At 38.1% G+C, this 72,089-nt stretch overlaps 2 protein-coding genes and 1 long non-coding RNA gene across 5 annotated transcripts in view; all 3 read right to left on the bottom strand.

Moving 5' to 3' along the window:
- Positions 1 to 5,748, bottom strand: part of pou2f2a (POU class 2 homeobox 2a) — an 81,202-nt gene extending 75,454 nt beyond the window's left edge. The window contains exons 1-4 of one of the 3 annotated variants that reach the window (XM_016675325.1): positions 5,280 to 5,748; positions 5,116 to 5,175; positions 3,547 to 3,792; positions 1,005 to 1,090 (exon numbers count right to left, since the gene is read on the bottom strand). The gene's annotated coding sequence lies outside the window, so the exon portion shown is untranslated. The other 2 variants (XM_016675324.1, XM_016675326.1) reach the window with 2 other exon arrangements.
- A 15,722-nt stretch (positions 5,749 to 21,470) lies between these two features.
- Positions 21,471 to 49,250, bottom strand: atp1a3a (ATPase Na+/K+ transporting subunit alpha 3a). The gene is made up of 23 exons (XM_007559983.2): positions 48,839 to 49,250; positions 35,924 to 36,037; positions 35,190 to 35,249; positions 34,716 to 34,919; positions 33,087 to 33,200; positions 32,632 to 32,766; positions 32,432 to 32,549; positions 31,402 to 31,490; positions 30,903 to 31,082; positions 28,836 to 29,034; positions 27,683 to 27,927; positions 27,388 to 27,580; positions 26,731 to 26,906; positions 26,177 to 26,313; positions 25,863 to 26,013; positions 25,596 to 25,764; positions 25,261 to 25,415; positions 24,257 to 24,380; positions 24,020 to 24,165; positions 23,728 to 23,858; positions 23,135 to 23,236; positions 22,821 to 22,912; positions 21,471 to 22,708 (listed from the first exon to the last, which is right to left on the bottom strand). The coding sequence occupies exons 1-23, from the start codon at positions 48,842 to 48,844 to the stop codon at positions 22,680 to 22,682; spliced, it is 3,069 nt and encodes a 1,022-aa protein (XP_007560045.1). The 5' UTR covers positions 48,845 to 49,250; the 3' UTR covers positions 21,471 to 22,679.
- Positions 49,251 to 52,879: 3,629 nt separating this feature from the next.
- LOC107837086 (uncharacterized) lies at positions 52,880 to 66,064 on the bottom strand. Its single transcript, XR_001663065.1, has 4 exons — positions 65,985 to 66,064; positions 61,925 to 62,036; positions 56,942 to 57,049; positions 52,880 to 54,348 (listed from the first exon to the last, which is right to left on the bottom strand). It is a non-coding gene; the product is annotated as an uncharacterized LOC107837086 (long non-coding RNA).
- Between the last annotated feature and the right edge of the window lie 6,025 nt (positions 66,065 to 72,089).

Genomic DNA, 72,089 nt, shown 5'->3' with positions numbered 1-72,089 from the left:
AGCTCCGCTTGGGTTGCAAGGTGATGTAAATGTAATGGATTACAAGTTTCTTTCATGACTGCAGCAGCACAACACACTGATACACACAAATAGTGTCAAAAGCTTGATCAAACATGTAAACATCACAACTTTAATTTATTCAGTAAATGCAATTAAGTTCATCACAGCTGATGTAAAAATAAAAGAAGAAACTGACAAAATCTACTACCTCAGTCAAATATCTAAACATAAACTGCGACAAACCTTTCAAGTGGTTAAGAAAGTGCAATTAGGAATTCTAAATATAATGTAAAAGAAATAAAGCACAGATCACAGACACTGTCACTACACCAGATATAGAATTTTTTCCAATAACGGGACCGATACAGATATTAATATTTGATTGGTGCATCTCTGGTAGTGATTAAATCCATCAGGACTTTTTTGAAATGACTCATTTTCCAGACAACAAACAACATGAACTTATTTACTTAGGCTGTTTTTAGAAGCAGTTGAGACCCAAATGGACGTATAAAAATGTAAAAATGCAAGTTTTGTATAACGGGTGCCCTTTAAACATTGTGCAGTTTTTCACATGTACTCGTGACAAGTGGATTTCCTGAGAGACAATCGAGGAAAAAACAGAAGATGTTCGCTAGAAATGAAGAAAAAGCAGAACAGACAACCAGAGGAGTGGTGGACGGGGGAAAGCGGGGCGGGTGGGGAGTGTGGTCTAATGATAAGAGCTGCAGGGAGAAAGGCGGAGAGCTAAAAGAAAGGAGGAACGGAGGCAGGTTACCGCATTACAGCCGCCGAGAGAAAAGGCGAAGGGTGGGGGGCGGGCGAGGAGCGGGCCTCCCACACACTCCGGATTAGGAAACATATGCAGTGGAGTAGCGAGGGATTAGAGGGTGAAGGAGAGCTGGAAGGAGCAAAAGAATGGTTTCTGGGAGGAGAGGAGGGCTGTAGGTAGTCGGCCAGGCGTGCGTTTTTCTCCTGCACCCCTTCCCCCCACTCAGTCCTACCTTCATCTTTGAAGCTGTGGGATGATTAGTGTGGAAGGAGCCGGAGGAGGCCGTCTGCTGGAAATGTCCGTAGAGCCAGTCGGCTCCTGAATACGAGACGGTAAAACTTCAGACCAGAGAGTAACGGTCAGAGATCAAAGAGGAAACAATTTTTTTTTGTCATTCATATTTTGTTATTAGTTTTTGTACATCACGAATGGGGCTAAACAATAAATAAATAATAGACATGTGATCTATATCAACAAATAATACATCTGATTGAATATTAAATGTATAGAATATTCACTAAACTCTGATCCAGAACCGCACAGCATTCTGGGAGATGTAGGCAGTGGAAAGATTTTAGCCGCTCAACCTCTGACAGCTAGCTAGGCTGGGATCATGGCATCAACTAACTCTCTCTCTTTGGTTACTTAGCAACTCATTCTTTGGTTGCTTGGCAACAACCTGGTGAGTAAATGCAGCAGCAGTTTAAGGTTTCACCAATGTGACTCATAACTGCTTTAAAATAAAAAACAAAATGACATGAAAGGAAAACTGTAGATAAAACAGAAAAATTCATGTAACCAGTTTGGCAGTATTTCAGACATTTAAAACAAAAAGACTAATCAATTATCAACACCATTTTTATGTTTTTTGTATTGCAGTAATCATGAAATTACTACTTCATTTTCCGAATATTACAACTTTATTCTGGTAATATTTCCACTCTATTGTCATACAAATTAAATTTTTAAAAAAATATTAAGTCATAGAGTTGACCTGAATTCAAGGTCCAAATAGATAGAAGCAGTAAAACACACTCCACAAACAAAATGGCCGCCCTGGGCGTGCTGACATCACTCTAACAAGGAGTGCATTGGTGGAAAATATTGAGATTTTTCAAAGATTAGTCAAACTTTGTGTTTTGGAGGATTTAACAAATATAATTGATTTATCGCTAGGCTCTTCTCTGTGGTTATTTCAGCAGGACGACACAGAATCCAGTCCAGATCTGTGTCCAGTTGGGAATATTTGAGTCTCCGGCCTCTTTCACAAAACATTTCCATCATAAACCCGTGAAGAAGAGCCGCCCCTGAGCTCCATCGCTGTCATCTCCTCGCTTGACAAGTCAGGTGTGTAACGGAGGCGAACTGACCTCTAACCTCCAAAGCACATCAACATGGCAAAATGGTGCTGTAAGTGTTTCGTGAAAGGAGTTAATCACAACAAGGGACACTTAAAACAATCATTTTGAATTTCTGTCTGCTATAAATGGAAAGAAAATTACAGATTTAATGTTTATATTGATCAATGACTCCACTGATTTCTTCTTCTTTGATGAAAACCACAGACATCTTGGCTGATCCAGTTTGTTTCGAGCCCTTAAATTGCACAATCTGAAATAAAATCATGCACATTTTTTAAATTCTGTATCTAAAAAGTTCATGAGTGGTAAACATATATCACACGGCTAATGTGGAGAGTAAATGTCCCAGAGTTAGCCATCTGTTGTCACAGGACAGAAAACATAAAAACATCCCAACCCTGATAGATTAAAAATACGAGTTCATCCAACTCATTCTGGATTTAATATCTTAAACATAAATATGTTTTTAAATGTACTTTTTTCATAAATATTGTTTTCTGCACACTCCAATTTCCACTGATGATGATAAACATGCTGCAGACTTATTATACATTTCAGATTCTTCATTTTTGTTCCCACGCTGCTGGATTCACTCCAAATATTCATATTAAACTTTGATACAACTTTCACTTTGTTATCATTAGTAACAATAAAATAAATTTAAAGCAGCACCTTAACCTAAAAGAATCTGCACACTTTCACACACGGTTTTACAAACAGTGTTATTGTACATCTAAAAAGGGAAAATAATTTATTCTCTTAATTGTTTCGGGAAGTTAACAAATGGATGCATATTTATGTTGTTTATTTCTTTTAATTTGGATGCACGTTAAAAAACAATAGAAAAACGATAACTGAAGAGCTGATCAGAGACTTTCAGTGACTGTTCAGTTTATGCTGCAGAAAGAGTCAACCAGGCTGTGTGTTTTGTTAGTTTGTAGTCGTGTGTTTCCCAGTGTGTGTGTGCGCGTGTGTGAGTGTTTAGATGCTATGTCATGGGCCAAGGTCAGGTGATGATTTACAGAAAATCTGTGGTGAGATAAAGGGAAGTAGAGACAGGAAGTAAAATCGAGAATGATGATCCTGAAGGTAAAAACGACAACAGTCACTGATGAACTGCAACTTTTCTGCTCAGGTTTGTTTACCTTTTATTAATGAAAACTAATGATATGAATTTAAAAGCAGAAACATGTTTAAATCTGCATCCTCTTTTCCCTCAGACTTATTCCTGAATACACACTCACACACTCTCCTGCAGCACAAATGTCAACCTTTGTTAGATGAGGTCAGGCGTCTGGGATGAAGCTGACCTTTGACCTGCAGGCCAGACCAGCTGGACGGAGAGCCGGCTGATGTGTGCAGCATACGTGATGTTTGTGTTTCTGTGCGTCAGTAGTGAGGAGCTGGATTTACCTCATCAGATCCAGAGACGGCAGCGGGTCGGTCTGCTCGTTACGGCGCCTGAACACCGGCGCGGCATCGATCCGTCCGGGTCAGACGCAGCCCGATCCTGTCCTCTTTAGTCCGGCTTGCTCACCCGTCCTCTTTTTCTTCTTTCTTACGTGGGTTAATATCTCATTAACTGCTATTATCTTCACACCAGTCACCGCGGCAACAGCCGCCTGGACACAAGCCGGCAATTCCCCGTAGCCCTGCATCCTGCGGATCAGACAAGCAATGAGCAGATTATTGGAAATCAATCCCAGGGAGTTACTGTTTTCCTGACCTCCCAGGCTGCAGCTGCAGTATTTACACAGGAACGCTGGTCAAATGTTGACTGCGGTGGAGTTTACACACGTGTCGATACATGCAATGATGGGAGTCAATAGGGCATGAGAGGGAATAATCATTCTGAGGTTCATAAATCATAAAATACAAGAACAGAATGGTGGTTTCTGATCTCATGTCTATCTTAAAAGTGGATTAAAACATTTTCAAACTCATGGTTTAAAACATATATTATTCCATATGATTGGTTACTTTGAAATTAATGCCTTTAAGATTTGTGAGAGTCCCTGAAATGGTAGCAAACCATGGGGGGTAGAGTGGGCCCCTTATCAGCGTCTGAGCAGTCCTGATCCGTATTTTCCACGCTGCAATGAGGAAATATTATTTAAGGGTGAGCTGGTCAGGTTTGGCTGCACCACTGTGCCACCCAAATATACTGAGAATTATTATTTTTTTTATTTAAAAATTTATTTCTACATGGTAATGTTTTCAAAATACCCTATAACTTCAAATAAAAAGCTGAATATTTTTAAGATTCATTTCCTGTTCTTGAAATAAATTAAAATTTCCTCTGAAATTAATGTCTACTGCAGGTAGCTTATTCTTTTCAAAAAGGAAACATTGAAAATTGCCTTACATTTTTAAGTCCTGCTGTAAAACTACTCCAAGGAAATCTTAATTTATTTGCTTGATTTAGAAGGAGACAGAAAAATCTGGCTGTAGATGTTTTATGTGATTTGTTGTTGTATTTAAAATATTTTAAAGAATGAAATTGTCTTCTTTTTATCTCGTTTTGTTGCTGTATATTCCAGGACACTTTTGTATTTCTTTTTCTGGTTAAATAAAGTTTATAAACAAACAAAACACAGTCAGAATGCCTAAGAAAACAAGTCAGAATTACATGTTTTTGAATCAGAACTCCGAGATTAAAACCAGAATAAAACATTTACTAAAACAAGACTATATATATATATATATATATATATATATATATATATAATTTTATTTTTTTTACTTTAAAATTACTTAAAAGAGTTTTTACCAGCTACTTCCGGGGTTTCAGCTGGTTGTTGACGATAATTTAAGCTAACAGTAAAGATGGCCGACTAATGTTTCAGTTTCGGAGTTCTGAGGGTTTAAGCTTCAGCTACGCTACTATTTGTATTTTCCGATAAATATGTTCTAAATAATGCCACTAACGGGTGGTTGACGAGCTAAAAGCTAATTTTGCTAATTAAAGCAAAGAAAACTCACCTGTCTCTCTTTGTGTTGCTTAGCAACGACAGTAAGGCGGCTGGAGGAACTATGCTGCCGCTGCGGAGGGATACCTTGTAATTTATAAAATAAACTCCAAACTAGGAGGCAATATGAGGTGTTTCAGAGGGAATATGTCTCCTCAGGCCTTAAAAACGACCCACCTCCCCGCCGCTTCTCTCTGTTCCGGGTAGCTGATCGGCTGAGGGGTTGTGCCGATGGGAAAGTGGCCGGCTGACCTTTAACCCGGGGGTCGCTCCACAAAATGACGGTCCTAAAATAAAAGGTAAAGCGGCCGTCACCATATACAGATCATGTTTACCGTGAGAATAAAGGCAGAAAAATGTAGATCATGTCATTTTTTCCAACTGTTATCATGATTATTATTATTCGTCACCCTTATTGATTGTTTATCCGCTCACATTATGCTCATCCGTCAAGAATAAATGTAAAAGAGTAGGATTTGTACTTTCATAATATTTATTCTTTCTTTTTATGAAAGAGTTAAACAAACGTTTAAGTCTTCTCTGAAACAGTGTTGGACTCCTGGGGAACATCTGGCCCTCCAGATATGAATCTGTTATTATTCATCAATTCAAATGAAAGTCATGAAAGTGTCGCGACTCGGACGGAAAATCGATCGATGACAAATTTGAAAGTCTTTTTCAATCACATTGAGGGGATTTTTTTTTCTTCCAGAGGTCAGTGTCTGTCTGGGTTTGATCTTCAACTAAAGGAGAATAAAAAACATAAAATAATCTGCCTGGTAGCCTCTGGACACGTTATTTAAAATTTACATTTTTATCTATTATAAATAAAAAGAAAAACAGATTATTTATAAGAATATATCAAAGCTTCCTGCTGTACTTAACTGGGCCTGTATGTCAATTATTTTTAGATACATATTTGATGCTTTAAATTTCGTTAAATTCCACATTTGTAATTGTAACAATATGCAGTTTTTCCTCATTGTGTATATTTTTTATTAGAAAATCTTCTTCGCATTATGATGCGGCTTTCAAGTCGTTTACAGCCAATAAATAATCAAATTAACTGCAGATCAATAATTATATGATTGAAATGACCAGATATTATTTTTGTGTTGATTTATCAGGGAAATAAAATCTCTAAATGCCTATTTTCTTAAAGTTATTCTTATTTGCATACAACCAAATATGTTCTAATTTTGCGGGATGTAGTAAAGCTATTTTGATTCGTTAAAAGGTTTCTATTTGCAAAACGAAGCAATAAAATCATTTTTAAAATTCGTATTTAAATAATTTGAATATGTAGATTATTTTATTTTCAAAGCATTATTTCATTGTATTATTAGAAATATTTGAAAGGCTGGTGATGTACTTTTTTAAATCTAAAATGTATTCGTCGTTTTAAGGAAATACATCTGGAAATATTTATGCTCATTATGTAAATAGCAGCTGATTAACGAAAATCAACTAAATCCGCTTTGGAAATACAGTTTGTGAGATGCTTTAATTCTTGACAAGTATATTTTTTTTCATTTTTTAGTTTAGTTTTTATTTTTTTTATATAAAAAATCCAGAATTTAAATACAATTTTAAGTTTTTCTTGCAGAATTTACCAAACGGAGTTCACCTAAAAATGTGCAAATGTTTTAAATAAATGAAATATTTCTGTCTCAGAATAAATTATAGATTAATTGTCCTTAAATTAAATGCATATTATTGGAGGGAATAAACATTTATCTGGCAGGAAAAAGTGAGTCCAGACGCGCAAACGGCAGCGCAGTGATTGGGCTGAGCAGTTTATTGATCTGGGTCTGGCAGTGGGAGTGGGGGATCAGCGGGTCGTGTCGGTCCTGCTGGGTTCAGACGGGGAACCGGGTCTTGGACTCGGTGTGTGTGGATCCCGGATCTCCGTTCTTTCAGAAGAGATGGAGCAGAAACACCTGATGGAGGAAATTCTTATTTGACAGCTATTCTGCCGTCATTTCCGGTCTTGTTTAGTAAAGATTAAAATAATCCAACGTGTTTTTGGTGCAGCATGTCTTCCTCCTGCAGCCGGGCTGCCCTCTCTCCTGCTCTCTGCTTTTAATTGATTTATACCGTAATTAACTCAGTGTTCCCATCGATCTCCCGGCAGCCGCCTCCACGTCAGACACCTCATTATTTCCACGTTAAGCAGAATAATCCCGGCTAAATACAGAGAACATTCAATAACAATTAGAGCCTGCTGGTGATAAATACTCCCGCTCGGCACAGCTTTCCCTGCAAAGGTAGATCTTAAGAAAGAGTTTAGTTATTATTTTGGACAATGCATGACGGAAAACCAACAGATTTAGACCAATTAACCGGATTAAATGCTGCAGCTCACGGCCTGCACATCAGTCGCTTTGATTCGGGGAGTGGAGCATCTCTGGGTTCGGTTCAGCAGCTGCATGAGAGGGGAGGAGGTCAAACTGGCCTCCAGGCAGCGGATCAAGCAGCGCCGGACTCCTGCAGCCTCCTCCGGGTTTCACCCAACGCTCTGCAGAGTTTTCTGCTCCTCACAGCTAAATCACCATCCTGTTAGGAGGCATGGCGACCGGAGCTGCTCTGATCACAAACTGAATGCCTGGATAATACATTTCAATCCTCGAATTAACACTCTGCAGATTATTTTAGTGGAATACAGATTAAAGCCTGAATCTGCGAGGGAAAACACAGATTCAGGCTTTAATCTGTGTTTGCCCTCTCTGAAAAAGCTCAAGGTTTGTAAGAAAATACAGCAGAAAATCAGATAAATGCGTTATAAATTACATGTTTGTTTAAAAATATATATGTAAATGTTGCAAAAGGAACAAAAAGCAGAAAAACATGCAACAATTTGGAGGAATCTCAGGTGAAAATTAACATGTAAAGCAGATAAATGTTAAAATGACAAAACAGGAAGGAAAGTTACACCCATTAACACCTCAATAAATAAATCAATGATAAGAACTGCTACAACTAAGTCTAAATACAAAATATAAATAAAGTGCACACAGTCCTCCTGCTATAAGTAACATTCTGGAGTTGATTTTCAGGCTTTCATTCTCTCCCTTTACTATCCATAAGAAAATAGAACAAAAACATCTGCAAAATGCAAAACAGCAGCTGCTTTATAAATGATATGTGATTATGTTGTATGGGCAATCATATTTTACAATCATTTTAACTGAATACATGTGTATACTCATTCAAAGTTGTGTATATTGTTTATGAAACAATTTCCCACATGGGATTAATGAACGATCTATCTATATATGAAATAAATAAAAGCTGGGTTTAAAAAATTACATTAAAACGCTTCAAAACAATTTTATGAATAATAAGTAGAAAAAGATGCGTTGATTTTCAGAAACAGAGAAATGAAAATCAACTAGAAGAGATTAAAATATACAGTCAATACCTAAATACTAAAAGTGAATTAGAACTGCTGCAATAGATAAAAATACTTGCAAATAAGAAATGTAAATACTGCAATAAAGTGAACACATTCCTCCTGCCTCATAATCAACAGCTGATTTTTTTTTTTTTACAGGAAATGCAAATGTTGAGATAGAGAATACAGAGATGAAATCTCCTTACCATCCATAAGAAAATGGAACAAAAAAAATCAATCCATTTGAAGTCTAAATCTGTATTTGATATATGTTTGATAAAAACATATGTAAATGTTGCAAAAACAACAGTTCTATGAATAAGAAGCAGAAATTATGCAATGATTTGGAGAAACCAGGCAAGTTAAAAATATTAAGTATTAACTAAATGCATAAATAAAGTGAATGAGAACTACTAAAAATAATTTTTAAAAAAATATGCAAGTAGGAAATAATGAAGCGCACACAGGTCATATTCAGTTGATTTTCTTTTGTTTTTACAGGAAATACAGACTGAATCAGAGAGAGAATACAGAAATGAAAGCCTCCAGTAGAAAGCAAAAGCAAAAAATCTCTGTGTTTGATGTGTAAATCTGTATATTATATATGTTGGATTAAAAAAGAAATATATATATATATATATATATGAATGAAGCAAAAACAAGTTTTATAAATAAGAAGCAAAAAAACAGGCATTGATTTGGAGAAACCAAGCAAGTGAAATTAAAATTTAGAGCAGAGAAATATTAGAAGACAGCAAATAATACCTAAATACATAAATAAAATGAAATAGAATGGCTGGAATAGATAAAAATATATGTAAATTGTGTTTTTTTATAAATAATCTGTGCACAAACAGAACAGCTGTGGAGCAACCTGCAGCAACGTTGCTTTGTTGCATTGAGGATCCAGCGACCTGCCAGCTCTCTGCTACAGTGTCATGGCTGGGATGGGAGGCATTGCAGGAGAGGTGTTGGAAAGAAAGGAAAGGGGACAGAAAGTAGAGGAAGAGGGAGGGAGGAGGGCTGGATGTGTGGGTTAAAAGAAGGGGGCGGTTAAAGCTTGTGAATTAAACGCCGTGAGGCCCGGTGTCCTCGGCACGTGCACAGGGGCCCGAGAATAAAAGGAGCTGCGGCCCATCTGGCTTTCAGGAGAAAAGAGAGGGAGGAAGGAGGGGGAAGACAGAGGGAGAGAGAGAGGGAGGGAGACAGAGTCCTGAGCTGTTCAGTGGGCAAAACGCAGCGTCCGAGTTAATACAGCCACACATTCAGGACGTTTGACTCCAACTGGGGGTCAGCCAGGCTTAAAAATGCAGACTTTAACTGTAATTTGCCTCTAAGTGAGGCTGTGCTTTGATCCTGAAAGGGTCAGTGAGGCGAAAATCAAAAGAATGAGAAAAAAAAGGAGGAGAGGGGGAATTATTTGAAACAGAGAAACTTTTAGGAACCAAAACGTGTGAAGGTGAGCAAAACGGCGTGCAGAAACGCTCACCTTAGATCCATACGGAGGGTTTCTCCTCACATCCTGTTCCTCCCCTGCACTCAGCATCTTAGCTGTTTCCATGGCGACGGAGTTGAGACTGCAACCTGTGTGTGTGTGTGTGTGTGTGTGTGTGTGTGTGTGTGTGTGTGTGTGTGTGTGTGTGTGGATGGCCACAGCAGCAGGTGATGAAGCTCAGCTCGCGGTCGACAGTGAGCTTCAGCGTCTGGGAAAGTGATTTCTCTCCCGTCTAATAAAACTTATATTAAGGTCATAGAAGATAAAAAAAAAGAACAAGAAAAAAAAAAACCTAGAGACATCATTAGAGAAAGAAAAACAACTTTAGGTGGAGAAGAAAGACCTGGATGAGTGTGGGAGGAAGCAGAGAGTCAACAGGAATAAAAACACAAAGCCTTCAGTGAAGCGAGGAAGCTGATATCAGAGGCTAAATAATACAGATACTAAGATATTTAACCAAAACCACACATCTTTAACAAGTTTTCACGAAATTAGACCTGACTCAGTTCTTCTTTTCATGTTTTTACAGCATTTCTCAGGCAAAAAGCCCCAATTTTAACACATTTAAGATGATCTATCTGGGCTGCAACCTGAGAGGGGAGAAACAGCAATAACTGATAATTAAGACTCAATTCCTTTGACACGTTCAAACATTACCTGGACAGTTGCAGCCAAAAGAGATAAAGCTGCAGCTGAAAAGGCTTTTAAACATTTTACAGTCAGTAAAGTAAAGGTAAGGAATGACAGCGGGGCGGTGAGGCAGCAATATACAGCAGCAGGCTCACTGACTGGAGGAAAGTCGCTCTCTTTATGTCACGACTTCCTGCTGGTACACAGATTAAAATAGTCTCATATAACCATTTTGATTAATCTGATCATAAATATTCAATATCCACTGCTTTTGAATGATTACAGGAAATCAATGTATTAACTAAAAATGTTTTTAGATTAAAACAAAATCTTACCAACTGTTTTGGTTTGGTTTCTAGTGCAAATATCTTAGTACAGTTGAAATAACACAAAGCTAACTTATGTAAGTTTTCAGCAGGATATACCAGCTTAAGTCAATAACTCCTTTATACACAAGTTAAATTAGCAGATTATTTCATTTATAACGTGAAAAATGTTTCGTCTCCTAAAGACAAATGTGGATTTCTCTTTCCAGGTTTGATGTGAAACTTTAGACTTCATAACTCTTTTTCTCTTGATTATAATGTTTATTTAGACTTATTTTTGCATGTAAAACACAATAACAACAATAGACTCGGCCGCACTTTTTATTGGTAATGACATAACAGTAATTAGGTAATATATTAGTGAAAATGTTGGTTTAATTTAAGGTCGTTATTCTCTATGGAACACCATCCAGGTCAAATATACTGAAATTTCACAGGTACACAACAGGTAGACAATACAAACATTTCAACAATTCGTTAAAATACGAGGCTGAGAGCGGAAGTTTTATGCGTATGCTTTTCCCCAATAATTTCCCCACAAAAGTTAATCTTGAGAAAACATTTTTTTCTTGAGATGGTTGGTGTGTGTATTAAACCTGATTCCATCCGTCGAATGCAGGCATCTGAAGGATGCATCAGGAAAAAAATGCGGAAACCAGCAATTAACTCGTAATCTCTAGAAAACCCATCAGGAAACAATATTTTAGGAATACGTCCGCTCTAGGCTTCCATATTAAAACGTTGACAGTGTTGTTTACGTGTTAAAGTCACGTATTTGAGCTGGATGGCCCCTCACGGATGTCCCGTATGTATTTTTTGAGAAAATGGGGTAAAATAAACCCACCGAACTGGGAGAATCGGGTCTAACTCACAAGTCTTGTCCTGTTGCTGATGGTGGGCGGACACTTCCCGGACACAACCCGGAACCTCCGGGAACACGCAGCTCTGAGCAGCTCCAGCAAAACTACCCAGAGAAACCAGCTCAGGTTTCCGTCTGCGGGGCCACATGGAGTATGTGGAGATCAGCATAGATGAAGGCGAAGATATGAAGGTAGTTCTACACAATAACCTCAGGTACGAACTAGCTAACCTGAACCTCTGCAACTTTCCTGTGCAAAGCTCTGCGTTAACTGGTGATCGAATGTAAACACCACGCAAAGTGTGACCAAAAACAACCGAACTTGTTAAAACTTCATAGATTAATTTGATTTTAACCCACTAGAAAGAGCCGATACCACATCCAGCTGTTATTTTAACGAGATTGTCTAATTTCCGTTTAGGTTTCTGCTCAGACGGCTACGGGTAAATGATTTACAGCGGCATCTGGTGGCCACATGGCCGACCTGCAGCTGTGGCAAACAAAGATTGGACGATGCCTCATTCATCCGGGTCCTGAAGGCCTTCTTCCTCTTCTGCCTCAGCTTGGCTCTCACTGAGTAAGGCAACATTTATTACATTTTTGTAAAAAAAAAATAAAACATGGAGAGGAAAAACGAATTTGATAAAAACTTCTGTTTTCATTTTTAAAGTTCAGATGTCAGAAACTGATAGAACAACATATTAATCATAAGCACTTACAGAGGAAGTTAGAGGTAAGCTTGGCTAGAATTTACATTTGGTGTCATCTGTGTGCCAAAAATGGTAAATTAGACACTCCAGTTGTTCAGATTTCCACTATGGAAGTTATGAATCATGTAATGCAGGGGCGTCAACTCATTTACATTTTGGGCCAAATCAAAATCAAGAATGTCTTCACAGGGACGGTTGTGAAAAATGTATTTATAAAACTACCCATTAAACTGTTAAGATATTAATAAGTAGTTTCTTCTACGTTCAATGAGAAAGTCTTGAATTTATATATTATATATGGAAGATTTTTTCACATTGATATAACTTGGCTGTAACAACAGGATATACAGAGTACATTTCACTGTCAGTTTTGAGAAGAATCTGAAACTTTTGAAACTCAGAAATATCCAAGTTTTTGGAAATTTAATTTTTTTTTATTCTACCAAAGTTTTGAAAATTTGCACAAAAAAAAGTCAATTTCTTTACTTTTGAAGCAAAATCCCCCCCCCCCCCAAAAAATGTCCTAATCAATTTCTGAGATTCATCTTAACATTTCTGAGTTTTTTCGTAGCAAATTGTTGCATTTTCACACTAAGAAATTAAGCTGATTCTAGTAAAGTTTACACTTTTCAAGCCCAGAAATGTCCAAGTTTCTTCCCCCCCCCCCATGAAAATTTCTGAATTAATCTAAACATTTCTGAGTTTTTTTTGGTGGAAACCTTTCCTTTTTCTGTCTTTAGAGTCTGGAGGGCCACATAATTACCTGTGGCGACCTGGGTTTTGCCCTGGGGCCTCGCGTTTGACACGTGATCTAATGTCACTGATAAATCCTCTTTTTTCCTCTTTCATAGGATTTTTTGTGGATTCCACATAACCACTCTCACATCATGTGAGTATTCAGAGCAAGAGGATCATTTTCCATAAGATTGAAAGACAATAAATGCATCCAACACTTTTTCTTTGCTCTCCTGCAGATCCCTCCATCATTAAGTTTGGTCTCGTTCCAGAAATTGTGTTCCTGGGATTGTTCAGTGAGTGAAACCTAAACCTGGATCTGTTATTTCTGCCACAAAGTTTCCTTAAATGGAGCAGAAACGTCTCACACACGCGGCCGTTCAAGCTGCACAGGGACTGTTTGATAACCCTGCAGAGGTAACGTGCCATGCTGGAGGAGGGGGAGCGGCCAGAGATTGGCTTTGCACGGACGCCTCGTGACTTTAAGATCCTATTTGGTCCACTGGCTTAAAATCTAAAAAAAGAAGGAGGAAATCGTAGAAGTAAGGTGCTTTTGAGCAGATAAGTCAAGCTGGATGTGAATTAGTATTCTGAGCCACATCTTGGTGAATTAAGGTTTCTTTTAACACAGAGTCAAACCCACAACTGGACACACAATCATAATGTTTTGGGTAAAAATGAATAAAAATGTGTTGCAGCTCCGTTTATTGAAGGCTTAGATGGAAATATAGTTAAAAAATCATCAAATGAAGTCTGTTTTGCTGTCATGTTACTGTAGAATCTCATCTGAAGTTTTTCTGTCTCGTACAGCTGCCATCTTTGTGCTCATTGTGCTGGTGAGGATGAAGAGCAGACCTTCATCAGAGGAAAGGAGGGTGGAAGTGGAAACGATCTCTGGTGACATCCAGCACCTTTGATTAAACGATGAGCTGAACATTAAATCTTAGGTTGGCGTTTTAGGTTTACTCTTTGCTCCAAATGTGGTTCCTTTAATAAAATATCATCTTGGAGGATAAAAAGGGAAATATGTCTGACTATTGAGTATTGATTGCTTTTACTCTTAGTCAGACAACAAACTATAAATGGATGAATTCATATAACACTTGTTAGTTACACTGTACACTGACAGCACCTTACACTAACCCCACATTCACCCAACAGCACCAAGAAGCAGCTTGGGATTGGGTGCCTTGCTCAGTGGCCCATCGATGTTTTTAAATTGTCATTCATTTTCGCTCTGCATGCAAATAATCTTCAGTTTTTGGCCAGTTTGATGAACTTCCTGCCCTTGATGCCCAAATATGATTTAAGTTTTAGTGACAGAAGACAAATCTCTCAGAAACTGATCAAGTTTGTTTGTATAGAACATTTTAGCAATAATCATTGCATTTTGTCAATGCCATCATCACAATCATCAATATACATTAAATATGTTGATGAATGTTCCATTTCCTGCTAACCTGGTGAGGAAAACTGAAGAATGAAGCATAGGAGTTATTTGTAGCAGATATAATCACAATAATCAACTATAAAATCATTTTAGCATTTTTTTTTCTGATTTTCTCTTTATTTGAAGTTTTCTTGTTTTCCACTCAATGTTTTTTTTCCCCGTTGAGTTTCTGATGTTAATTTGGGGCTTTGATAAATTTTATCTGCATTTATGCGACTGCTGGAGTTAAGAGGATGACCTGCAGACGTCTTGTTTATATAACAATAACATGTTTGTTTATTGATTTGCATTTGCTTTGGTCAACATGTTCACCCCAAATGGCTGTGTGATCATATTATTGCTCGTCTGTTTTATGTTTACGGTGATGTAATACACTTTGCAGAAACTATTTTTCCAAAAGTGATGATTAAAAACATACGGTAACACTTTATTTGAATGGGGGTGAATAAGACTGTCATGACACTGTCATAAACACATGAACATGAATAAGCCTTCATGAATATTTATGACTGTTGTCATAAAGCGTCATTTGGTAAATTATGACACTTTTAATACAAAGTTGACATTATTCAAAATGTCTTTGTTATGACAACTTGACATTAACCAAGAAATCATTACTGATATTGATACTGTTAATAAGTTTTTACTTCTTCCTACCCCATTTTGAACATGATATGTTTACTGAAACAAATATCTGTATTTCCTCTTTTTTGTTTTTTAATCTTTTCTTCTTTTCTAATTACTTTCTTATTATGTACTATTTTACTTTTTATATTTGTATCATGTTTGAAATAAAATTTCAATTTCAATATAAATTTGTCATAAAAGTATTACTGATTGCACTTTAAAAATGAGGTAACTTTATGTTATTAAAGGTAAGGTTTAAAGGGTTAAACAGTAATGATTTCCTGGTTAATGTCAAGTTGTCATAACAAAGAAAGTCAAATATTCATGAAGGCTTATTCATGTTCCTGACAGGTGTTGTGACATGTTTATGACAGTCTTATTCAACCCTCTTCACATAAAGTGTTACCAAACATTCTTCTGCTCTCTTTGTGAATGTTTGATATTTTTTCAATAGAGTCAATAGAGATGCACCAATCTATCAGATTGGAACTTGATCGATTATGTTCCTTGATCGGCTCAATTACTGAAGCATCATGTTTTGTATTTTAAAAAAAAATCTGAGTTATGTTGTACCATGAGTTCAACATGCAACAAACTGATAAAATGATGCAAACAATAAAGTTTTTCAGTCAGAAATTGTCACATTCAGAGAGCAAAATCTGTTTTTTGTTGCATTTTATACAAAACGAGTTTTTCCACAGCAGTGGGATAAACAGGCCACCACTTTTGTATCTAAACATACTGTAGCTATAAAATAACATGAAATTAAGCTGTTTATTTATATTGACATTATATATTTTACATCATTCTAAACTTAGTTCACTGTAAAACTAATGATTATTTTAGAAATTGATTATTCTGACAATTAATCGGATAAAAAGTTGGCACACTTTGGATATTTCTTTCTACCACTTAAGCCTTTTTTAGGCAATATTGGAAATATATTAAAAGATGTAAATAAACATATAATAGAACTGCTTTTTAAATGAGACATTTAAACATTTTATTGCCTAAAATACAACAACATAACTTTCCTGTAGTGAAGGTTTGATCAGTTGTAGCAGAGTATGGATCTGTAGCTAAAAAATCCTTCTAACACCAACATGTGCAAAGCTCAGCTCTTTCTGTTGGACTGAGCATCAATACAGTGCAGAACTGCTGATTATTTCGTCGATTAACCCATTGATCGGACAGGAAAAAGGCGCTTAATTGATATTTTTTAACATAATTTGAATCAGGTGAAACTTAAACTGCCACTTGAGGAGTTCTGGATTGAACATATTTACAGAAAAAGAAGATTTTTTTTTCTTAAATGCAAAATGTTATGTTATTTTGTACAGTTTTAACTTAATTACTATTCTGAGCATGTTGTTTTTTTCATCAAAACTGGCTTTTGTTTAGTCTGTATGCTCTGTACAATCGATTCCTAAATTATTGTCCTTTTAAAATCTAAAGCTGTCAAATATGGAATCAGCAGGTCAAATCTAAAGGAAACTCCAGAAATCTGAGAAATCTGTCAGGAGAAATCTGATCGGTTTAAGTCTGGGATTTAATAAAGTCTTTCTGCTGATGAACCAGCAGCTGGGTTTTCATTACAAATCCCACAATTTTGCTGTTTGCTTTAAATAAGAAACACAATTAAAATAATGTGGATAAATTTGTTCACACACCACACAACTGACTTTCAACCACTTCCTGTCTTCTTCATAGTTTCTGCCAGTAGTAACATCCGGTGTGTTTCCACTGCAGTTTTACAAAACACACTAATTTCAATACGGCTGAAACCCACCACATCCTAGTGCAAAAACTTTTTACTACAAAATGTAAGTTTTGTTTTTCAAAATGGCTGTGAATTCATTAATCAAATTTGTTTTTGTAATTCCAATTTGCACAGTTATATGATCAATGGAAACGAGGCTAGAGATAATTTTCCAGGTTTCTGGTCTAAAACATGTGAAAATATGAATCTGTTCCATAAATAAAGTGAACCGACGGCGTGTAGGAAGAGACGCTCAGATGTAGCAACCGCATGCAACACTATTCATTATTAACACACTCAATATAGCAGCCCTGGACACACACACACACACATGCACAGTTCCTATTAACACAAACACACACTTGCACAGAGACAGAAGCCCTCCAGGACCCTCCCCCTGACCCTGCGACCTGGACGCCATGGCAACCCTCTGACCCATCCTGCTGTTGCTGTGGTAACAACCTTGGAGCATGTCTGACCACTGCCCCCCCCATACAACACACACACACACACACACACACACACACACACACCCTATAGCCCTGCAGCTGCCCCCTCCTCCTGCTCCACGCCGAGCCGAGGCAAACCGATCGATATTCTATCACACAGAACAGTGGAGCGAGAGAGAGGAGGCCACGGGCCAGCCAGATTACTGGAATGGGGGTGGGGGGAGGTGTGTGTGCGTGTGTGTGTGTGTCAGAGGAAGCAAAAAAGGTTTTAGGGAAGGTAGAGTGTTGGGGAGGTGTGGAGAAAGGGGTTTTAGTGTGCGGGTGTAATCGGGTAGGAGATTGAGAGATGGTGTGTGTGTGTATGTGGAGAGGATAAGAAAAGGATGAGTGTGTGTGTGTCATAATGAGTGGAGTGGAGCTGCAGCGCTATGAGGCATCTCCTCTCCTTTTTATATTCTAACAGATGTTTGCCGGTGGATCTGTGTCTGCGTGAGGCTGAGGATGAGGAGAGGCTCGGCGGCGCGCGCGTGCAGCAACAGCCTCCGACTGACGACGCATGCAGCGCTGCAGAAACCGCCTCACTTCCCTCACTGTGAGCTCTGAACGCAGTTCATGAGGTCTGAGCGTAAACTACGGCTCATGACTGTGTAATATGTACAAAACTGGACAAAAGAGGAGAAAAACAGAAACTCTCCACAACAGAGAAGTAAATCTGTGAAGGTTTATGGAGACAAAATGTTTTCCACCTGTCAAACTGAATTCTTTTTATAAATTCAGCTAACAGTTGTGAACGCAACCCGCCAGAATGACCAGATCAGAAAAGAAAATACAATCCTGGACATTATAGAATGAGCTATTATTTACTTTTATTTCAATACAAGCTAAAGATTTTATTCAGAAATATTAACACTAAATGCTAAAAGGTAAAAGTCCTGCTAATGTATTATTAGATAATATATAAATTCAAACATCAGTGATAAAAAATGTGTTGAATAAAAGGTAAATAAAACCATTTAAATAACCCAGGATGGTTAAACTAAACAGACACTGAAAAAAAACACTGGAAAAGTAAATTAAATAAAACTAAAATGTTTCAAGGCCAGACTGAAAATCTCTCCTTTTCTCAATGATTTAAATCCCTGTAAATACATTTATGGGAAAAATGTGCCACTAAAAATCATCACACATCAGAATTTTCTGCTTTTCTTTTTCATAAACTACAAAAAAACTGACATTCTCAAAAACACAATTCAATCCTTTTAAACACTTTAAATGCCAACTAAAATATTTTATTTTCATTAGTTATCACATGGAAACGCAAAAAACCCCTAAACTTTTACTTGTTTAATCTGGTGAAAAATAGCAGAAATGTCAAATATCATCACATAGCAATGGTAATGCACTAAAATCAGTTATATTCATTTTCTTTGACATATCCAGGACTCTAATCATCCCATTTATTTTGTGGGTCGTACTTTTTTTTGTTATCAATAAACAATAACTCTACAATGACATTAAAGACGATCATTTAAATGTCTATAGTGGAGGAAAAAAGTGCTGAGCTCATTTAAGAGTGTTTTATGAAAAAAAGCTGGAAAACATATGCAGTGTTCATATTTTCCCCCACAGGCATTCTGAAGGGAAAATGCATCACAGCAATGTAAATGACTTGAATTTCCATGAATTTTTGCTAAAGAAATAACTAGATAAAAACTAGCTTCAAAAATAACCCAAGTAGACATAAATGATAGAAATATTTCCTATTTTAATCGACCGCCCAGAGATCCGTGCACGCTTGTTGAAAAAGAACCTTAAAATTGATTCTGAAGAGAAAAATCTTTATATCTGATGTTTCACCTCCATTTCTGTGTCCTTTTGAGGTTTTTTGAAGCACCAATGTTGTCAGTTTTTTATTTTTTATTTCTAAAACTGAAGCAGGTTTTAAAGATCGGCGTTTGGGCGGTGGGTGGGTGGCTGGGGGTTCAGGTTGTAGAGAGAGATGGGATCTACATTTATCTGTCATTTCCAACAGAGCAGGACATCGGGAAGACATTTTCAGCAAAAGCTTAAGTCAAAGATCGTTATCAGAAGGAAAGTTCACATCACACAGGTGACCTTCTGTCCTCCTGCGGATGGTAAATGTGCTTAATAAGACATCCATCCTTCCATTATCTGCACGGCCTTATCCTTCAGAGGAGAGCGCCGACACTGGGGGAGGAAGGGCGTTTTATTGCCCTTTTCATAACTGGGTTCTCAGATTTGTTTTAGTCTTATTAGAAGATGTCTCAAACTGGCTCATGATTTACTTTCCAAGCACTTGCAGCTGAGCTCTAATAGAAAATACAGCATATTTCTGCAGTTTTTAGCAGAAAGTATAAGGAGGTGACCCATTTCCCTGGGTTACGACGCTGGGAGTCAACCGGGCAGCAGCACTCATTTGCTCTGTGAGCCTTGTAATGGTATTCATGAAACATGAACACCAGTGCTCCCAGTCTGAGTGTGTGTTTATTTGCACAAGTGAAGGGATCCTTAAAAAAAACATGGTTTGCTCAGAAGAACAAGGGCAAAGACCGCAGCTGCAGGTGACCCACATGTTTCTAAAAATGTAGATGAATTCCTGCTGAATGCCAGATTTCAGTTCAACGGTCCAACATGGCTGCCTTCTTGTCTGCTGGTCGTTCAGTTGATCACCGTGATATGATGGTTTAATTATAGACATTAAAACACAGGTTTCATAGTTTTAACTGTGTAGACACTGATGAAGATGCTGTTTGAGCTGAATGGTGAACAAAGTGAAGAAGGTCTGATTAATGCCACCATGTTGGCCACATCCTGAGGGAAAATCCCTCATTGGAACATCCTTTGTTTGTATTCATTGATAATTTATTAATACATGTTAATATTTAGCTTATGGAAAATATTGTGTGTGCTGTATGTTGTGAAAATGTCTAAAGTCAATATTGGCCAATGTTCCTCTGTTCCTCCACACGCTGAACGTCTCCCTACAGGTTTCCTATTGAATTTTGGTCCAGAACTCGACTGGCTGCTGATTTCCTTTTTGTGTTCTTTATTCCGTAAAAACACAAATTCGCTTCTTAAAATGACCTCTTCAGGTTGATGGATTCAGACTGAATCCATCAACTACAGGCATGCTATGGAACACACACGCCCGTATCATGACGCCTGCACCACCGTGCATCACAGTGGGAACCCAGTGCTAAGATGTGGTCAGCTGACTAAAAAGAACAGGTTAGACCATAAACGTATCTCTGGTTTTCTTCAGGCCTATCCAGTTCATATTTTTACTTCAGGACTCACAGGTAAATGCAGAGCTTTGATGACTCTGTAGCAGATCATTAGCTGAGATATTGGCCTTTTGGATTTTCTTTCATCTATCCAAACAGTAATTTGTTTTCTTCCAACTTCCTGGCTTTCATTTCCTTTTGAAAGTGTTTGAGATCAACTCAGCAGGCAATTTCGGTCTCTTCATATTTTTCAATTAACTTTTTAATCCAAGTACTCGTATTATTCTTTCAAAAGCAGTGATGTAACTGATGATGCTTAAAGCTGTTACTTTTAACAGGTTTTTTTATCTCACGAGCATTTTTTTCTACACAAAGGAGATTAAAAACACTGATGAAAGATAAAAAATGTTCTGACCAAGTGTCAACATAACTGAATGAGTGGGATGATTATTTTTAAGATAAAATTCAGAAGACAGTTAATGAAATTGTAAGAACAAGAACTCCCTTTGAAGGATTCCTCCTTAATGCTGCATTAGGTGAGGAAATGAAGGTTTACATCTGTTATTTCATTTGATGTTTTTCCATTCTTTAGGAATCATAATAAATGCATTTTCAGTCCTGATTTGTTTATTGTGACTTAATGAAGCTGAGAGGGAGAAGAAGAGACAACTTGACACTGCTGCCACATGTAAGAGTTGGTCACAGAATTTATTCCCATTTTTTTGACATAACTCCACACAAAACAAACTGGAGATCAAGCTGAACAAGAGAGATCCTTCTGTTTTTATTTAATTTAACTCTCTTTTTTTCATCTGCTGCTGTTTCAGGAGCTAAGGTACAGGGCCTTATTCCACATTTTCCATAGATTTAAAGACTGAAACTGGAGAGAAATCTCTTTTTCCTAGGACACAGAAAGATTGTTTTCTTTATTTTTTAAAGGAGAAGGGAACAGGAGTGAGATCTGGTCGGGTTTGAGGAGGACGGAGGGTTTCCACAGTGTTCACAAACAGACAGAAACTGGGACAGATCGACAGGAGAGGAGGGGTGGGGGGTAAGAAGAGGAGGGATAAGGAGGGACGGTGTGCTTTGTCATGTCCGAATGAAAACAAGCAGCTCTCAGACCCACTCTGAACTTAAAAAGAAAAAGAAACACAAAACTTTTACAAACAATTGAGTTTTTAAAAAACACGCAGTCATCTATTAGAAAACGATTAACAGAGAAGAATACAGGGATGGGAGGAGGGGGGAGGGAGTGGAGCCTTTCTTCCACCCTGCCGGGACGTCGGTGAGCGCTTGGCTCACTGGTGAGAAGAGGAGGAAGAGGAGGACGGCAGTGAGTAAAGAGGAGGAATGGCAGTGATTACGCAGCTGGATCTGGGCCGTTCGACTCCAGAGGTGGACAGAAACGGGACGTCCGCTCCGCTCCAGAGGCGGGCGGAGGAACAGTCGGGTTTTTTAACTCGTGGATCAGGATGTTTGCGGAGCACCGAGCAGCGGCGGAATATCGAGCGCGCTAACGATGAGCGGCTGAAGCCGGCAGTGGAGGAACGATGTCGGCACAAACTGTGGCTCTGGCAGATTAGTGCTGTACAGACTTTGGATAGAAAAAGGACAGAGGGACGGAGAGGATGGGGAGGGGCTGTAAGAAGGCCACGCCTCCCCCATCCTCAACCCTTCTGCTGTTGGTCCTCTCGTTGTCTTGGCAGTTGTGTTTTTAGTTTAGAAATGAACATGGGGGAGTGAAGAAAAGATGGAAGGATGAGTAAACATCATTTTCTCTAGTACTTTAGAGAAAATGAAAGGAGCAACACATGAGTGGATGGAGAAGGGAAGGCAGGGACAGAAGCAGGGGCGAGTTTAGGGAAGGATGGGATAGAAGCAAAGGATGTTTTGATGATTTAATAGTAAGTCTCTTTTTCCACCCAGCCTGCAGAAGAGGAAGAAAGGGACAGGAGAAGAAGAGGGAGCCACCAGTTACTGACTCAGGTCATGACTGAAATGAGCCTCTGCTATCAAAGTGGGCGAGGGTCTGAACTTACCTCCAGGGTCTCGGCGAATGATGAGCTTTCGGATTTCGTCGTAAACAAAGATGAGGAAACTGTACGGAAACGCACAGAACCACCAGGTGGGCCTGAGGAGAGACAACAGTCAGGGTGAGAGTGGATCGGGACAGACCGGGCCTCGAAGGGGAGAACAAAAACTAAAAAAAGAAAATCACTACGCTTTACTGAGCTGCTAAAATAAAGTAGGAGAGGAGAAATAAGACTATAGTAACTAGATTTAAAGAAACAAATGACCTTTATCTGAATTTATTGTTCTTTGCAGGTTTGAACGTGTAGTGCAGGTTTCTTACTTGAGTGGGTACATCCGGAGCCCCACGTCCAACCCGGGGCAGTAGGACAGGAACGCAGCCAGAGCCGTTTCCTCAAACAACCCAAAGATCAGGATCTTATTCCTGCAAAACAAACGAAGGAGAAACAATTTGAGCGATCACAGGTAAAATGCAACGTTAGGAGAATTTAAGATGTAGCAGGAAATCCAGAGTAACAGAGGGGAAAGGAGGAACCCAGAGTTGAGCCAGAAAAAAACAAAAGTGTGGACTCGTCTCAATTTGCTCTGTAATCACATCCTCATCAGGCTCTAAATGCTGTCAGAGAACATCTGGTTTATTACTGCCACCATGTGGCTGCAGTGAGGAACTGCAATGTTTAAAAGCTGATTGAAAGCTGGATCTTTTGTTCCAGATTTTTCACCTGCCATTAAACTCAGATCAGCTTGATGTTGATTGTTAAATAAACTTCCTGGTTCAAGAATGTTTCTGCTAATCTACTGGAAGACCTGTAATCATCTGAGGACACAAGTCATTTCTTTTTAAAGAAAGCCTTTCATGATCAGAATTTTTTAAGGTCTATTTTTGCCGATGCTTTGAGATCATTTCATCCTCACTTCATTCCCTGCTGGAAGACGGAGTTGCGTCTGGTCTTGCAGATGATGACGTCGGCCCACTGCACCACCACGATGCTGACGAAGAAGGCTGTGTGGCAGGTGAACTCTACGATCTTCCGCTGCTCATACGTCTGGCAGAAAAAACAGAACATGTTCCTGTTTCAGTGCTGCTTGGCTTCACACCATCATCACATCAGAAAATTAGTTATTGTGATGTTTTTCATGTTTGTTCCATGTGGCTGACATCAACAGAGAAGTCAGAAGGCTAACATGACAACAGAGAGACTGGTACCCATTGCTGGCCGTAGCTGTCCTCCAGGTCGTTGTTAGAGCGATCGTCCCAGTTCAGCCGGATACCAACAAGGTGAGACGGCAGGAAACCGTTTTCAGCCATGATAACAAAATAGGCAAAGAAGCCACCAAGAGCTTGGATCATGCCTGCAGAAACAGAGCATAGCATGCTGGTTAGTGTAGCCCCAGTGTGAATATAGTTCATGTTTTATAACTCTGGTGGTAGAAGATAACCCACCAATCTGTCCATATGAGATACTGATGAGCCTCTCGTTGACCAGTTTGTCCCTCAGCGGGTTCCTTGGCTGGCGCTTCATGATGTCACTTTCTGCTGCTTCGTAGGCCAGAGAAATAGCAGGAACCTCAAACAGAACAAACATGGTTTATTCGTCAAACCTCAATCAATTTAATGGAAACGTAAACAAACATTTCATTCACAGAAAGAAAAACTATTTCTAAAATGTTTACATGAACAGTTTCAGGTGAGCAGAAGAAGCTCAACCGATCGACAGTAAACAAGTGAATGAGCTCAATTTGAGATTTTTTGCCAAAGGGACAAAATACTTAGTTATTTTATCATTCAGCTGCCCTAACGTTTTTCACATCCTCACATCAGTGTGAGAATAAGAGCCTGAAAGACATGTGCCTCATCAATACTACAAGAACTGTAGAAACCATATGGATGTAAACAGGACTCAATGTTGGTAACAAATCTACAGCTCTATGTCTTAAATGTAGAAAGATAAATGAAAAATGTTACATGACTCAGATTTGACCTGAAAAAAGTGATAAATTCACTGCTGTAAGAGCAAATTTAAACCTGACAGATGAAGAACATTGTTTATCACTTTCTGTGTTTTCTTTATTCTTCAGAAAGAAAAATGAACATACCAAAGATAATCTTTTCATTAGCCAAGCTTTAAGAGTTGGTACTTTAACTAGTGTTGGTCTGTATTATTCTTTAGATACCTCTGCATTTATATGAGGCAGTACTTAGACAATGACATCATGATAAAATTGTTTTTGCAGTTTGCACCTAATTTGCAGTTACACTCAACGAGCCATATGTTTCCTAGTGACTCATTAACTGATATTGTTTTATGTTTATTTACAGCTCATATATTTTGATTCTCTTTGCATGCAAACTTATTGTTTAATCCATCAAAGTGTGTAGAAATGCTGAATCTGTGGGAAAATGTAGAACCTAGGAGTGATCGGTTCTGACTGACACTTTGTTCTCACCATGTCGGTTCCCAGGTCGATGCAGAGGATGGTGATGGTGCCCAGCGGCAGAGGGATGTTGACCAGGATGAAGAACAGGAATGGGGTGATCTCTGGGATGTTGCTGGTCAGGGTGTAAGCGATGGACTTCTTCAGGTTGTCAAAAATCAGGCGTCCTGAAGACAAAAACATGACAAGTATTTAGTCAGGGTTTGCAGACACAAAAGGTTTGGCCTGTAAAATAGATCATATTTACAATAGTAAAGCTGTTTTAATTGTGCTTTTATTTCAGGTTCATTTCTGAACTTTTTACTTGCTCCAATCTCTAACACCTGCTTTGTTTTTAAATCACACACCTTCTTCCACGCCAGTCACAATGGAAGCAAAGTTGTCGTCCAGCAGGATCATGTCTGCTGCTTGTTTGGACACGTCAGAGCCAGAAATCCCCATGGCAACGCCGATGTCTGCCTTCTTCAGCGCCGGAGAATCATTCACGCCGTCCCCTGTCACAGCCACGATGGCTCCCTGACGGAACGTTCCACATTCATATTATCAGACCAAATATACAACAGGAGATCTACTAATGAACAGCTAGAATCAACTGTAATGTTTATTGACTCTACCTGTCGCTGGCAACCTTCGACAATAATGAGCTTCTGCTGTGGGGAAGTTCTAGCAAAGACTATCTCTGTGTGGTTCTTCAAAATGTCGTCTATCTGGTCCTGAGTCAGGTCTTTCAGATCTGTGCCGTGGATCACGCAGGCCTTGGCATCCCTACAAAACAAAAACAATTTCAAGCAACAGTTTCCTCCAAATGATAAACACAGCTGTCATGAATGTAATTATTATATTCCTTCAATTGATGATCTAAATAATCCCTCATGTTATTCATCAATGGAATAAGACTAGATGCATAAATGTGGGCCTGCTGTCTGACCTGGCGTTAACTTGGCTGACAGGAATGTTGAGGCGAGCAGCGATGTCTTCCACCGTCTCATTGCCCTCAGAAATGATCCCGACTCCCTTAGCAATGGCCTTGGCTGTGATTGGATGGTCACCAGTCACCATAATAACCTTCACAACAGCAAATAGGAGGCAAAATTAGAAAATAATAATCCAAAATAAAATGACATGTTAATAAGTTGCTGAACACACTAGGAAGCCTTTCATTTCATGTTAGAAATCACCGATACATAACGAGAGCAGAGTTAATCTTCAGTGTTACAATGATTGGACAAATAGATGATAATAAATATACTCTTCAGAAATACGATTTGCCTAATAATTGGTCACACAGTGGATGCATTTCTCCTTACAGCACTTTGGTCTGTTGTGGTTGCATAAGCTTCTTTATAATTAAAGTTAAATTGAATTTGGACTGGAACTTGTATCAAAGAGTAGAACTGCAATAGAAACATATTTACAAATGTTTTAGCTGTGCTGATTTTCTGGGCTTCTCTAACTTTAAAGCTGGAACTGGAAGGTTTTCACCTTGATGCCAGCGGAGCGACATTTTCCCACAGCATCAGGGACGGCGGCGCGAGGAGGATCGATCATAGACATGAGGCCAACAAAGCAAAGGTTGTCTATTTGGAAGTTGACATCATCTGTGTCGAAGGAAAAGCCTTTGGGATACTTGTCCTGTGGCATGAACAGGTGGCAAAAACCTGGAAGGGGCAGGAAAAGAGAACTGTAAATACGTTTTGAATATGTTCATGTTAACCTTAGCATAACCAACATACAAATAAAGTTACAAAAATTTTTTTAATTCTAAATGAATAAAACAAGAAAGATTTGGTCTGGTTTAACTTCAGACAGTGAGAAAAAATGAGCATGTGTCTTGTATGAAAATATCTGGTTTCAAGTGTGAATAATGTTTTCCAAATTTAGGCATTAATCAAACATTAGATTGAACTTTATTACAAAACTCTACAGTTTGAATATCAAGCACTTTCCAAACCTTGAAAACACTTAAATGAAATGGAAACATTTTCTAGGATTTCAAGCACCAGTACAAACTCTCAATATATTTCATTAACTTCCAAACTTTCGATTCTTCCCGTGTCATTTCAATTTATCACACATCATTTCTTTACTAACTTGGTTTAATTTCTTTGTGCCTGGCATTAACCTGGGGTTTATTCTTACCCAGTACTCTCTCCCCCAGTCCTCCCAGTTCCAGGTAGGCGTTCTGGAAAGCCTCCTTCATCTCGTCGTCCATTGGCTGCTCTTTGCCTTGGATTATGATGGTGGAGCAGCGGTCCAGGATCCTTTCAGGGGCTCCCTTCATCACCAGCAGGTACGGACTTACATTTTCTTCCATAGTTTCATGAACTGAAAGCTGAATGGGAACAATATTTCATTGTGTGTTTAATAAAGAGTCGTTTCAGAGTTTGCGGCTTCTGGTCTGACCTAGTCCAAGAACTATTGGATCAGCGACTACCTGATACTTGTTGGTGGAGTTGAAGGGGATCTCAGCCACCTTCTTGTACTTGTCCCTCATGCTTTTGACACTGCCACAGGACAACTCGATGCACTTGAGCAGAGCTGACTCGGAGGCGTCGCCGGCTACATCACGTTTCAGGATGGGCAGAGATTCCTGACCGGCCTTGAACACAGCACGGTTGCACAGTCCAGCAACGCGAGCCAGAGATACCCATGTTAGTGAACTTTTGTCGAAAGAGGAACCTAAAAGAGTCAAAAGAAAACTACTTTATCCGATGTCTGGGTGTTTCCTGCTACACAACTAAAATCTGATTTCTTATCGAGTCTCTTCTACACTGAACTCTTGAGAACTTAATGCTCTAAAACTAACAGGGCAAATAGCGGTTTTGTTTTTTTGTAGATTGTTGAACATATAAAAACTTTACCAGCAGTACATTTCATGAGGTGTTTAGCTGAATTTAAGATTTATTTTAACCTCTTATCTGCCATGGGGACACCAGCGTCCTCACAGACCTGTTGACCTACATTTAGGCGCTTTGGAAGTAACAAGGGCTCATGGTTGGGAATCAGATAGATAACATGCACAGTGTGTGTGTGTGTGTGTGTGTGTGTGTAGGTGAAAAGAGCAGAGTTGAGCTTTAGTTTTACAATTAAGATATTATTGTACAAACAAGTCAGATGATAAATTTGATTTTCATAATACCAACAAGAGTAATTTCATTGCTTTGTACAATTATTATTATTATTTTATTATTGTGCTGTTGTCTTTTAGTCTGTCAGTGTTGATTTGAAACACTTCTCTATTATTTATATGGTCTTAAATATTGATTAAAACAAAGTTTCCGGTCAGTGTTTATAAATCTAAACCAGAGGCCAGCAATGACCTCCTCCTCTAATGAGAAAAGCATTTAATATGTGAATTAGAGCAGCTGGTTGGGAATTCACTTATTGTAAAAATAGTTTTTATAGAAGACAAAATGAGAGCCTAATGACAAAATATGATTATCTTACAAATGCTAGGCGATGACATAATCAAGGTGCTAATTGGTTATTGAGCTACATATAAAATAAACTACATAAAAACCTGGTTGAACTCAGAACTAGTTCTTGTTAAGGATGAACTGAAACTCCTCCCAGTCCATATTTCTCACCAGACTGGTCTTCAGTCGTGTCAGCCTCGTGGATCTGATTGTCGAACCACATGTGGGCCACGGTCATCCGGTTCTGGGTCAGGGTGCCGGTCTTGTCGGAGCAGATGGTGGAGGTGGAACCCAGAGTTTCCACAGCCTCCAGGTTCTTCACCAGGCAGTTCTTACGGGCCATTCGCTTCGCAGTCAGAGTCAAACACACCTGGAAGGACAGAGTGATGCCAGAGAGGGAGGCCAAGGAGGAGACAAACGGAGGAAGAGAAGGATGGATAGATGGCGATTACAACAAAGAAAGAAAAGAATAAAGATAAATTAGTGCGTTTATATGGGGGAACCTGACGTTAGAGGAGCATCTGCTTGAGCAGAGTTAATTAGTAGGAAACTAAACCAAATAAGAAACAGCCCAAACGAGATTCCCGAACAACTTTATTCTCCTTAACAGCTCAGCAAAATGCACTAACATCAACATTCCTTCTGAGAAGTATAAACAGCCAATAAAGCGATGCAGAGGCATGACTGAGTGAGGTGACGCAGCAGAACAGCAATGCATTATGGGACATGTGTCAAACTCGAGGCCCAGTGGCCAAATCTGGTCCGTCATAGCTTTTTATGTGGCCCTCTGGACTCCAGGGCCACATAAATAGAACCTTGAAGAGAACAGCTGTGTGTTTAAATATTATTTTATCAGATTTGATCAAATCAAACCAGGTTTTATCTGTACACTGCCAAATTTCATCGATCAGTCCCTCCAGTTTTTCACGACCGCAAAAATTCATGCAAAAATCAACAAAGCCCTGCATTACTATTATAAAGCACAATTGTGAATTTATTGCAAATTTTCTGCAAAAGTGGTTTAAAACTTTGGGTTTAAGCAATGCTAACTCCCACCTGCAGGTGGCAGTGTTTCTTAATTGTAATACCATGCTGCCTCAGTCTATCTTGATGTCAGGTTATAGTCTGATTGATGTGGCAAGTAACAAAAAGTCACATTTACTGTCATACATCAGCGTAAATATTGCAAAATTCCATGCAAATATTTCTAAAGTAGCACCACAAAATCTGTGATTTTGATAGCTAAATATCACAAAAACAATTGCAAAATCTTGGAGGGACTGACCAGTGTGAAAATATGATCAATATGCATAATTTTAAAGTTCTCATTGAATGCAGACACAGCTATTTATTAATATTTTAATTAAGAGGTTAATAGATTTTAGCAATGCATTCTGGCACAATCTGCCCTTTGAGAACATTCATCATCTTGATATGGCCCGAAATGAAAATGAGTTTGACACCCCGGCATTATGGTATTGAGCCAAGTACAGCAAGGCCAAAGGGCCAAACAGAACAAGCCAAGGCCGAGCCAAGGAGGCCAAGTTCAGACTATCAAGCTAAAAAGTAGCAGACCTAATGTCATTACATTAACTAGCTGTTGTCATTGCAGAAAGCCCCGCCCTGGAAAAGAGGGGAGAGACATTACAGAGAGGAGAATGGACAAAGAGAAACACACAACCACATGAGTGCTTTGGTACAAAGACACACACACGGAGAGAGAACTGAACACATTCAGCACAGATACAAAAACTGAGCCAGACACAGTTACAGCACAAAAACACAAAACTAAGAGAAAAAAACACCACAAGACAAAACGTTCAGCATAATCACTGCAGTTACAAAACACACACTGAAACAAACACACAACAGACTGACAGTAACAACAAATCTACCAATGTTCAGTAAAATAGTATTTTAGTGAAATATTTTTCAAGTGCATTTGTGTTTGTGGAGCTATGCAAGTAAAAGTGACCTAAAACAAGTAATAAATAATTCTTATCATTTTATTGTTATCAAAATACTACCACAAAATATTGTGATAAAACTTGTAGTCCATATTGCCCTCCTCTACCTACAACAAATATAAAGGACAACACACAAAATGTAGCTATAACAAAATCCCAACTCGACAGAAACATTACAGAAATGATTGTCTAACCACCCCCCCCCCCCCCCCCGTTTTTTTCAAAGATAAAAACACCACAAACACTCAAACCAGTTTCTCTGAAAACTCACGGTGACAGTAGCCAGAAGTCCTTCAGGGACATTAGCGACGATGATGCCGATGAGGAAGATGACAGCCTCCAGCCAGGTGTAGCCCAGGACCAGCGAAAGGATGAAGAAGGTCACACCAAGAAAGACGGCCACGCCAGTGATGATATGGATGAAGTGCTCAATCTCCCTGGCAATGGGTGTCTGAAAAAAGATGAAAAACAAAGTCTTGTTCAAATGTAGATCTTTTATAAGAGTGCTGGCAGCTTTATGCTTTAAATAACCTGTTTTTAACCTTAAATGAAACGATGAACCTTATCTCACTTTTTGAAGCTCAGATAAGCTGAAACTACTTTGTTACGGCAGAAAAATAAACGTACACAACCATCTGTAAACCCAAAAAGTAGAGAAACTGGATAAAGTAGGCATAAATATTTGATAACCATCTTTAACTGATGTTCTTGTGAATCAGGAGCTTTAATGCGCCGCTGCAGGGCGTGGCCTGTGGACATGAAGTTGTTACCTTGCCGGTCTCCAGGCCTGAGGTGAGTGTGGCGATGCGACCCATCACTGTACGATCACCGGTACACACGACGATTCCACGAGCAGTTCCTAGAGACAAGGTTAGAGAACACTGTTACACTTATGGCATTAAAAAAACACAGGAAGTTAAAAACAGAAACTAATCAACATTATTACATAGAATCACAATAAATGAAAGCATAAACAGGGTTGACTGTTTGATTTAACTTGAAAGCACGAGACATGAATTGTGACCACAAGAGGGCACCAGGCGAAAAATGATAAATATAGCAGGAATTTTAAACTATTGTCTAATTAGGATCATCATAGTTTTATCTTTAATAGCAAAATGCATTACAAACATATGAAGCTGAAGTTGGAAAACAATAATTACATTCACACAAATGTCAAAATATCCCTGTAGTGCTTCTTATATAAATTTCTAATCTACTTATTAGTCTATTCAAAGCATGTGGAAAAAGAATGGAAATCCCATCCAGCCTATTATATGTTTATCCCTAGTGGGGTCACGAGGAGTGCTGGTGCCTATCGGTTAACAAGCGAGAGGCGTCATCACCCTGCACAGGTAACCATAACCCTAACCCAGGGCAACACAGAGACAGACAGGACAAACAGTCATACACACACAACCACACATAAGAAGAATTTAGAGAGACCAATCAACCTGACAGTCATGCTTTTGGAATGTGGGAGAAAGCTGGAGTACCAGGACAGAACCCACGCATGCACTGGGAGAACATGCAAACTCCAGACCCAGGCCAGGATTCAAACCCAGGACCTTCTTGCTGCAAAGCAACAGTACTAAAACCTGTGCCACTGTGCAGCCCAAAAAAGGGAAGTTGCATTATTTTATTTAATAAACCATGTTACTTGATAATTAAAAACAACGTCACTTGTCTGCTACACCTTTCTACTCTATAAATACATTGCACAGATGAAAGGGTTGTTTGTTGTCTACATTAATGTTAAATTTATAAAGACCATTATGAACTTGACAGTAGTGAAGTTACCCTCGACACAGTTGGTGGAGAAGAAGGCAATGTTTCGGGTTTCCAGAGGGTTGTCATGGGTACACTCAGGTGACCTGGTCTGGGGCTCCGATTCTCCAGTCAGGGATGAGTTGTCAACCTGGAAACGCAGGAAAACCGTTTAAAATTAGTTCTTTAAATAGATAAGTTGATAGAGCTTAATTTTTTTTGTTTGTGGACACCTTGCAACCATGGGAGGAGATGATGCGGAGGTCAGCGGGGATCCGGTCGCCTCCCTTCACCTCCACCAGGTCTCCTGCCACCACCTGCTCGGCATCGATCTGCATCTTCTCTCCCTCTCGGATCACCAAGGCTTGCTGGGAACGGAAGGCAGTCATGAGATAATTCATAGCTAAATGTTTTAACTGGTATAGAAAGATAAAAAAAAGTTGTGGCAAAAAAGTTGGGTATCAACTGGTACAAAGCAAAAAGTTTTACAGGAATAAAATTTAATGTAGAAACATCTGACTGCCATAAAACTCAGTTACATAAGAAAACAAAACCTTGAAATGGTGCCAAAAAACATTTTGGAAGGGTTCTTTTTTTTAAACACTGTGAAAACAGCATAGAAAGATTCACTATCTATGTTTGTTAGAGATTTAGGAAAAAAAGCAAAAACCACAAAAGACATTTGCACCTGAGGGACCATGTTCTTGAAGGACTCCATGATCTTGGAGCTCTTAGCTTCCTGAAAATAGGAGAAGCAGCCGGTGACGACGACAACAGCCGAAAGCACAATACCCAGATATAACTACAGAGAGAGAAGAAGAGAAGAGAAAAAATAGGAGACTTTCAGATCTGATGTAAAAGTCTGTCAAATTAGATCACTTTTCTAATCTAAAAATATGTTGCATATATTTTTAGATTATAAAAACATAATCTAAAAATATATGCAAAAAATATAATCCTTTCTTTCTTCCTGAAAGAAAGGAAAACTATTTTAGAAAAATGTGAAGTTATCACTGAAGACTTCAAGCTGTAGCTGTTTTTATTGTCTTAAATGTTAACATGTGGTGAAACACATTAACTAACTTCTCAAAGCCCTGTGATCTATATTTGTTTGTGGCTGGTCATTGGAGCATGAACTCATGTTTTGGTGGCTAACAGACAGGAGCGCTCATCCTGGCTCAACACTGCTGCTGTTTCATGACTCCTCCCTGCGGACTGACCCACAGTATTTTGTCTGGTCATGCTGTGTGCGTCAGAACCATTTAGCCTCTGTTCTCGGCTCTGTTCTGTGCTCTGACCCAGCATGGAAACTGTGCTGAACCGACAATATCTTTCTCTTCCCCAAACGTTCCAAACACCAGGAGTCACCATCTCCCAACGGCGTCATGAAAACGGACGCTAACAGGACGGAGTGTGTCATCCTGAAGATGGGCCAGTTGGCAGCGTCGGGACAAACAGCTGACACACTCATCCCGGAGGACTCTGCACAATGATCTCTGACGAGATGAGGGGAAACAGAGCAGCAAATACTCACCCTAGCACTGACACGTCTCCACAACTATCAGGCAGAAAATTTTGACCATTGGGGAGAAACTGAAAAGTACTGAAACTCTCTAATGCATATTAGCAGCAAGAAAACATTTTCTTCTGAGTTGATTGTTTAGAAGCTGAAGAATTGGGGGCTCTGGTCAAATTATGATGGGGAGTCCACTCTGTTGGGGTGTTTTCCCACCTGATACTCTGGTAGACTTGGTTCCACTGGGGGACCAAAATTGAAACATTTGTTACATTTTCAGCTGCTGCTGTTCTCTTTCCACTGCACTGTGGCAAACTAACCAGACCGGCTGAAACGCCTGTTCATCCCCTGACATGAGGGGGCGCTGCACCGAGAACGACTGAACAAAACGACACATAAACCTCCAAAGAAGACATGAGCACAACTTCCATCCTCACAAAATGTAAAAAAGCAGTTGTAGGATTTCTTTTTTGTAAAAGTCTGCACACCATTTCACCAGCTAGCGCCAGACACACACTTTTGTTTTGGTTGTATTTACCCAGAATGCTCTGTGTTATAATCTGCACAGAGGTCTCATGGCAGTCGGTTTTAATTAGTAGTATGAATGTCCACACCAAAAAAACAACATAAAAGATTTCAGCAAAAATTGAAATTGAGCATCAGGACCTGCTGTGTGAACATAGCCTGATTCAGTAACTATCTGCCATAGTTCCACTAAAATTACATTGCAACAATGTTAGAAGCTACATTTCCATTTAAAGCAACTTCAAGCATGAATGTTTGTGACCACCATCCACTTACATTATCCCCAGGAGGATCATCCTCTGTCGCAGCCTGGATGGCGTAGGCCAGGAAGCAGAGGATGGCACCGATCCACAGCAAGATAGAGAAGCCACCAAACAGCTGACGGCAGAACTTGATCCACTCTGGAGTGGTGGGGGGTGGGGTCAGGGCATTGGGTCCGTCCCTGGCCAGGAACTCTGCTGCCTTGGCATTGGTCAAACCCTGGGTGTGGTAAACACAGAGAGGGGATCTATACCAACCAATCAGTAGGAGGGTCATAGATATAAACAAACATGAAAACAAATCTCCAAAGAAAGGTTGAGCCCAGAAGCAAAGCATTTAGGACGGAGAATATTTGTTTTAAACAGAACATTTCTGGGGGAAAAAAAAGAGAGTTTTGAAACTGATGTTCTAACTGAGGTGAAGCTGCTGTTGTTGTCCTGAAACAGGAAGTTTCAGACTGATCTGTGTGGTTTGAAGTTAATATCTTACCTGAACGATATCCGTGTTGTATTTCCGGCAAACCTCCTCAACGGACATTTTATGTTCCGTCTGCAGAGAAAACAGATGGGCGGTGAATTTAAAAACCTACATAAAAGGCAACATTCATAAAGAACATTTCAAGTCTTACTGATGAGTCGCATTCACCTGTTAGCACACAAACCTGAGCACTTTAACACTTTTAGGGTCTTTCCTAAGATAGCTTCAACACAGGATGGTGGGAAGGTGGGATCAAACCAACAACCTTCCAGCTGACAGATAAATGCCATCAAAATTCATGTCAACTATTCTTATATAAGTTCAAAATCTGCACCTGGAAAACCACTAAACGTAGGACAGCAAATCCTTGTTTTTAATACAGCAAAGCATTTTTTTTATCTTCAGTTTGATATTATTTCATCTGAAACATGTTAAGTGGCTTTAAATCAACAAGCTATGCTGTGGGTTTGAACATCTTCTGCCTCTTAGAGAAATAAATCACTCCACAAAGAAATTAAATAGGTTGTCCATGTTAAACCACAACCTGCAGGACGAAGTGCTAAAAACATCTTCTTTATTATTTCATTTAAAAACTGAAGATCAGGTGACTTGATTTTACTCTTCTGGTTCTGATAATCTCTCTGCTTCCACATTAACCATTAGTCATACAGTTCTTCATCAAATGAACCTGGGTAACGCAGATGAATGCTGAACATCAGTATCTGAAACACAGGAAGAGCACGTACGATGGGTACTTCTTTCTTCAGGTCATCCATGTCCTTTCCTCCCTTCTTCTTTTGAGTCTCCTTGTCATCCGTGTCCTGTGTGGTGGCCACCCGGTAGCTGTCCGACCGTCCGTACTGGAACACACAAAGGCCAAAAAGCTTTCTTTTAGCCCTTCATAGTAGAGAGCAATATCTACTAATCAGGAACAAAATATAAGACAAATGAGGAACGAGATACCAGGCGATACATTCAGGACACATACTGATGGTTGGTGAATCTGACAACTGATCTATAGAGAATATAATACTGATGTATTAAGATAACAAGAGAACCTTCACATTGATGAAAGTTTCCAGATTGGGTGTAATTTGTAATTTATCCCACCATCATTTCTGACTCTGTTTCTGTTGTTCAGACTGTGATGGAAGGAAGGTACAAGTTACACTGACCTGAAAAAAGAAAATTCAACTTAGACTTGGACTACGAACAAATCTTACAGTAGTTTATGAAAACATACAATAGCCCAGTCTGCTGAAACGTCCAATCGTTGACTCGTTGAGGAGTTGCAAACTCAGTACTGGGGACTCAGAGTTATTTTCAAAGTAGAAAAGCAGATTGTTTACTTTACAATAACTACATTCAACTGGTGTCGATTCAACAATATGACTCAGAAGATCTTGGTTAAAACGTGATCAGTCATTTGGAAACATCAGTCTTAAAACTGAACAAATATAACTTTAGGAGATAAAATAAAGCACCAAGAAGAGATGAGAAACCATGAAAAACTTAAAATGATGTTTTTCTAGCCTTGGCTGCCCTCATTTCTATGCTGGTAACCCCTTTATGCAGATCTAAGTAGTTTTAGGTCTGCAGGTCACCTCCAGTTAACATAACATTGAAAATCAAGCACTTGATGTCATATGTTTAATAAAAAACAGTTTTTCACTTGAAAACCGATGTATTTTCTTTCCTGTTTTTGGCAGTAAATACCGTTACATAGATAGAATTACATATAAATATAAGATATTCAAGACAGAAAATCTAAATCTAAAGCTTCATTTGTCAGTATGATGGGCCACATTGTATTGATCAGTTGCAACGTCCACTTTTGTCAGAAGAAAATATATATTTAGTTTATTATTAAATGAAATTTACTTTTTCCATCATAGTTGCTTGATCTAATTATTTGCTCAACCTTGGATTAATAAATAAAATACTGGTTATAAATGAAGCATTATATAACACCTCATTAATGACTAACTATGTTTGTAGTCCTGGATTTCAGTATTTAATTTCAGTATTTCACACATTCCTGTTGAAGCTTTACTGCGCTGCCTTTGCACTGACAGAGGAACATCCCATGGGTTCCTGCAGCAGAACTAAAATACCAGCCGGCTGCTCTGATAAAAACTGCTTGTCCCTCAGAAACCAGAAAATGGCACAAAGGAATGGGGACAGGAGAACTTTTTTTAATTCCCAAAACTTGGTTTGCTTTCAGTTTATAGGTTGTTTAATTTCCTAACAAAAAAAAAAATCAGATTCAGCATTGAACTTTTGCTGACATTCCCAACGAGACCTCAGTAAAATCTTATCACTGCTGTATTCCTGAGAGATAATCTCCGAAATGAGAAAGATCAATTCTCCTGGAAGAACCTGCAACAAAAAAAGACCCAATTTCTACTTGCTTGCTGGAACCAAAAGGCTAGTCATCTAAATATCTAAAATATTCAAAACAATTGTTATAAAGGTGATATTAAACTTATGTCTGCCTCTATGAAAATATAAATAAAAACAATTTGAAACAACCTGATATCTATTGGACATGTTAAGTTTTCTCTTAACATGTAGGAAATATTTCTGGATCCTATCAGGACATCTTGTAGTTCATTAAGTGTTAATGAGCCAAGTACCAACAATGTCATATAAAAATTAAAATTTTTATTTAAGGATGTCATATAAACAGAATCCAGTGTCTGTACATGTGTGGCATAACTAAAGTCAACTTGTAGTTTGGTTGTGGAGAGAAAAATAGTGAAACTGATTAAAGAATTTGGAGGTTCGATGAAAAAATCTAAATAAAAAAAGATTAAAAAACTACTGATGAACATGTGTTCTTCCACGCTTATGCGTGAACACGTGGATTTACAAACACTGCACGTTGATGTATCTCTGGCCATCTGTCAGAAAGTGTTCTGAACCCTGGACAGTAGCATGTTTACTACAGCCACAGATTAACCCGCTGAACAACAATAATCCCCCTCTGTCACTCTCTCCTTTGCTGCCTCTGCATTCGTAACAAACACACATTTTTGTACTGTAGTAAAGAAAACTTGTGACGATTAAACATTTTATCTTTACAAAGATAACTGTCATGATCCGTGTTTCTGTGTGTTTATTTTTGAGTTGTTTCTGTGCTTATTGTTATCCTTTTCCCTGTGAGTCTCAGTCTCTGCCTTCCATGTCCCCGTTGATTGTCTCCCAGGTGTGTCTCGTTCCCTTGATTACCTCGTGTGTATTTATGTCCATCTGTTGTCTTTGTCTCTGGTCGTGTCCTTGTCTGTGTCTATGTCTTAGTCCCTGTCTAAGTGCGCTTATCCAGTAGAACTGCGAAGTCCTGGATAGTGTAAGCTCCCATTTCCAGTCCTGTTTATCAGTTGCTACCGGTGTTTAGCTGTGTGCTAGTCTCTCCGCCGTGTTGCCTGTATTGGACTGTTACGAGCATCATTATTATTAAATTCATCATCATCTTCACCATAACCTGGGTCTCTGCGTCTATCCTCACCACTACCAACCACCAATTCTGACAATAACATGCTTCTTTATATTTAACTTAAGCTGACAAATTTGATAAGATATTGCAATTTGTTACTTTTTTCACTAATGTTGAAAGAAATTGTATAGCATTTAAATTTAATAGAATAAATTGTGAGCATAAGAATAATTTCCCCACCCATTCTGGTAAAACACATGGTAAAAACTGTAAACTGTATTGAGATTCTAGCCTTTTTGAGGATTAAAAGAGGCATCTGGTTTCTCCTGGCAGTTTCCCGTTTATGATATTTAGAAATGACCTGTGTTGAAACTCCAGGATGAAACTCAAGTCCCCATTACGTAAACCACATAATCTGCAAGACACCAGGCTATGAGCTCGCCTGCATTACAGGTTACACACATTATTTTGGTGGCTGGTTAAATCTGGGTTTATAGGTCTTTAACCCAATATTGCGATGGAGACAGTGAGAGTGATTGAAGCCACTGTGGCTTCCTCTGGGTCATGTGACCAGCAGCTTTAGCTACGTTCAGGTATGCAGACAGCTGCAGTTAGTGACAGCCTAAACTTTAGTCATTCAATTTTTTTTTAATAAAAACAAAACTCTAACCTACTTAAGCTGAAAATTTTTTGCACACATTTAAATAGAATCACAAAGAAAAATGTTAAAACTAAATTAATAACTCATATCAAAACAAGGTAAACATGCTGTTGACCTTGTTATAATCTCCTATACTAGCAAAAACAGGAGATTAAAGTTTTGTAGAATTGTGTTTATTTTAACTTCAATGGCTCATTAGATTGTGACTCTGCAGGGTTTCCCCCACTGTATTGTAAATCTGGTGGGCCACCAGACTTTACTTGGCCCCTAAGCATTGTTTGTTTATTTTAAGCAGGGTGTCAGTAAAGACAAATTAGGGTAGGCTTATAGTTGATGCGTTGAACTGGGAGCGAGGGGACGGCCCTGCACAAAAACATGGTGAACCACCAGCAGACCGCCCTAGTACCCTAACACCGGGCCTAGCAGGTTTTCTGGAGGAAACTCTGCTCTGTATGCACTGATGCCTATTCTCAGTAGTTGTCAGGGACAGAAAGTTCTGATGAGGACTCTCCTCCTTTCTGCCCCACATTTAAAACAACCCAAAATGTGTATCTCTAGCAAGGCTACAGAGTGATGTTGGTAGCACCTTTGCCTTGCAGCAACAACCTCATTTGTTCGGATCTTGACTTGAGGTTTTTCTGCGTGGAATTTGCAGGTTCTCCCTCTGCATGTGTAGGTTACCACAGTCAGACTGTTAGCCTAAACACTTACTCCAAATTGCCCTTAGGACACTTTGCTGAGGAAACCATGTGTACATAATTCTAAGTCTTGTGTAGAGTGGTGACCTGCCGAGGGTGTACCCTGGGTCCTCAATGGCTAGAGATGAACACCAGCCCCTGACATCATGCAAAAATAAGCGCGTATAAACAGTGAATGGATGTAAAAATAAATGAACAATCAGGTTCTGGGATGACTTCTTCTGACACTCTTCCCACTAAAACTATCTCAAATCTACAAACCTCTCCAAGAATATTTCTCAATCTCATAAATTACTATAAAGCTGAATGGAGGAAGGATCTGATGATGTAAAATACTTTTCAGTCTGAGAAGTCTGTTTACATGCTCAGGAAAGATGACAAATGAGGAGAAACAACCTTTTTTCTCAAGAAACTGAGCAAACTGTTCAAAAGTTACTAAACTTTAAGACTTAAAAACAAGGTCCACACACAGGAACATGAAGAATCCTTGTATTTATCTGTTCTGCTGGTGAACTGTAACCTGACCAACATGTTTTATTCCTGAGCCGAGTCTGAGGAAAACTGGATTATCTTTTTAATCTGCAGAAATCAGGGGTCAAATTTTGACATCAGACAGAAATATTTTATGGCCATACCCCAGTTTGGGCAAATGGGAGTTTGAAAAGCTAACAATCCACTACCAGCAAAACCTTTATCAGGTCTTTGCATCAGCGGATACAGTAACAGCAGACTTGTTGGTGAAGTATCTGCCAGCTGGCACCGATTCAGCTGGTATTTAACCCATTTTTCAACCTAATCTGATGATGTTCCAGTGATCAGAATGTCACGATGCTGGCTCTGAGTCTGAATGGAGGCTCCCGTCAGTGTAGCCCTGAGAGCAGAGTAGTAGCTCCGGTTGTGCCACATTAAATAGATCATAGTTCTGCACGCAAAAAGAAATGGATTACCACACAGCTCACCGAACTGACTGACCTAGAAAATATTGAAGGACTGCTTGTTAAACACACAAAGGCAATAGCATAAGAGGGGTTCTTCATCATCAGCGCCTCCCTAAGCCCTCCCAGTTTGTTTACACTCTCCTCCCTCCATCTGCTTCAAGGCTCTCTTCCACTCATCAGCACTGAGGTTCAAACTGGAAGAAGCCGTCTGGACCACAAAAAATAACCACTGTGCTTATTTTTTGTAACGTATGCTTTTAAGAGATAAAATCTCCAAGATTTATTTGTGTAAAATATTCTTCATCAATAGCCATTGCATTTCTTTCAGTGTGGCATAACTAACAATAACATGAAAATAAATTTGTTCATGATCAGTAGGGTTGTAACAATTCATTGAATGAGTAGAGGACCTAAATATGTAAAAATTATCTGCCTTAAAGCTTTGTTAAATTATGTTTTACTATTTAGCGCCCTATCTTCTGGCCAGATGATTATTTTTGTTGTGCAATGCTCCAACATCCGCCAATGAGGTGTTGACGAATGCTAAGTGCTTCTAGCAGCTACAGAGGGAGGAGGCCCAGGACAGACTTTAACACTAAACAGAAAAGCTTAACTAGCTCAGTCCACTGCATAATGAAATTTCACATCAACATGTCTTCCACAATTCAGCACCTCAGCAGGAAACATTAAAGCTTATTAAGTTGAGCTAGTTGTAGTTTTACTTCTGAACCTTATTTTCTTACTTTGCTCACCAGGCTGAACTCCCTGCTCCTCCATTTAGACTTCAGTAAATACATTAACATATCTTTACATTTTGTATTCTTGCTCAGTTTTCTCTGTGCTGTATGTAATGTAGGCTTACTAAAACTCGCCATAAAAGCCCAACCCAGAACTTAATCATATAAATTTGGTCCGACCTGAATTTTGAGTTTACTGATCTAAATTCTAGGAAACATCCACTACGTGCATCAAGCTCATTTGTGGCTGCTAACAGGTGAGGTTTTTGTTCCCTTTCGAAGAGACAAACTTATCTGTAACTGTTACAATATATTTTCCTATATATGTAGAGCATGCACAGGAAAATATATTGCACATGCTTGCTGATCAAGAAGAATAACGATGTAAAAAAATAAAAAACAGAAATATTTTATAACAAAAATTTTTCATACTTCAAACTTTAGACTGACAGCGAAGTATAACATACAAGGCATTCAATTTAGGGGTGTAGTGATACAATAATTTCACGATACGATACGATATTCTGGTCACAATGCGATATGTATCACAATATTTGTTGAGTGATACGATTTCGCTATGATTCAGTGCATTTTTACGATTTTCTGAAAGATTTTAGAAGGACAGAGTGATTTTAGTGACATTTTGTGTTCCTTAGGCTTGAATTTAGTTAACTGAAAACTGATTAAAAGCACGAATTACACAATACCTGACTCTGATTGGACAGTCTAACAGTCTGCAGCTGGACAAAATGAATCAAAGACGCAGTGAGAGAATTAGTTTCTGTCATTTAATTCATGTGGATTTGACATTAAACTCAAAAGTTTAAACGGTAATCCAGGAGCAGAGTGGGGAGATTATCAGCCTCTGTAGACTCTCAATATGCAAATGATTCCACTTATGTTTTTTCTTTTGGACACTGTGGCTGCATTTTGGAGTAAAAATGCAGCCACAAATGCAGTCTTTTGGAAAAAAGGCTTTTCTACCTTGTCTCCCGGAGTTAGCCATGGCTATAAGCTGCTTTCGTCTAACTGCTAAAGTCGTGGCTCCGCCTCACCCCGTAGTGATCGACTCCCTGCAGCTACGCAGCGCCGCTATTCCCCTGCTTGGATCTCTGACTGCCAGGATCTCATAGTACTCTCAGTCTCTGATACTTTTTGTCCGTTGCTAATAAGAATGATTGATCAGCCATTGTTATCATGGAAATCCTCACTGTGCCGCGGATTCCGGCTGGGGGTTTTTCCTCTTCGTCTTCCTGCTCAAAACACAGCGCCGCTGCGCTCCTGCTTCGGATGTTATCAACCCATGTTCATTCTTCAGGTAATTCTTTATATACAGAACAGAAACCGCTAAGCTAAAGACTAATTACGAAGTGAATGCTACCAGTCAAAATTTGCATTAATTTCGCGATTTCACTGCTTTTGCAGCTGCTCCGTTCGCTACTCCTTTCCGCTTCTCCGTTCCGCTTCTCCGTTCCGCTTCTCTTTCTCAGTTACTTGCGCAACTTTACTTCGTTCCTCAGCAACAAAATACAGCCCATTGTTATTTATTGAAGATTTTACATTTCCAAAAACACAGAAATCTAATGTTTCGTTTCGTTTTGTACGTTTGGAAGCTCATTCCCTCTCACATAATCGGAAAAGCTGGGGAATGGCGGCGCTTTTGACATTTCTCTGACATTCAGAAAAATATGGTTTACTAATTTTAGCATAACTCCGGTTATACTTGGCCTATTAAAACAATTTAAAAACTGGTGTGTAGTTTGTAATGTGCACTTTAAGCTCGAGTTGAAAGGTAGACTGAGGGAGGCGGAGTCTTGCTGCTACGCCGTAACAAACTAGACGTTAAAAAGAGCTGTCAGGCTATGGAACCCTATGGTTTAACGGATCGATACTTGCGGATGAAAAATCGATACTTTCTGAGGGCGGAAAATATCGATATTTATCGCCAAATTGATTTATTTATACAGCCCTAATTCAATTTTAGATAGTTTTTTTTTTTATTTTTAAGGTAATGTGAAATGTTTTTATGTTTTACTTCAAACTTGAGACTAAGATGTTTGAATTGTACAGTGTTTTAAATAATTAAATGTATTAAAAAAATAAATGAATTGTTTTTTACTAGCATTTTCTCTTTAACTAGCTCAGGAAGCTACTACAGAACAAGACAATGTCTTATTCAATTATCTGATTAATCATCAGATTCCTCAGATTGCTCAGTAACTAAAATAATCAGCCCTACTGATGCCATCAAATTCCAATTGCTTGATCTACATCTTCGAAGCAATATCCAGTAAAAATGACTAATTTTAATGCTTGAAGTCACCAGTAAAGTAGGAGGCCACATTAAAAGTGTGAAAAGGTCATATTTAGGCTTTTAAGTAATACTGTTTTTTTTTCCTAACATGAAAAGATATTCCAGAAGGCATAGGGACGTTTTGGAAAACCTCAACATCACTTTGCTGTTAAACAGGAAGTGGAGTCAAATGAGTCATGCGGCCTTTCACAAGCTGTTCACTGCACTGAGAGCAGAATCAGTGACATTGGTGATCAACAATGGGTGATTTGCAGTTGTACAGATCAATGTAGTTTCTTACACTCTGCCTCACAGATGGAAACTACAGAGGGTCCTGAGGCTCAGAGTGAGTATTAATGAAATATTGACTGACTGCAGCAATTACACAACAAATTATATGAACAAAAGAGCATCCACTATTTGACATTATGACTTCTGTCTATCACTGAATAGTTTGTCCTCAAGTTGCCAAAAAACTGAGGATGTGCTGGACTGTCTGACATGTGCATGTTGGCAAAGAGTCTACCTAATGAGCGAAAATACTTATGGAGGGGGCAAATGCCAAATTAGCACCGTATTAAATATGAAAGAGAAGGTTTTCCCAGCACAAAATTTCAGCTGAACCAGAGGAAAATTTAGTTCAGTGAATATTTTACATTGTAAATTTCCTTTAAATAGGTAAATTCAAAGTAAACATTTCCACCTCAAATTCAACAGAAAAATCTATAAGATTTCTCACTTTAAAAATAAATTGCTTTTATACATCTGCTGCAAAATGAATATAGATAACCAAAGATTTAGACAAGCTATGCCACTTGTTTCACATTTTCTCTATCAAAACTATGCTTATCTGGTGCTTCATTTATCAAACAGACATTTATTAAAACAAAATTCATTCAAAATGTTCAAATAAGAAAAAGATGAAGTGTTGTCCTGCTATTTTCATCCCCAAAAATGACTGCTGTAGTTAAGCCCAAATTATCATTTAATTATTTGTATCCTCAGCAGAATTATTTAAACTAATCTGTGAATTTTAACATAATGCTTTGGGGAGGCCCACCCAAAGTCCAAACTTGAACTTAATAGAGAACCTGTGTAGGGGCCAAAAGATTAGGGTGTTGGCAAGGAGGCCTTCCAACCTCAAATCTCTGAGCTCAATGACTTGAAAAATGAAAAGTCTGATCAGGATTTTTGTGATGATGATTACTGATGTATTTTAGTAAATCCTAAAAATAAAAATATGGAACATAAGTGAATGAGCATGAGAACAGCTGACTGGACTAGAGAACATGGAATCTCTGAACATGACAGAAATGTAGAAACGTCCATTTTCAGCACCACACCCTCACATTAGATCTTTCAAACTAAGAGTTGGTATTATGAGTGCGGTATAGATGTCAGAGGTGGCAAACCTAAGGCAGGGCTCTTCAATCTTTCTGATCCAAAGAGCCATTTCTGCCCTCAGTCCAGCTAAATACATCCTGCTTAGAGCCACCGGTAACCGGTGGCTGCTTTTGAAAGGTACCAGTACCTTTAGTAAAGTCAATATTAGTTATCCGTGTTTAAGAACATTAGTTTATTCTTTATCATTTTTAGCCAAAGTTATGAGAACCTTTGGGAGACAGGTCACAGACTCCCTGTAATAAGGACAGAGTTATGAATCCATTAATGTGTCATTGCTTAAACAAATAATTTAAGTGAATGGTCTTAAGATCTGGAATTGTCTAATATCAGAAAATATAAAACTGACATAATATGATATCAGTCATTCGCTTAGGAACAGCAGCTCAGTTCTCATTCTATAACCAGGGCTGATCAGTACAAGGTGGCTGCAAAGCTAATGACAATTAGCCCTGTCTTTGAGGAAAACTAATATACTATGTATAGAACATAATGTAATATGTTGTCAAACATATTTTGTATAAGCTTACAACATAAAAAAGTAGGAAAGGATTGAAATTGCATTTGTTATGAACTGAAGTGATTTGGTGGGTGAGTCTGTCAGTCAACCATCTCTGTCAGCAGAGCAAAATGGGACAGTGGCTGATTTTCAGACCCATGCAGAGGAGGATAGGATTGGCAGATGAGATCAGTTTCTCAGATCACAGATCTCCCAAATTTAAGGAAATCTGAGCTGATTTATTAAAGCTAGCTAGGCCACACGAGAAAATGTTGAATGTGTCACTTTTAGGTTGGTTCGACTCTCACAGCCTAGCAGTTGCTGCTTAATAGCCGAAACTGCTGAAAATGGAAACAAGGTAGTATTAGAGATGAGCAAAGTGAAACTCTGCCCAGTTGTTAAACGACTTTGCCTTTTGTGTTGTTCAATCTTACACTTTATGGGTATAATTTTTAAATATAGTGCTCAAAAAAATAAAGGGAACATTTCACTTTAATTTTGTGTGTGGCTCCAAATCCAGGCCTCCATTGGTTAATAAATTTGATTTCCATTGATGATTTTTCTGTGATTTTGTTGTCGGCACATTCAACTTTGTACAGAATAAAGTATTCAATGAGAATATTTCATTCATTCAGATCTAGGATGTGTTATTTGAGTGTTCCCTTTATTTTTTTGAGCAGTGTATTTTATTAAAAACTGAACATCACCAATCATCAAGTAATTGATGATTATGAGGAATTTGTCTATTGAACGGTGATTTATTTATCTACTGTGGTACAATGGAACACCTCAGAGCCACTGCTGCCTGATGTTCTGTCCACATACAGACTTTTATGTGTATGTGATAATAATCTACCATAAAGTTTAGCCATAAAAGAGAGCTGGCTGTGGTAAATGAATAAACACCATGCTGTGAATCCCATACAGTGGTTGGCTCTCATCTTAAAGCATCCTCACAAGTGCACCATGCGACTTGAACGGTCTTTAAGGTCACTTCAGGTCACTTCAGCCAGGCATCTGTATTAGTGGTTAAACATTCACATCACTGAATCTTCCATCCCATCTCTGCACCACAAATATTTCCCAGCAGCAGCTTCCTTCACCATCCTTGCCAGGTTGCACACTTCTCAAGGTGAGTCTTTGTCCTCCCATCTCCATCACTCTGTCTGCTGTAAGATGTAAATCAGCTGACCATAATTTCACCTCTGCCTTCCTTGTCCTCAGCCTCCATCCTGATCATTAGCTTCTGTCCTGATCAACTGATTGGTCAATCTCAAATGGTCCCAGCTGCTTTGGAAACTAACCCTCCCTCTGGTCTCCATCTAACTCCATGACAGCCCATTTTACTTGCATCTCCTCTCTCACTCCATTCATCCAACGGTAAATCAGAGAACACGGGAGTTTCCACTCACCACCTCCACCCCCCATGAGCTAACAAACCACTCTCCCCTCCTCCACCTCCCGCTCTTTAACGAAGTAGCCAGAGTTGTGTGCGGTGTCCCCCTCAGGCAGTCTAGTGGACATAGTTACAAACCGTGACAGGGCAGCGGCGATACTCTGCTCTAGCCTTCTCTTATCCCAACCCTCTACAGCTGGATATGGAGCACAACAGAAAGCACTTAAGGGTTCACAGAGTTCCCTACACTATATATTCTTACTAGTCTAATTCTGATTTATCAGAATCCAAGGAAATGCTGAAATGACCAGTCAGAATCAGAAAAAAAATGTACTTCATAAAAATAGCACAAAAAGTGCTTCATAAAGCCTAACTTTATGAATTCATAAAGCCTAACTTCGGGTCTGGATCAAGCTCAGTGTGGTTTCATTAGGCATCAGGGATGAAACGAGACGATGAGGGCTACCCTCAATGAGAGCATCTTCCTCTGGGACCCATCAGTCAACATGTTTAGGAGCGTGGGGGTTTAGAGGGAGGATTGTCACTGCTGAGGAACCATTTTGACGCACTTGTCCGTTTTGGATACCCAAAACTCAATTGTTGCTTTGTTACCCTTCAGTAAACCCAGCCACATCCATGGCAGCAGCATCATACCTGCTCTATTATATAATGTGTAAATGAGTTAGTACTAAATGGCGTTTGAGAAAATGAAAAGGGAAACAAACCAGAGGCAACACCCTCAGTAGAGAAGGGTTGCACATTTAGGCATCTGTGTAATTTTATGATTTTTTCTGCTTTAAGGAGAACTGAAAAGAAAACTCGGTATGGGTCTACAGCCAATCAGGTAGGAAAGACTAAACTCGGCAGCTTGCAGCTTACATATTAGTCCATAACTGTGCTTTTGCACATTTATTATCTCGGACTATGTGAGATATTCAATTCTGGCTTGTTTTTGGGAACGCGTCTGCCCTTTAGTTCGTGACCAATCGCGTCGAGCTTGTTAAAAGCGCATGCACTAGACAACGTATTTGGCCTGTTCTTAACCCCAAGTTGCTTTTTGGATCGCATAAAAACAACCCAGAGCACCTATGATGCCATAAATGAAGCGACAGGCTGTGTGAAACACAAACGCCCTGTTTGGATGTGGAGTAAATGTACCTGAGCCTGTCTCCCTAGGTGAGAATGGAGACTCCTGCATTTAACGTGTCATTTAGGTGAGACTGAAATAAGGCTGCTTCAGTATGGATGAGTCAGAAAGCTGCAGCATATTCTCCACAAAAATAAAATGAATAAAAATGAATCCACCCCCCACTTTCATCCCACTTAATCCCCGTCTTCATCGTTACACCCACTGATTTGGTGTTATAAACAGCAGATACCTAATGTAATGACTTTTCTGAGAGGAATTAGATCCGTTTGACTGCATTACACTTTTGATAAATAGCTAACCGGCCGTATTCAATGTCATTCTAACATCATACCTTCATTCATTTTAACCCTTTCATCTGCAGACTCACCTTTTAACATAGCCGAATCTGTGCCGAACAAACGGCCGACATTTTTGCAGCGGAAAACCGAAGTAGCGTAAATAATGTTTCTTACCCCCATTGTTGCGCTGTCAGTCGGTTCTTCTCCAAAGACGAACTCAGACTTGATTAAACCAGAATATCTGGATTTGGATTTTAAGACCAGAAGATGAAACTGAATTAAAAGGGGGAAAAAAACGAGCAACTGTCTTAAAATGTCGTCTGTAAGCTACCGTTAGATAAAACTGTAATGTGAAAAATCCGTTAACTGGCTAAAAGAGAATCCTGTAAACTGACATTTTGGTGAGGATTTAACACAAGGTTCACTGACAAGGGAACGTCTCAATAAACACCTCGACAAAAAGCTTCACCCTCATTCAAAGGGAAATTAAAAAAAGCTCGTTATAATTTTTTCGGTGTAAAATATTGAAATTAATCGCAGCCGTTCACCAACCGTCTTCCCGCGAGGCGAAAATGATGCCGGTGGAAAGTAGAGCCGGCCAACAGCCTTCTCTCTCCCTCTCGGATGCCGTCTCCCTCCGAGGCTGCACGCAGACTGCCGTGACAGCCAAAGACCTCATCTCCCGACAACCATAACTCTCCGCAAAGTAAATAGTTCCCAGAATAACTGGCAAAGGTAATTCTATTAAGTGGCAAGTTTTCCAATTTAATTGAGTTATAGCATTATTTATATAACATTAACTACGATTTGACAAGTTTAAAAATGCTATCTCAGAACACAACTATTTTGTCATCAGTGGTGTGTCTGTGCCTGATAGTATTGCATAAATACATTTATTAAATATAATTAAATTGTGATTTTTGTTGAACCAGTTAAAATAATTTCTACTGCAGAGTTAATAGCTTAGTAAGTCATTTTGAAGTTACAATCACAAACTTCAATGTATTTTTTTTGAAAGTAGATTTTTCCACTGAAAAAAATGGTGTTTAAAAAACTGTGGTATGTATGTCAATATCTTGCAAAAACTACATCAAATTCTTGTCATTTTTTATGCACACATTGTCCAGTATGCTGAATCAATCAACTATAATAGCTAAAGTAAAACTAAGTAAAAAAAAGAACAACCAAAGTCCAAAGAAAATTAAAATATTACAGGAAAAACTGGCCTGCTTGGAAGCAAAAATAATGAGAAATATAGAATGACTGTGTTTTGCAAAATGTTTTATCCCCCTTGGAAACTTTGATTAGATTATAATCTGATTTGCTGAATTAATCAGTAGGCATCTATCGGAGAAACCTTTGTCAACATTACATTTTCATTACTCTAGAAGTCATCAGAACATACAGAACATTCACTGAAAAACTTGATATTAAGAAGAATTTAAAACTTTTGTCCTGTATTTATAATTCAGTACAGATTGACATTTTGTTATCCAATGTTTCATAAATGCTTCTGAAATTGTGGTTTATTGACATCACTTCTGAGCAGAACTAAAGCTTTATTTATTGATGCATATCTGCAATTTGCATGGCATATTTGACCTGGCAGCGCAAAGGAGGAAGCAAAACAGCAAAAGAAAATAGCTGGAAGAAGGTAAATTCAAAGAAATGAATCAGATCAATTTAACTTGGCCAAAACTCAAGCACAAGTGGAATAAAAATAAATCACAGTACAAGCTGGAAATAATGTCATATTCACAGTCTGTTGTAACAACATTACATAACAGATTGTTTCTGTGCTCATCACCTGCTGTGGAAGATTGCAGACAAATTAGAGACCCTACTGCACCAAGAGGAGCTGCTGCCATTTATGCATAAATATATATTAAGCTACCTTGATACAGGAGATTAAATGACACCAAGCAGTGTCTTAGAAATCTTTTAGTATTTCATCATATAGGAGCATGCATGCTGCTGTGAAAATATCTGGATGTGATTGTCTGCAGGCATTTCTGTGTCCAGGTAGGATCGATACTCTGTCATCACTCCGGAGTGACCTGGTTTCTGCGCTGCTCAGTCATCCATCAAACAAAAACAATCTTTTTACCCGGGATGTTCCAGAAATAGAAAATGGAAATATTGTGTCAGTAGTGTGCTGGGGTTTTTTCTTACAAAAGAAATGTATAAAAGTGTGATAGTTGGCAAAGTAAAATTTCTTTATATACAGGAATGATACCAACAGATTTAGGTGAACTGACCCATAAACATTAGGAATAAAACAGTGATTGTATTTTGTGAGCAGAGATTAACTACAAGTGCACCTCAGTAATTAGAGAGTTAATGTATTTCATAATACCAATTCAAATACCAAAATGCATATAATAAATGCAATAATTAGTAAGCAATAATATATTTTTAATTTTTGCAAATATTGTTTTCAGCTGTTCCTTTCACTGTGTCTGTCCGGTGCACATTTTTGGCAAAAAGTAGAGAAACTTGAAATGATGCCCTTTTCTTGACTACTTTTAGTGCACACACACTTGTATTTTTGCTAAAAATTACATAATCAGTCTTTCCAGAATTCACATTTTCCCTCTGGTATATTTCTGCTGCTCCTCTTCATTTATGCATTATTTTCAATGAATGCAGCTGTTAATGTTGCGTCTCTTCGTTTTTCTTACCAAGTGTGCCTCATTATGTGGCACACATAATGTTTAGCTATGGAGTTTTTCCTGGATTAAATCTTTAACAAAACTATTGTTGCCATTAGTTTTATGTAATATCTTTGTTTGGTTTAATGTAACTGTCTGCTCTTCTTTAAATGATTGTTTTACCAATTAGCATAAATGCTACATTGCATATGACTGACATATTTTTGTGTTGATCTGTGACCAGATCTAAAACTTACATGACTTTATTGCTTTGCAGCTGAATTTTCCATTACTCTACATGAATTGAGTTTGTCTTGAAGTACCTTGAGCTGTTAAATTAATAAAATGAAATAAAAACATTCCATTGGAAAACCAGAATTATTGACTGCAAAAGAACATTTTAATCAAACTAAGAGATTAAATAAAAAAATCTTCAGAAGTTCCAGTTTTTAATTGAGCTCGTTTTCAGATTGTGCACTTTTGAATGTCATCAGGATCTACAAACTGACAATGTTGTTCTTACCCATTTTTGTTCTTTTTTCACTGAATTTAATGTAATATTTACTATAATTATGATGACTTTTCTACTTTATGTGGACAAATGCTTTAATTACCAGTGAATTTTGGAGTTATAAATACAATCTGATGCAACTTTCGCTCACTGGACCTTCAAGAAAGAAAATCAGCATGCTGCAGAATAAAATGAATGAAAAATATATAAAATAATCCATTTAAGACTGGTTTACAAACGAGAAAGGAGCCAGAATGTATGGTAATACATTCATACTCGTTGGTCTCCTCTAAATTTCCATTCCTCAGCTTCCTCCTTCTCTCCTGCACCTCATTTGATCCTCCTCTTTACTTTCCTCTCACAACCGTAGCCACTCTTGCATGTCTCCAGCTGTCAGGGTGTGTCAGAACAATGGAGGCAGCACTTCTCAAACGAGAAATATTACAGTAAACCTTTCCTCTCTTGCAAACTGTAACAACTGGTTGGAACAGGGGACATTTTTGAAAGAAAAGTGTTGAAAGCAGGACTGAATGTAGTTACATGCCAAGTTCATATTTCCATGAAAACAACGCTTTTTTATTTTTACACAGTTAAGGGGTAATATATATTTTCTACAAAACGTTTTTATTGTCTGTTGTAAATGGCATAAGGCTGCATTTGTGCTTCATAAGAAAAGTGCTTCATAAAATGAACAAGCGCTTTAAAAAGCAATATGAAGGTGAATTTATAAAAGTTTGGTAGTTTATACGATTTTTGTGTTTTAAATGTGATGATTCATGACCTTTGACCACGGTTGCAACAGGTGTATGAGAGAAACTCAGATTTCTTAGTGGTTTCCCTCCCAGGCTCTTTCTGTTTGAATTTAGAAGCATTTTCAGAGCAGAAGTAATAAATGTATTTTTTTTATTGCTCTGTAGAAACCCTTCTGATTCAGAGCTAGCAGAGTGGAAAGAAAAATGAATCAAATTTTACAACATTACATAAAAAAAAACAGTATAAACCTTCAGCTGGCAAGACTATTCTGGGGGAAACAGTTTAAGATCACCTAAAAGGTTTTGTGACAGGTGGGTTTAATACCACAAACACATTCCAGTATTTTATTATTTTTTGAACATTGATGTTTTTATGGAGTGAATTCTCAGAAAACCTGAGTTATACCAGAGAGACTTCTCTCGTTTTAAGCATTTAAACTGCAATTTATGTCAAAATGTCTCTGGATGGTTTTGAATGTAATTTGTTGTCCACATTTTGTCAGGAAACAGTTGGATTGATTTATCTAAGAAACCTGATTGGATGGCATATTTAAGAACTTGAAAACATGCAGGATGGCATGAAAACATGCTAAATAATAACATGCTGATAAAAAAATCTAGAAAAGGATATTAAGAAGCTCTAATGTTTAATGTTTTTCATATTCTGTAACATTTGCTTTTTCCTCGTCGTTTCTGGTGGTGCACAGCTTTTCGATGCACAATAAATAATTCACTCCACCTTAAAGAAGTTTCTATTTGTGTGTCGGTTTGTGGAAATCTGTGTGTCTGGATGGTTCTGCCTCCCACACACTCCGTGCACTTTCTGCTCCAGTCAGAGATCACATCTTTTAATGGAAACACTTGAAGGTAGAGAGAGGCTGGGATCACCAGAGTAAAGGTTCTGTTTTATGTTTTGGGGAGGAGAAACAATCTGAGTTCTGGAGCAATTTTAAAGCAAAATGTCTGCCATATTCCTCCTGCAGTACGTCTACTGTTCACAAGACATGAACTCTTAATTTGACGCTCATTCAGCAATTTGCTCACCTATAATGCCAAGATGAGGACTTAAATTAATTTATTCAAGTCTGTTTTCTATTCACAATAATAAACCTGTGTAGAGTCTGGAGTCTCGGTCCTTTTAATTTCTTCTCTGCTATTTTCCATTTTAAAAAAACTAAAGTGCCATTTTTACAAAGAATAAATTTGTATATACAAATTCAAAATTTTACTTGGTGAAAAACAACAACACAGATTGTGCGTTGTGTTAGTTACTGCAAGTGCAGTTTACAGCAGCTCATAACTGCTGATCAATAACTGAGGGGCAGGAAGTGAGTCCGACCTTGCTCTTTATTTGGACGCGTGAACAGACCAGAAATCATGGACCTGCTGGCTACTCTGACCACTATTTTTAAAGTGTGTGATAAATATTTTAGGAAGTAGTTTGGGAAAAATCCATGAGACGAAAAGAAGTTGTCAAACAGCCATGCCTCCTCCAGCTGGTACTTTACTCTGGTAAACATGGCTGCCAAAATTTACTATGCAGCTGTTGCTTTAAGAACCTGTTCCACTGTGACGGCCAATCACAGACAGGAGAAGGTGTTTTAGACTGTCCTTGTCAATGACCTTGAAGGAAGCAGGATGGTGGAGATGGAGGATGAACGTAAGATTGGTTTAAAGACCAGTCATCTTCCAGTTTTCCTCTCTCTGCTCGACCATTGACTGCAACATCACCTCATCCCACTCACACAGTCCTCCCCTCCATCCTGTCTCCTGATAGGCCTGTGGAGCGTTGCATAATTCCCAGAGTGGGGGAAGGAGGAGAAGATGGGTGAGAGAGGAGGAGAAAGAGAGAGAATGACTCACGATGCAACCATAAAGCTGAAGTGCTAAAGCCTCATACTTCATCACAAGCAGGAAGAAACTCCAGCAGTTTTTCTGCAGCTTTATTATTAAAGTGAATGTATTAGTTATTTTACACACTTCATTAAAATTTTACTTTGTCTATTGAATGCAGGTTTAAAAAGATGTGACACTTGCTCTCAATGTAAAAATAATTAAAATTCAACAAAAAGTGTTGGATAAATGTGCATAATAGATTAGAAGTGCAATGAGCTAAATGTCAATTCAAACACACAATGGCACTGAAAAAACATTGTGAAAAATATTGAGATGTTTTGTAATCACTTAAAAAACAGCACCCACCCTTTTTCTATACATGTACGTAACTGGACATACGGGTAGATGATCTGGATGTAGAATTTCACTGCAGTTTTCCTCAGAACTCCACTAAGAAAGAAGTGGATTTATATCACTAAACTGCTGCACACAGAAATTGTTCTCAATCATATTTTTGCATTTGCTTCCTGTGAAATCAATGGAGAAAATGGCTAAAACTACATTTCTGATAATACAGTTTTGTTTATTTGACATCATTAATTTACATTTATTGAGACAATGATAAATTAAAATTTGTATGATTTTTTTTGTGTGCGATAAATCAATGGGTGAGAGCCTGGTGCACCCTGGGTAAAATGCTCCAAGAAACATATTGAGTTAATAAATGTCACAATCAATTAATGGATATGAATAATGCAATTTTACATCCTCATTCTCTATTTACTCAGTTTAGATGATGAACTAGTTGTATTTACTAAAGTTATCTTGATAAATCAAATCCTCATAGTCACTTACATGTATGAATAATTTGCCAGTGGAAGTATAACTTTATCAATATCAAAGAATTATTGAAGCAATACAAGGTACTATATCTTGCTGTAAAGTTACTTGTATGTTAAGTTTGTCTTTTTTCAAGTGTACCAAAATATTTGCACTAGAAAATGAACCAAAATTAGTTGGTAAGATTTTCTGTTTTTGTAGTGGAGGGAAGAACAGATCTGTAACATTTTCACAGTATAAAAATAATTCCACTCGTGTAAAGAAATAGAAAAGTAAGAATTTTCTCATCCAGGTAGTAAAAATCTAAGACACTCAAGTGAATCAATTTGCAAAGTAAAACCTCAAGTCTACATATTCTAAATCTATCAAAAGTTTGATTTCAGCAAGTTCATGTTCTGAGTTAGGTTGTTTATATTGGTTAAATACTTCAATGCTTCTCCTTTAGATCTGCCAACCAGCTAGCCAGAGTAATGAAACAACCTCAGACATCCATCTTCTCTCTCTCCCTGTCCTCTTATCTTCTGTAATGTTGATGTTTCATTTGGCCCACAAACAAATGCCGCCCTGGTTTCTCTGGGAATCCATGTCTGGGTGACCTTGTAGAGGAAATCACAGGCCGTCCATCATGTACCGGCGTAGGGAGCCTTAGATTCGATAAGACCCGAGGATAAAATTGGTTAATTTACTCCACAAGGGCCACACGGGGCTTTGCTGTGCCTGGGGAAATCTACAGGCATTAAGCCAGTTATGGCATCCTAAATGTTGCAATTTTTTAAAAACACACCGGGTTTTGAATTTTCTGTATAACTTTTCCAGTTCAGGCATAGCAAACCAACAGATCACGTGTCAAAGTCGAGGCCCAGGGGCAAAATCTGGCCCACCGTAGCTTTTAATGTGGCCCTCTAGACTCCAGACGCCAAATTACCTCCCTCCAGAATTTTTTAATTTACGCAAAAATCAAAAGATTCACACATATTTTGCTCCAATTCATCCCTGATTTCACTGGAAATTTTCCACAAAAGTGGCCAGAAACAGACGGTTTACATGCGATTCCCATCCGCAGGAGGCAGTATTTCTTACTTCTACTACACTGCTGACTGAGTTTTATTTAATGTCAGTTATAATATGATGATCTGAAACACTGAAATGTAACAAAAGAAGCAAAAACAATTATATGGTTGTACGAATAAGCAATCTAGTTGCTCTAGGTGTCTTGTGTTGTTTAGCACCTTCTTGTCTGCCACCCTCTCTTCCATTTTTCCTCTCATATCAGTCACACTTTTCTTTTGTCTCTGCTCATGCTCATCCCTCCCTCGCAGCCCGTCACGCTGTCACCTCTCAGGCTCCATCCATCTATTACACAGACAGCTGTTGTTCCTCTCTGATTGGCTCACCATTTTATCCCGGCTGTGGCTCGGCGCCGTCTAAAATGGATCCCCTTCGCGGGACTCATGGAGACGCCGAACCTGCAGAGTGATTTAACTTTGTGTGCCGGCAGCTCTGACAGCAACGTTAATAGGAAAAAGTCTATGATTTAGTGCATTGAGGTTTGTCTGCTATGGACTTTTATGAAGTGAATTTCTGACATTACGAGTCGTTTATAGTGTGTTAATGTAAACATTTGGGATTTTTTTCCCGTTCATATTTAGAGATTTTGGTTTCTCTGTATGAGGTGAATATAACTCACTTTATCTGTTATGACTGGATGGCATTTCACAACTAGACCTTCTGTCCTCTCACACCCACATTCCCGACGTTCCCTGGTCGCCGGATCTCGACCTTATTTCCACTGCATCTATGAATGAATGTGAGAAAAAAGTGAATGAAAAAGAGAGAGAGATGGAAAGAGAGGAGGGGGATTATAGTGAGTTTAATTTTAGACACGACACGTAATTCCCTCGTTTTTCCAGGGCTTCTATAAATAAACTCTGCTCTCACTCTCAACCCCTGTTCTCAACTACACGATCGCTGTTCGATGGGTAACATGGGAGGGTGGGGGCTGTTGCTAAGCAACCGTATCCTGAATTGGGAGGTCATGTGATTGGCGGATGACTGCCACCATGATGAACCCACATGTAGGCTCAGTGGAAACATCTCTAGATATCAGTCTTTACTACAATAATAGCTTTTCTTCCATTCTGTGAAGTCATGATAAATCCATCCACAAAGTGACAGACGGGTTTTTCTGCCGTCTGACTGCCTGATGGTTCTGTCTGGTTTAACTGCAGTGTTATGTAACGGCACATCCAGGCTTTTAGGTGGTGGGATAATGGGCTGCAGCTCCTTTAATGGACGGCTGTAGATTAACCCGGCCTCTTAACGCATCACTTAGTGCACAAGAAGGTAACAACTGAGGAATTTACTCTTACTGTGGTTATTTAGTGACTGAGTAACAAGTGGAAGAAAATCCAGATTGATGATAAAACCTGTAATCACTGGTGACAGGATCTGGGTTTGGAAAAAAGATTCCAGTTTTCAAAGATTGGTGACTTCAGACTCACTAACTTCAGCAGTTCTCAGCGTTTCCCAGATCGTAACAGAAACTTTCCCATAGATCTAAACCAAACATTTCCAGTTCACCTCAGGTCTGTCACTAACCCAACCAGAAACAAGAAGAGATGATCAGTTAACAACCTTTCTTTTCAAATCTGTTCAAATGACTCCGCAGTTCTGATGATACGATTACAAAAACACTTCGTCAAACATCGTCTGATACTACATACACAAAACTGTGGTCAGACATGGACAGCAGCTTGCACAGAGTCAGACTGGGAAGGCTATTCATCAAACAGAACAGAATACGCTCAAACAAGAATGAGTAATCTCAGCTGATGTTGGGTAAATAAACTCTAAAAAGTCACTTAAAGCCATAAAAAGGAAGATCTTCATCACAGAGACGAGTATTCCTCTCGCTGCAATTCTAAAATTGAGTTAGAGCCTAAACTTTAATTGAGGTGAGTCCAATTAGTTGTAATCTCTCAACAGTGCACACAAACTCCTGCTCTTTCCCACCACTGAGTCAACATCCTGCAGCCAGAAAGTCAGATTATGATGTCCAGGGATTTCTCCTGGCAGAAACCAACTAAATATGGAGGGGGCTTCCCGACACCGGCTGACCCCCAGGAGCCCAGCCTCAGCCACCAGCTGCTCGCTGCCATGCTCCCCGGCCCCCAGGAGGGAACCCTGGAGTCGCAGTCCGGGAAATGGTTGCCGATTGCTGTGGTCTGCAATTCGTCAAGATCATGATTCACAAAATATGCTGGTGCTTTTTGTCCAGCCGTGTGTAGCACAATAAGCTAATTGATCATTTTTCTGCAGGCATCCATCAGGACGGCTCTTCCAGGGAGCTCTGAGGGATTTTCATACCATCAGGGAAATTAGAGAATCCTCTGGACCACAGCGGCGTTCAGAGTCTGCAGCAGTTTCTAAAGCTTTCAGAGACCCAACAGATTCAGCAAAGTGTTTCTCCGTCTTTCATTCCAGCTTTAGAAAATTTAGTAAAATGTTGAATATTTTCTGTGCAGATTTTCAGATGAAAACGTCTCAAACAAATAAATAAGTCAGATTGTTTCATATTAATTTGCAAAATGCAATAATTGTGCCTTCAAAAATAGCTTTGAAAACCAATTGTTGGTTGGTGAAAAAGATGAAACCATCCAAATCCATATTCAGAAACTAAAACTACGCTTTTCTTCCTCAATAGAAGAAAAACAGTTATTGATCTTTTTTTCTGTCATTCCTTGAATTTTGTTTAACTTGAATTTAGTTTTTTCTAATTTAATTTATCATGCCAATTTTCAGTTTTCAACATTTTAGTTTATCAAGTTATTCCACAAGTCTTTTTAAATTTATACATAAGAAAAAAACACAAAGAAAAAAACTGTCACAGTCTCTGTTCTACCGCTGATCTGATGACATTCTCAGGCGAAAGAGGAAGTGAGCTTTAGGATCACGCCTTCCTGAGCATTCACCTTGATGGGTGCACTAAACCCCCCTAAACACCCCTCTGCCCGGCTCTCCCATTGGACTGTCTACGGGAACAGAGTCCGCTCTGATTGGACACCAAGACCCAGCCTGTTGCTGGGCTGTTTCCATGGAGATCACTATGGCCTCATCCAGAAGCAGACGATCAGAGCAGGATGGGGAAGGAGTGAGAAATGATGACGGGCTTGTGGAGTGTGTGAGAAATGTGCGAGAAGGGAAGAACGAAATGTCGAGGAATTAATGGAAAACTGCAGCCATGATGGAGAACGTCGCTGCATCCTACTAATTTAAGACTGTAAGCCTGAAAATGACTGTCCTCCAGCTGTGTCACACAGGAACATTATTAGCATTCGATGAACATTTCTGAACTACTCACAATCGCTCAGGCAGAAATGGAGACGCTTGGTTCTGCAGCATTTTCCAGTAGGAAACAAGAAAACCACACAACTGTACAGTAATTGTAGTTATGTACAACCAAATAGATATTTTCCTGAATATGTTTTAATCTTAAAAACATGTTTTCATGAAAGATTTTAGAGTCCATGATAAAGAAGTGAAGAAACATCTCAGCAAAGCTTTCAGTCCTAAGCTGCTCTAATTGTCTTATTTAAAGATCCTTCTTTTTATCCAAGCTAAAAATAAAAGGCATCCGGTATGATTCATCTGAGTGCACTGTGCAGCACAGCTTGAAGAAACCTGCAGGAACAATTCAGACCAGGATAGTTACCTTCCTGTAAAAACAACCTGAAACTATCTGATCTTTAAATACATATAACCAGACTTTAAAGTCTGGATGCCAGATCAATCTACTGCATGTTTTTATATTAAAAAGAAAAAGAAAAACAAACAAACAAACAAACAAAAAAAAACACAAAAGAAAAACAACAATAAAAACAAAACAAAACAAAAAAAACACACAGGTCTTAATCCAGGTCTCCATGTCCTCCTGAATCTGGCCCTCTGGATGTCCCATCAAATTCACCCCAAGGTGACGGCATAGCGTAGCGTAGCGTAGCGTAGCATAGCGTAGGACAGAGTAGCGTAGTGCTCAGTTCTCCATCCCAGACTTCACTGCTCTCAGTTTTCACATTGAATGTTGAAGTTCCTGACTGGACGACTAGAGAAAGACTAATTATATTTTTCTATTTTTAAGACCCACAAAGAAATTAAAGATTTTTTTTTGCCTAGTATATATAACAAAAAACAAAAACCCAAACAAACAAAAAACACAACCACACTCTTCAGAGTGGAGACTGTTACTGAGGGAAGAAGCTATAAGTTTCCAAGTTGGAAACAGATGTTTGTGATTAATTCAGACTGTAAGAGAGAGAGAGACTTTCAGTTATGGAAAAATGCAGGTGAATCAAAGTGATGAATCATCACTCAGAGCTTTGCTCCTTTCAGGAACATCAAATTGCCCCTTTTGTGTCCGTCATAAACTTTTCAGCAATTCCTTTTCCTGCAGGAAGCCAGATTAAAGAGCAACAGCAACACAAGCAGAACTGTGAGGGAGACAATTTATGGCACAGCAGATGATTTAAAAATGAAAACAAAAGTGGAGCCACTTTAATCAGATGGAGACTGAGAGGGAAAAATGCCAGACGACTCACCAAGCCAAGCTACGATTTATCAAACATTTTCTATTTTTTTAAAATGAAACCAACACAATTTAGAAACAAACTAGTGACACTGCGTGGGAAGTATTCACTAGAACTTCTCTTACAGACAAAAATCAGTCAGTATTCCTTAAAAAGCAACAGTTTAAGAAAAGAATAAGGAACGTGCAGGAAGATTCAAAACATCTACAGAGAGATTAATTAGTAAGATTTGAACTTTATCTGCAGGTGAAAACTTTCAACATTTCCATAGTTTGAAAATGGAGAAAGAAGTTTTAACATTCATAAGAGTTCCATGTCTCCACCATCCAAAAACAAGAAATATTAATGCACGTCATGCAAAAATACAATTTCCTAAAATATTTTTAAATTTCTCATGTTTGCTTTAGATTAGGGATGCCCAACTGCAATCCTCCAGAAACACTGTGCTGCAACTTTCGGACACTTTCCTCCTTCAACTCTCCTCAGTCAAAATGCTGAATAACCTCCTTCGTTCCAACTCTGCAGAACTTAAACGTTTCTGTTAGGAACACGTGACTTTAAACTCAGAACCCTCCTCCTCATTTCTTCTTCTGTGGTATTTCTTAAATTAAATTCTCCATGCATTTCTAAACTCTTCTGTAATTTCCCCCCGTGTGGAACATGGTATTTATTTTTACATTTAATTAATTTTTTCATGAAAATATTGTTTTCCATATTGTAGAACTGTCAGTGATGCTCCTTTTTTGATCAAATACACATTATTTCTAGTTTGTGTTAAAATTTAAATATAAAGCTTAACATTATACCTGATCTATTCAAAGTATTTCAGTGTTACTTTTATGGCACCGACTGCAGTTTTAAATTTGAATTAAATGGCAAATTAAAGGTCTTTTTAAAAAGATAAACTGTGACTCACATAATAAAATGAAGCATTACTTTTGTTTCTGCAGTAACAAAACATTTAATTTTACTTTAGTGGCTATTCTAGAAATGAGAATCCAGGTTTCATTCCTGATCTTCACCCAAACCTAAGGAGCCATTTTCACTCAGTGATGAACTGATGATGATGATGCCCTCTTCCTCCTGACCTTTCATCCTTTCTGCTGTCGCTTCCTGAAGTTCCATCTCGTCTCCATCCATGAGGAGGAAGTGACTATGCAGCTGACTGCGCCCTCTGCTGGAAGCATGCTGGAACAACAGCTAGATTGAGAACCAGAAAAATTCTTATTTTTAAGCAAGGAATTAAACATGCACCTATGTAAATAAAAAATCAGTTAAACATTGTTAGATATTTACATAAACTATAGATAAATTAGTCAGATCGGGATTATTCAATAAAAAAGTTAATTAGTGGAAAAATGTTTTATTTGGGAATAGAATAAATGCTTAATTATAACATTTTATAATTATAATATAACAATATCAGCTGTAATAGTGTTATTACAGCTGATATTTTATCAGTGGAAAACTTGTCATATTTTTGGTGTACAATAAACCTCTGTTAAATAGTGAGAAATAAATGTCAACTTAGTAATTTTGCTTAATTTAAACACTGAGTTGTTCCTACCTCATTAGTAAAAGTTCAAAGATATAATATATGTTGCTTACTATAAATAATGAGCTTTAAACATGCTTTATGAACAAGACGTTTTCTGCAAAGATTAGATTTAATTTTTACAAACCAGATATTCTTTTCAGATTGTATTTTCAAGATCTACTAAAACAAACAAAAAAAAAAAAACACATTGCAATTTGCACTAACATTTTTAAAGTAAATTTAAATATCATGAATTCTAGTATGCCTCACTCATTTATATCTAAGCACAAAAGTAAAGATTTTTAAATAAGTTTAGTCCATCTAAATCATTTATTTAATCAAAATAAGTAAAATTGATCATTTTTTATGACAAAGATTGATTATTTGAAAATATTTTCCTGTTTGTAGCTTGTTTTACTTTAAGTAAATCTTAACATCCATTAATACTACACATGACAAATCACTTTCAAAATACATTAGAATTTAGTTTTTACAAAATTTAACAGAATTCTACATATTTCAATGAACACTGTGCACTGATATATATATCAATGCACAGTGTTCATCCAATCATGCACTGATGGACATATATTAACTTCCACCATTCAAACCTCTCAAACTATTCTCTGAACTTTCAGACAGTGGAAACCAAAGTCTCAAAATTGGGTGGAATCGCCCTTTAGTCGTTTCCAAGGTTGGACTTCAATCGGACGCCAACTTCAGCTTCATGTCACTATTTTTATATGGTTCTAATAGACCTGGCTGTTCTGTGAAATAAGCAGTAAATCAGTATTCATCACAAATTACTTCAGGAGTTTGGGGAACATTTATGATTTAATGTTTGCTGAATGGCTGATCCACATCCACATCATTCCAAAAAGCTCTAAAGTCTTTTGTTAAATCATGATTTAAACGTGTTTATCCTCATTTATGACCTTCTTCCTGCCTGAGCAATAAAAATCAAGAAGTTACTCTCAATGTTGAAATTGTTTCAATGCTTATTTGATTCCAGAGAACCACAATAAAAGCCAATTATCCACATGTGGAAAAACCAGAACCCTAAAGCTCAACAACTCATCCAATGTTTCACAGAAAAAAATCAAAACAAAAACAAGCTCCACAAGTCTTACTGCCTCTAAGGTCAGAGGTCAAAAGAGAGACTGGGCAACAATGGCCTCCATGGGGGTTTTCCAAGTTCAAAACCAAAAAAAAAAAAAAAACAGAAACTGTCATGAGATTTCCAAAATAAACAGGTCCAGTTTTGTAACTTGTTGATGCAAAGCAACACTTTTTAAAATGATAAAACTGCTCACCAAGTCGTTCAGCTCCCTGCATTTATTGCTGAAATCATTTTTTCCCCTCATAATCCAAGGCTGGATTTCCCAAAACACACGTTCCTCCAACCTTGAATGTGAATAATTTCGCTCCATGAGTTCTTAACACAGGGGAGTTTTTACAGCAACTGGTCTGAGCTGCAAATCTAATTCATGAAATACAGTAATTTCCCCTTCCCTACTTTGAATACTGCTGACTGATTGGTTTACGACTCAGCAGCAGCTCCGGCACACGCATAATGCAAATTGTGCTGTTGACATGTTAATGGCTCAAACTTTAAGAGATGCAGAAAAAAATGGAGCAATAAAGAGAGCAGAATGATCACGAAGACACAGAAACGGCTCTTTGATGGCGGAAATTACACATCAGAGAAGCTCACAGCTCCGAGTTCAAACTAATGCTAAATACTGGAAATGTAATTTATACAGGAAATTACCGTTTAACAGCAGGAGATTGTTCAGCAGCAATAAAATCTAATTTATTTTATGAAGCTGCTCATGAAATGACAGGAGGATTTTTATTGAATTAGAGTATCTTTATTAATAATGCTCATAATGATAAAACATTCACACCCAACTACACACCTACACTGATGTACAGCAATGATAAAACATGCAGCAGGGGTGATAAAATGTGGAAATAATTTGCATGGATGATACAATCAGGGTTCTAAAACTAACGTTTTCATTAGTTTAGTTGTATGTAATTGTGAATGTCTAATTTAGTTTCAGTTAGTTTTAGAGTGCGTTTGCTAGTTTTGATTAAATATTAATTTTTTTTTTCCATACTTTGCCCATTTTTAAAATTTTCCTCCCAAAGATTTTGACTAAAGTTTTGTGTTGTGATGATCCATGCATGGATTGGGTAATCAAAAGATACCAAAAAAATATATTCAATTATTGTTGAACAACAAGTGCCACCAGGAAGTTGCAGTGTATGAAGTGCCGTAATTTGCCTACAGCCAGTGGTGGTTTCTGATATGGGCAACCGCCCAGGGCGGCATCTTGTCGCATGAAAGGATTAACTTACAAAATTTATATAAAAAAAATTAAAAACAATTATGGAAAAGTATTTGATGGTTACAAGAGTAAATAACTACAGATTGTGTCCTACTTGTTTTGGTTTTGCATTTTCTTTTTCTGTTTATAGTGATTTTTATACAATAAGTGAAAAGTTTGGGGGCGGCGGGGTTAAATATTGTAATGACTATAGGAGTAATTTAGTTTAATGTGATGACTAGGACAGGCATAGATAAGCCTTGTGCTTCTGCCTTTACCTTTTCAGTGAAGGGATTTAAAATGTTGCAGTGTTTTGATGTAATTGATGACTGAATAAATCAAAGTATTTACTAAAATGTTGTGGTTTTCTTGGATGTCTCAAGCTGCATTTGATTCTGTTTTTATTTTCCTCATCCATCATTATTCCTGCTATATCTGCCCGCTTTAAGACTTTACCACTTTCTAATAAATTTGTAATTAAACATCTCATTAAACACCAAGCGCCTCCCGGCGGGGTTATGCTCCAGGCCGCACTTCCTCTGCTTTGACACCAGGGGGCAGTGTTACCACAAGCAGCTGTTGAATAGACTTATCAGCGGAAACACACATGTTCACCTTGCAGAAACACACATTTGAGCATGAACAGAGTCAATAAAGTCTATTGTGTTTGGATCTAAAATGGTACCTGGCAGCTTGTCGCTCCTGCTCTATTCTGTACCACACACACACATGCACACACACACCTACACACACTATACAGGGATGTATTCATGAGAGTGTGTGTTTGGTTAGTTCTCGCACTGTGAATAAGTGTGTTGTATGATGTATGCGTGGATACAGTGGAGCTATGTGTGGGTGAATATGAGGAGAGCATGCAGGGGGTGGATGGAGGTGTATTTCTGAGAAAATGATAGTCAGCATGGGAACATGTGTGTGTGTGTGTGTGTGTTGCAGTGTCTGGGAGGTTTCTGAGCCAAATTCATTTGTTGCTCCAGCTGAGACAGACAGAACTAATCTACCTGGATTTGTCAGAGAGAAGAAGAATAGCAGCCTCCCAGGTCTGTAATAATCATGCCAACACTTGGCATTCTGTGAATTAAAATATAATTTACAACAGTATTAAAACGCTAAGCAGCATGCACACAGTTTTTGTTTAGCTTCTACTTAATTTAATAAACACCAGAGTTTCCTTTTAATCACAGGCAGATTCACAGATTGAGGAGGAAGAATGAAGTTTGCCTTCAGATCTTGGAGTGTTTTCATAAATTAAAGGATTACATGATCCTCAGGGTCTTGGTGACGACTTTGACCAATCAGTCACAGGAAAAATGGAGGAGCTGAGTGGTTTGATGCACCTGTGGTGAAGCAAACGCAATTCAGTTCATTTCAGTGTGTTTATATGCCACTGATTCACAACAAATTCTGTCCCAAAGTACTTTACAAAACAGATTTCAATAAATTAAAGCAATAGATGGTGAATTCAGACCAGATATCTACCGCTAGCTAGAGTTGGCTAGCAGTAGTCCACAAAAGATGGTGTCCTGAATATTTTATTCTCCGTTCCAACACATGCGTCTCCAATGGTTTAATTACCTCCACCTGGTTCTGCAGGAGCCTGCTAATGAACCATTTAATTTAAGAGTGTTGGACCAGAAACACTAGAGATGTGCTGGTCGGCCATCTTGTACATATTATTGAAAGTCTGAAATATGAATATACCATTAAACTGTCTACGTCTGTCACTGCCAACATTTTAGTGACTTGTCACGTGAACAAACTTATTCACATACAATTTTAATTTAATTTCTTATCAAATGGAAACATTGTAATTGGGAAATTGTGTTTTTCAACATTAACAGAATATGGACAAAGATTTATACATATTTGTAGTGAAAATGCAGCAAATGACTCAAATCAAACTGTTATTTCCTAAGATCAAAAACTGATAGAATAATGAAGTGAACTAAATTTACTGTTTGATAAGTAGGATCAACTGTGATGCATGTTTGACTGAACTGAACTGATTTGTGTAAAGTGTCTTGAGATGATTTGTTGTGAATTGGCAACATTTAAATGAACTGAACACATTTTCAATGTTAAGTCCATTTTGCTCATATCAAGTTCTTGTTTGCATTTTTGTTCAACATAAAAAACATGACAGTCATTTCTTTAAAGACAGAATTTACTAACATTTTTAAATCATTTTTAATGTCCATACCATGGCCAGTCTAACTGGTTATCTAAAAATCTAATCAGCTTTTAATCACTTATTAAACTTTAATATGCTGTGTAATTTACACCTAGAAGAGTTTGTTTAGAGCACCAAATAAAACTTGAGACAAAAATTTAAGTTTCCTAAAAATAGTGGAAAAAATTCTAATAGTAAAACTAATGTCAAAGCATTATTAATGAACTGAAGGACTTAAGAGACATAAATTACAACCTACAAGACAATTCAGTTTCCCACTTATTGAGGAATGGTCATTTTACAGATGAATGCTGCGTCGGCTAAGAATTTAGCTCATTCAAGACTAAATGCTGTCAAGAGGAAGATTATATTGATGGCCTGACTCAGAGTTTTATGACCTACTTTTAATGTTAGAAGGGACTTTAAAGTGTTGAAATTAGGGAAAGAAAAAAAATGACAGTTCACCCGTTAAAAGGCACCAGAGACTCGGCCACACCGGCTACAGAAAACTAAAGGAAAAAGTCCCTTGATTTAAATTTGGGAAGAGGGTAAAGGTGGTGGTGGAAGATGATCGAAGAAACCAAAGGTCTGATTTAAACTGTTTTAAATCAGCGACGTTCAAACGGAGAATTTTTATGGAGAAAATAAAGCCGGAGCTCATCTGATGTGATCCCTGCTGCGACTTTAAATGAAGAGCCATAACTCAAACCACAGGCAGGTTTATTTTCCCCCTGAATCCACAAATCAAACAAAAGTCCACAATCCTCTGCTGATACCAAAGGTAAGTCACAATGAGCCGATGTAGAAACAGGAAGAGATGACATATAGAAAATATATCAGCATCCTTCAGATAAATAAAACATCTCCTCCTGCCTGAAGCGATAACATCTCTGCTGTTCTGACTGGAATATTTTCTTTATAGGCCGACGCTTCGGTGCTGAAACAACAGAAAAGTCAGTTAGTAAGTGGGATGTTACTTCTGATACTTTTTCTATTAGATTATGAAGCTGGAGCCGACAGAACTTTGACAACAAACACGTTTATGCAGCTCCACCCGGCCAGATATGAAGACAGGAATATTTTTATTCACAGCTACGTCTTCCTAACTTCACAATGGACCTAATAATGCATAAACAGGTTTTCCAGAAAAGTCACATTCTAATTTATAAAGTCTTTGGACACAATGATGGGCGTAAACACACACCTACACACACAATTCACTAAGTTAATCTGCATTAACTTCCATTCACTTTTCATTAATTTCTGTTGTCTAAGCTTCACCCTAACTAACCATTATCTGCTCCTGGTCTCGGTGTTACAGTGGATGATTGATAATGAACAGAAGGAGGACAGAAGGTCCGAACCGTAACCAGTAACCCAGTCCAGACAAATATGATGGAAACAAAATCCTGCTTGTTTGCTGCAGAATTTTTTGTGTGATTTTTGAAAGAAATTTTACTAGAAGGTTTGAAATGATGAAAAATAATTTTTAAAATGTGATTTTCACTTTTGTGGAAATTAATGTAAAAAATAAAAAGTTTCCTAAGAAATTACAGAGAAAATAAGTTTAAAATGTTACAGGTAGAACAAACTTTTTGAACTTTTCTGTGCAACAACTCCAAGTCATTTGTGGAAAACTACAGATTTATTTATTTCCACAGAGCATCTCTAAAACATTCAATTGAAAATTCAGCTTGAGAAACTGAAATACCTGACTTTTAGTACTTATTGAGGAAAACTGATAGCAATACTCTAGCAACAAACTACGTAAAAGTTTGCAGTGAACATAAAATAAAATATTTTTTTCTCAGACCAAACTCACTTTGAGCAGCAGATGTGATGATTTGGAACAAACCTCGATTTCTTTTTTTTTAAAGTTTGCTCTTGTTTACAGCCAAATGAGTCTAAGTAAAGTTTACACCGAGCTTAACTTATTTGCTGCCCTTATCAGAATTAAATGAGGACATGTGATCCAGCAGAAATCCGTCACACCCACCTGCTGCTGATGAACTTCCTGAAACCGTCTTCAGTCCAACCAGAACTCTCACTGCTCCAGATGGGAGTGATTTTACCACACCTGTCCCTCATTCACACCAATCAACCTCCGGTTCTGATGACACCCACAGGCCGCTTTATTAGGTACACCAGGTTTCATCCCCTTTGCCCTCAGGGCTTCCTCAGGCTACTAGCAGCTGGAGGAACATCCAAACATTCATGATGAGTAACTTCTTTCATTTCCTGCTTCTGAATATCATCAGGATTATTTTCTCCTCTGTTTGACTGACATTCTGTCTAACAGATGAAGGACTAAAGGCTTAAATGGAGCCAATCATTTCTAAAACAGTCAAACATCTTTTAACGTTTTGTGGGTTTTGGTCTGAGTTCTGGGTAGTTATTGTCCCTTTTCAGCCTCACACAAACTTTCAACAAGATTTAGCAGCTTGTTTTCAGACAATAATTCCTAGGACTTGTTTCATTGGCAGATTATTTCACTTATGACATTTTCCCATAAACCAATGAAACAAGCAAATTTTCATCAATTTTAAGGAATTATTGACTTAAAACAAGCTCCTATATCTTGCTGAAAAGTTACTTGAAAGTTAGTTTTGAATTATTTCAGGTGTAATAAGATATTTGCACTAGAAATCAAAGATATGGAAAGATTTTCTGTTTTTTGCAGTTTTCCGTTCTTAGCTGACAGGAGCATTTATGTCACTTGGAACTCTGTATAATCTATTTCAAAATCTGAAGTGTTGACACTCTTTGGCTGCATAAACTGATTATTAAAGCTACTTTTGCCTTTTTATCATCTTAAACCAGTCTGCCAATTATCCTCTGCTCACTGGACATTTTCTCTGCAAACTTTAGATGTTTTTGCATGAAAACCCAGCAGATAATCAGTTTCTGAAATGATCAGACCAAAGTCTTCCTCTGTCGAATCTCCCGTCTTCCTCATTCAGGAAGTCGTCTTCACATCCAGGTGCCTAAATATATTCAGGCTGTCATGTGATTGAAAACTGTTTGTGTAAACAAGCATCAAAACAGGTGAACTTTGTTGGGGTAGGGATTTTGCTCTATTCATTTTTATGTATCCAGTCAAGTTTTCTCTTGCATTCCCAAAGTAAAATAATAATAAAAAAAATACCCAAAAAGATTTATTTGAAAGGCCTTTTGAACGTCCTGCTGAAATATTTTGATATTTTTAAGAATTTTGAAAGCCATTAAAAAACCATTAGGTGCACATTTTACTTCATATTGAGTGACTAACCACCTTAACTTCAATTATTCACACTTAAGAGTGATTTCTAAAGCCAAAAGAGAGGGATTTAAGAACAGGCGGAGAAAGAGTAACGATTGTCGAGATGAAAAGAGGCAGAAAAGGAGGGCTGTGATTCTGGGACGTGAGAAAAGAAATGAAAACGCGAGATAGAGGGATTAGTGTAAGCAGGTAGAAAGGTAGACTCAGAGAGATTAAGACAGTCAGATTGACGGAGTGGGGAGTGAATCAATGAGCTCGTCGATAGTGAGTGGGAGAGATGAGATGAGAGAGAAACGTGGCCTGGAAGAGCAGGGGGAGGAAAGCGCCCCCTGCTGAGCTGGCGTCCCGCTGAGAAAACCTGGCCCAAGAGAAAATGAGACTCTGCAGCGCTCTACAAGTGATTGAGGAAGCCTGTTTTTACTTTGTCTTATCACAGAAAACAGGTTTTTATATTCAAGATAGCGCGGAGACGGCTATTCTCAGGGGGAGCAGAGACAAAATGAGGTAATATAAGCTTAATGTTTGATTTGAAAAATTACTGAGACTTGTAATAAATCTTTAATAGCGGTAAAAGATTAATTATTCTGGGCTGAGGCTGGAGGATAGATGGATGAAGGAATAAATGGAGAAGGTAATGAGAGCCGTGATGCAGAAAGCCAGAGGCTATTTATTAATGAGGATTACCTGTAATGTTATCTGAAGCAAGCAGCACAATGACAACAAATAAAAACAAATGATTAAATCACTGCAGACAGTTCAGACAGCTGCACACAAAAGGCCTTTAAGCTGCGTACTCAGTCACTTTGTTCAGTCATTTTAACTTTAATCCACTTTATGGTCATGAATTTTATACACAAAGCCGTTTAGACGTCATTTATCTGCCCCCAGTTAATTATTGTCACTTTTTAATGTTAGAAAAGCTGAAGCCTATAATTCTCAGACATCTCAGCTGTAAAGCAATGATCAATAAATATTTCTACTGAAACATTATTGTCTTCTTTTAAGTCATCAGTTAAAACTTGAATAGTAAGAATATAAGTCTGAATTTCTTTTGTATTTTTATTTCATGTTGTTGTACGCGTTGCTACAGATTTTAATAGATTTGGTACACTTTTTGTTTCTTGATGTTTTAATATTTTTTTAATGTGAAGCACTTTATATTTGTTTAAAAAGTGTTTTACAAACAAGATATAATTATTATTGTATCACTCAGGTTTTCAAGTGCTGACAAACATTTTGGTATCAATTCGATATGTTTGATATATAATATAACCCCTGATTGTTAGTTATTTTGTGTGTTTTTTTTTTTCCAGAATTTGGACAGTTTATTATAAGTGTCAGCAAAATACTTTAAAAACATATAAACATCACACAGAAACAATAGAAAAACAAGCTTGTGTGCATTTTTTTTGCTAAATAAAGTGCAAAAATTATTTGAGAGCTAATCAAAACAACCTTTTTAGAATAGAGAAACTACAACACAAAAATAAAATTAAACTTTTGGAAAAAACAGGAGCTTCTTAAAGAGACAGAGACCAATTTCAAAGCATCAAATTTTAAGTTTTTGCATTTTCATAACTTAACATACCTACTTTATTGTGCTATAAATGGAAGTATTGTGGTGGAAAACACATAATGCTGCCCCTTTAAGCAGGTATTAAACACTGCTTTCATTAAGACTACATTTCTGTATTGAAAATGTTCTTTTATTAGTTTGTGACATTCTAACTTTAAACTTCAGGTTTTCATGAACAGTAAGCAGAAAACCATCATAATTATATACATAGAGAGTCAGACACAGTAAAACTGTCTATTTTTCAAATAGAGAAACGAATTTCTCTGTTAAGGTTTCAGAGGAAACTGTTGAGTATAAGCTACAGCAGACTTGAAAGTGAGTAGGTAAAATACATTATTAAACAATGCCTCCGAGTAACAA

This window comes from Poecilia formosa, unplaced genomic scaffold (assembly GCF_000485575.1).
Source record: "Poecilia formosa unplaced genomic scaffold, Poecilia_formosa-5.1.2 Scaffold112, whole genome shotgun sequence".
NCBI lineage: Eukaryota > Metazoa > Chordata > Actinopteri > Cyprinodontiformes > Poeciliidae > Poecilia > Poecilia formosa.
This window is presented reverse-complemented; position numbering and strand designations above follow the sequence as displayed.

Bases quoted from the DNA above. Each gene is read 5' to 3' on its own strand.
- atp1a3a (XM_007559983.2), bottom strand. The intron at 33,201-34,715 runs GTAAGTGGATGG...CTCTCTCTGTAG, and splicing joins ATGATCCTCCTGGGGATAAT to TTATATCTGGGTATTGTGCT. The intron at 27,928-28,835 runs GTGAGAAATATG...TGACTCTTTTAG, and splicing joins CACGACTGAAGACCAGTCTG to GTTCCTCTTTCGACAAAAGT.